The sequence below is a fragment of the Dipodomys spectabilis genome, unplaced genomic scaffold (assembly GCF_019054845.1).
Source record: "Dipodomys spectabilis isolate Male_0828 unplaced genomic scaffold, ASM1905484v1 ptg000233l, whole genome shotgun sequence".
Lineage (NCBI taxonomy): Eukaryota > Metazoa > Chordata > Mammalia > Rodentia > Heteromyidae > Dipodomys > Dipodomys spectabilis.
Genome location: NW_024870910.1, coordinates 3214875 through 3286963, shown reverse-complemented (window position 1 = coordinate 3286963; position 72089 = coordinate 3214875). Strand labels below are relative to the sequence as shown.

General features: G+C 42.2%; 1 long non-coding RNA gene across 2 annotated transcripts; it reads right to left on the bottom strand.

Annotated features, from left to right (window-relative positions):
- Nucleotides 1-30758: 30758 nt before the first annotated feature.
- Nucleotides 30759-64504, bottom strand: LOC122123944. Of its 2 annotated transcripts, none has more exons than XR_006150470.1 (6): nt 64281-64504; nt 63927-64172; nt 60242-60402; nt 37618-37733; nt 33443-33510; nt 30759-30881 (listed from the first exon to the last, which is right to left on the bottom strand). It is a non-coding gene; the product is annotated as an uncharacterized LOC122123944 (long non-coding RNA). The 2 variants fall into 2 exon arrangements; XR_006150471.1 differs by having other exon boundaries at nt 64032-64172.
- Nucleotides 64505-72089: the final 7585 nt, after the last annotated feature.

Genomic DNA, 72089 nt, shown 5'->3' with positions numbered 1-72089 from the left:
AAGGGATAGAAGGGGAGAGAGGTGGTTTTGGTTTTGGTTTTCTTTTCTTTCTTTTTTTTTTTTTTTAGTAGATTGAAACACTGTGTCAGCCAGAGCCAGGTCACCAGCAGGGACCTGAGCCCCAGGTCCTGGCAGCCTCCTACCCTTGGGGGCGGAGGGCAGGAGATGGGGTGATTGGGCCTCCTTGAGACAGTCTTTTGGATGAGTTGAGATTACTGGACTCCAGTTCCTGGCCTTCAAGTAAGCCATGCTCTCACAGGAAAAGGGAGGGGCTCATGGACGCGAAGAGAGTGGAAAGCAGAGGCAAGGGGTCCCTCCTGACATTATCATCTCCCCTCCCCTCCCAACAGCAGTGCCCAGCTCCGTGGGTGGATAAGAAGCCTGATTGTCTATGACAACCTGGGGTCCCCACCAGCACTGGGGAGAAGTTAAGGCACGGCTTGGTGAGATCACACTGCCAGGACGGACTTGGGGGGAGGGAGGCAGACAGGCCCATTCCAGGAAGCCTTATGACCACGTATTGTGAGAGAGACGCTCAGAATGCGGTCCTGTATCAGCCAAAGGGTAACTCCAAAATACATAAGAGACTCGGAGAGACAGCTGTAGCCATGCCTGGGGTCTTGCTGATCAGCTCCAGCTGCCACAGCTCTGTAGTCAGGTGTATTTTGAGAAAGGAAACGGCTGTCCCGATCTAGGGGGATTCACAAGCCCAGTGCGAGTGACCCATCCACCAGCCAGATTCCTTTGTAGTTCCTTGTCCTTCCTGATTTGCCCTGGGACTATGACTCGACCTTGCTGAGTTCTATCATCTGTAAAACGTGGGGAAGTGTTTGCGGGGCAGGGCATATGGAATCCTTAGTGACAGGGGTCATTAGGAGCTATGATTATGATCGCTATCAACCCTGTGTTTAGACCTCTGGCCTGCCCAGCTTCCAGGGCTGACTGCTTCTATTTATTTGTTTGTTTATGGTGAGTCATGAGATTTGCATTCCAATCCTGGGCACTGTCCCTGAGCAATTTTGCTCAAGGCCAGCATTTATACCAGAAGTGGAGCCACAACTCCACTTCTGGTTTTCTGGTGGTTCATTGGAGATAAGAGTCTCACGGACTTTCCTGCCCCTGCTGGTTTTGAACCTCTATTCTCAGATCTCAGCTTCCTGAGTAGCTAGGATTGCAGGTGTGAGCCACCAGTGCTTCTTTGATGATCTGTGTGGTTGTCTTCAAGCCTAGCTAGATGTAGCAATTCGAGGAGTCCTAAGAGTGTCCAGGGGGTAAGCAAGGACCCTCCCCCAGCCCCCCATCTCCCACAGCGCTCCAGGACCAGGACCCTCTAGCTATCCTGAAAGCCGGGAAGGAGGGCAGCTTTCCAGCAGAAATTAATGGCCCAAATCTTTGCAAACACCACCGTGACCTCTACCTTGCCATTGAGCGGGAATTCAGCACTCTCCTGTTCCACTCCTTCCCACAGGCCGAGAAAGTAGCTAGCTGCTGGACTGAGGCCGCCAGCTCCCAACACTGCCGCAGCGGTGGACTTGAGAGCTCTGAGCCACACATAATTTGCATCATTCTGGGCCAAGCACCAAGGCGGCAGAGATGCCAAGAGCGCTCGGGGCCGCCCATGTAGTCCCTAAAACCAAATTTCCAGGGTTTCCTGAAATAGGAAATTTTCCATGTTATCAATTAAGCTCACGGGACCGGGTGACATTCAAAGGAAATGTAAGTGGGGAATTCTGATGGGTAAAGTTCAAAAGCCTGTCATTGTGATGCTCAGGTAGAGCTCTGCAAGCTGTTAAGAGCATGCACTTGACTTCCCAAATCCAAAGGGGATGAAGAAACTCCTGCTTGGCCCATCAGAGAGAAACACATAGGGCCCTGAATAGCAGCCTTGGGAAAATATGTAGTTTCGAAAGCATCATGTCTACGTTCAATGAGATAAAGGAGCAATGCAACTTGTTCTACTTCCCTGTCATTCTGAATCTTACAAGTCGGTGTTCAATGTTTGGTTTTCTTTTCTTTAAAAAAAGAAGAAGAAGAAAAGAAAATGATGTATAATTTGACTTAGATTTTTTTCCCCCCATAGATAGGCAAGGCTGGTGACATGAGCTGGTAAAATCAACCTTGACTTGGAATTGCTTTTCAGTTCATATCGTGGTCAACTTAGCATAAAATGCCCGTTCTTATGTTTCCACTTCAGGAGTGTATTGTACTGCTAGCACAATGATTGAGTTCACGTGTCTATTCCCAGACACAAGAGAATCTACCTAAGTCAGCACAACCCATATCGAGCTCCCGTATTTATTTATTACCAAATTCACAGAGAAAGACAAGCTGAGTTATCACTTAGCTGAGCGGCATTTATGCACATGACTCGGAGGCAGGCTTGAAGGAAACACTCTAAACACACAGAGACAACCAAAGCAGAATCAATGGTGGCCCAAGAGAGCTGGTCTCAAATGGTTCTCCAGCCCCCCAATGCAAGCCTCAAAGATCACAGGCTATAATCATTTGTGACAGACAGCTTCCTCAGTCTTCAGCTTTAAATTCTATATGATAAATCCAACATGAAGTGACAGTCACCACGGTATTCAGAGATCTCTCTTTTAAACAACAAAAAAAAACATAACAAAACTAATTTTACTGACGTTAAGACCCAATGAAGAAGAAAAGGTAGATGCATACCTGGAGCATAGATCAAGACTTTAATGTCTGTGAAAGCTAGAATGCTTATTTACAGCCTAGCTGATATTTCACTCAAGAAGCACTGGGAGACTTCAAAATTGTATTGTTATGCAATAGTATTTCCATGGGTGACCTGGAATTAGTGGCTCACGCCTGTAATCCTAGCTAGTCAGGGGACTGAGATCTAAGGATTGCACTTTGAAGCCAGCCCAGGCAGGAAAGTTCGTGAGACTCTTTATCTCCAATTAACCACCAGAAAACCAGAAGTGGAGCTGTGGCTCAAACTCAGGGACATTGCCCTGAGTTCAAGCCCCATGACTATCTATCTATCTATCTATCTATCTACACATACATATACATACATACATATACATACATACATATATATATATATATATATATACATACATAATATTTTTTCGGTGAGGGTTTCCTGTGCTGGAATACTAATAGGGCAAGAAAAGGACAACACATTGCTTTTAGTATCCACATCACTGCCTTAAGAGAGTTGTCCGGTGGTTCCTTTCTAAGAACAGCTCTTCCTCCTTTTTTTTTTAATCATCTGGAGCGGGGGGGGGGGGGGGGGGGGGGGGGAGGGGAAGGGGGGCGCGGGGGCGCAGAAAAATTGTCTTAGCTGTCTGTTTAAATTAGTCAAATGCAATTAAGAAGAGTCAAAAATATGCAGGCTGTGATGCTGGGTAAAATTAAGGTCACCAGTTGCAGTCCTAATCCGGCGGCATGGCATAATCTCTGTTTAAGCCATTACAACTGTGCAGAATGGAAATTATTTAGGTAGTGTTGGGGTCAATGTAGTCTACCAGGGTAACTAGAGATAAATCCTGCAAGTTTCCCCCGTGAGGCTACTGCTTCATATTGTCCTTTTTGAAAGAGTATGACTCAACGGGGCCATTCCTGATATTTTCCCTTTGCAAACTCAAAAGTAAAAACTTTAAAAAATAAAATAAAGCCAGGAGCTGAGAGCTCACACCTGTAATCCTAGCCACTTAGGAGGCTGAGATCTGAGGATCGTAATACAAAGCCAGTCTGGGCAGAAAAGTTCCTGTGAGACTCTATCTCCAATCAACCACTCAAAAACCAGAAGTGGGGCTCTGGCTCAAAGTGTAGAACATTAGCCTTGAGCCAAAGAGCTCAGGAACCCAAGTTCAAGCCCCACAACTTACAAGAAAAAAAAAACACAACTTTTTTTCTTTCCAGTTACAGAGTGCATTGGTTTTAATTTTATTTCCCCCTGCAGATATTATCCACAAGTTTGCCATTTGTGTATATTGCTTGCTCATGTCAAACAAGAATGTTCCTGTATTAATCCTCTGAAAAATTAGGTCTTGTCTCCCTGGTTTGAAAACCTAAAGATGCATTTTTGTTGTTTGATATTATTTTGCTTTCTTAAGAAGTTGTTTCAGGTACTCAATCTATAAGAAAAAAAACCATTTAACATAGTTTAAAAAAAGATGACATTTACAGCTAGCAGCTAGGTACAAAATTGCAAAGGTCATCACTGAGTAAACAGATATTAATGGTTAGCCCGATAAGTGGCACATAAACAGGTCACATTAATAATTAACAGGAAAAACTAACACTTTCAACCAAGTACAGAGGAGTGGGTGCCCACGGGGGAAGCCCCAGAAAAAACAAGAAAAATTCAGAGGTGATATCTAGTTCCTAGAGTGTAGAAATGGCAATCATCTATATTTACATTCTTCATATCCTTACCAAAAAAATATATTTGAGATGTCCATAATACTTCTCCACCTATCCCCCCAAAAGAAATCAGTGGGTAATAAAGAAGCACTTATGATACTTAGCATAACATTGAAAGTCCTCTGGTTTTTACAAGGTGTAAATATTTATATATATATAGATATATAAATAAATAAATATAAATATATATAAATATTTACACCTATATATCTATATATCTGTATATAGATAGATATATAGATATAATATGTAGCTTAGGGAATTTATCACTAATTTCCTTTTATTTTTCCCCAGAGCTTAACCTAGTGGCCACTTTAGATTTTTTTTAAATAAGTTTTTTATTGTGAAAATACCGTGCAGAGGGCTTACAATTACATGAGCAAGGTAATGGGTACATTTCTTATCAAGCATTGTTGCCTGATTTTTGCGCGAACTTTTCAAACTTGGCCTGTTTGACTTCTAACTGAGTTGTACATTGTGTTTCCAGTGTGTCATTTCTTTTAACCTTACTATTCTTACTCATTGATTGTCAGGAAAACCTTGCATTATAACCAGAAGTTTGTCCAGGAGTTAGAGAATATCAGAGCTACAAAGGATTTTGGAAATCATCCTAGGAAGGGATTTTTTTTTCAATATGTCTCCTTTAATCTTTTAATTTGAATTAAAATTTAGCATCAATACAATTAGACTAATATTGTAAATTTTGAGGTTTTGTGGGGCGGGGATGGAGGGGTAGAGGAAAGTTAATTGGTGATAGAAAATAGCCCTGTTGCAAACAAAACAAAACAAAAACAAGAAGCAGCACAGTCCCAAGTACAGGGTCTTTCTTTCCCCCATTAATTTCTTAAAGTCGCTCTGAAAATATTGGCTCTCATTTTTGCATTATGCCTGTGACTCTTGTATAAACTTCTGAGCTGAGAGGGTAGCATTGCGCACATGCCCCTTGGCCTTTTCTCCAGCTGGTGAGTTGGAGAAGGTCTAATGCAGATACCTGAACCTGTAAGCAAAGACTCAGTGACTGAGACCGGTCCTTCAGGGACTGTGGAAAACTGGGAACAAATGTGCTTGAGCTCAGAGAGTGACATCCTGACAGCCTGGGTCTCTGGGTAGTTTGTTATTGTTTGTGGGACTCCCAGGGCTTGAATTCTCAGAACCTTGGGTTCTTTCTCTACTTTTTTGCTCACAGCTGGTGCTCTACCACTTGAGTCATGCATCCATCCCCGCTTTTCTCTGGTTATTTAGAAATGGACTATCTCACTGATTTTTCTACCTTGGGCTGGCTTCACACTGTGATCCTTCAGATCGTAGCCTTTTGAGTGGCTAGGATTACAGGTAGGAACCAGCAAAGCCTGGCTCTGGATACTTCGAAGGATGATGGGTTTTATGGAGCATCTCTACATTGTGCGATATTGAAGTGTTCACAATTCATTGAGACCATGCCAACACTAAACAGTAAGCATGTAACCCAGCCTCATCAGGTCAATTCAAGTCCCCTGAGATATCTACATATGTATATATATATATCTCAAAATATGTATTTCTATAGATATAGGTATACCTAGAGATATATATACATGAATATATATTTGCATTTAATATATAATGTATAAATATATATATATATTTCCCCCCAATTTTACATTTGGAGTAAATATAATTTTGCCAAGGACAAACAGAATCTATCTTTAAATCTTGTTACAGACTTTTCCCTTCTCTTCTCAATGAATTCCTCTGGTTCTGTAGTGGAATGCTTTTATAAAGAAAATGAATAAGTTAATAGACTTGGTCCAACACTGGAAGGTCAACGCGGACCTACACCTGATCCCCAGAGGCTCATGAATAAAAGCCCAGGTTAGATGCCTTTCTCCATAAGGCCAGTGCCTTACATGTGAGCAACAGTTCTGCTCTTGAATAGAATGTGAAAAAAACAATGTTTAAAATAAGATATGTAGGTTGACTATCAAGCCCACAGGAGATATTGCTACATACCCAACCTGAAAATCAAATTATTTAAGGTTGGTTATACTAATAACAGTCTCTAACCAACTGCTAAGGTGGCTAGACAAACAGAGTGGCAGCCAGGCTGTCAGTGGCTCAGGCCTGTCATCCTAGCTACTCAGGGAAGCTGAGATCTGAGGATCACAATTCCAAGCCGGCTGGGGCAGGAAAACGTCTATGAGACTCATCTCCAACAAACCACCAAAATGGGAGACCAGAGCTCTGGTTCAAGTAATAGTGCACTAGCCTTGAGCACAAAAGCTAAGGGACAGTGCCCAGGCCCTGAATTCAAGTCCCAATACCAGAAAACAAACAAAACAAACCAGACTAGACAAAGACAACCACAGAGATAGGTTTGAGTGGAGCCAAGGATGTATAGTGGGGCCGAATGTGACATGGCAGGAATTGTTTCTGAACCATTTGGCTTAAGGGCCTTGTAACTCTGTCCCTCTGGTCCCCCTCGCAGACATCCCCCTGCCCCAGGGCCTCTGTGATCACCCTGAACACAAAGTCCAACAAGACGGACTCTCCCATCCACCCGCATCTCTGCTCACTTAATATCTTCCCCCACCTCCCCCCTGCTTCTGACAGGTCAGGTCCTCGTTCATCCCGACAGCCTCCTCAGCCTCTACCTGGGAGCAGGGAAGGGCCCTCCTTTTCTGTTCCCTTGGACTCCTGGCTCATACCTACCTCTGAAATACTACTAGGGTATCCTCTCCTCACAGGCCCCAAACTTCTTGTTCAAGGAAGCAGGCTGCCATTCTCTTAAAACTGCAAGTGGCTGAACATGGGACCACGTGCTTATCATCCCAGCGAGGACAGAAAGGAAGCCTGAAACAGGTGACCCAGGTTCACACGCTGGGGGTGTGATTGGAAGCCCTGGGCGAACATTCAGCATTCAACCTGTAGCACTGTGGTTGACAACAATTAGCTGTGCGTTTCAGAATAGCTAATGAAGGGGATGTTGAATGTCTCCAACACAAAGGAATGAGAAATGTTTCAGATGATGGATAAACCAATTACTATCATCTAATTACTTCATGTTATAGACACGTATAAAAATAACGCTCTGCAACTCACAAGTATGCACAATGATTTACCAATTAAAAAATACCTTTTAAGTGGCACATTTAAATGTATATATAATACAAATGTATTATATGTATTATGTATTTATATAATATATAAATTTATATATAATATAATGTATATAATACATAATTATATGTATATATAATTATATGTATATATATGTGTGCGTATTTATATATATATATATATATATATATATATTTATACACACACATCTGCTATCGGGGAATTGAACCCAAGGTCTCATGCTTGCTTTGTTTGATTGACTCGTGCTTTTTGCTGATTATTTTAGAGATAGGAGTCTCACGAACTTTCCTGTCCAGGCTGGCTTTGAACTGCTGTCCTCCAGCTCTCAGCCTCCTGAGTAGTTAGGAATACAGGTGTGAGCCACTGATGCCCATCTATAAGTACATTACTCTATAGACCATAAAACTGTTTCAATACTGGCACTGTTCACACACAATTGTATGTTATATAATTAAACAAATTTTCTCACAAAACCTCATTGACCTCCGACGGAACAGGGCCAAGATGATTGACCAAACAACCCTGGCTGAGAAAACAAAGAAAGGCCTCATAAACAATAATGAAAACAATAATTAAATGTGAAAATAAAGGGCAAAGGCTTATGCTCTTTATAAAAAAAGGGGAGGGAAGGAGAGAAAACTAAGGATAGGAACAAAATAAAATAAGCCCTCTGTGAAATTCCTTCAGTCATCCTTCCAAGTTTTCCCAAATTTCCAATGGCTCCGCTATTAAGTAATTCTGAATGTGTGAGGCACTCGTTTAAGAATAAATCTTGCAGTAATTCCAAACAAGGGCTCCTCAGTAAATAGTGGAAATTAAGCAAGGGGAGGCCGAGACATCTGTTTTCCATTAGGATGATAAAATAGTTCACTTGAAACCCTTCACAATATGCTCTGTTACAGGGAGGTGTCCGCGCACCTCTCCTCCAGCATTTGACACAACATTTAGAAAAGAAAAAGGGAAAGAGAAAGAAAAAAAAAAAAAAAGAACAAGCTTCAAAAGCCATGCTAGGCCTCTTAATCAAAAACTAATTGTAACAGATACCGGGGAGTGTTAACACGGTGTAGCTGGGGTGAGGAAGCGGCTGTGAACATTAAACACAACCCCTAGGTTGATAGGGCTTATCTCCATTTCAGAGGTAAGCCCTAAGTACCATAGGCCAGTATCTCTTTCTGTTGCTTTGTACCACTTCGGGAGTTAATTGCCACATCGGGCTTGGTTCTTCTTGATGAAATTTATAACGTTGTCAGAGAACTTGGAAGGTATTTGCTGCAGTCTAGGAGACTTTACAGAACACAGAGACATAAACAGAGGGGAAAAGAAAACACATACTTGGAATCTAATGGTTTTGAAGCCTGAGTAGAGCCAGTGCAGAACTCCCCAGGCCCAAGGGGGAGGAGGACGGCGGGGTGGGGGCTGGGGACCCTTCACAGCACATTAACTCTTCTAGCTCTGCAGTGGAATATTCACTGAACTCTAATAGAAAGATAATCATTAGTATCACAGGGCCAGATGAAAGCATTCAATAAATACTTAATGATCAGACTTACAAGGCTAGAGTTGCCAGCAAAGAAGGATTGGCTGGGGTTTTTGTTGTGTGGTCTCCGGGCCTAGCCAAACAAGAAGTGTTTTCTGAATGTCAGGTGGCTGAGATCTGGGGAATCACAGTTCAAAGCCAACCTGAGCAGGAAAGCCCGTGAGATTCTTTTCTCCAATTAGCCACTAAAGAAAAGTTGGAAGTGGAGCTATGGCTTTCCTAGTAGAGCACTAGCCTTGAGCAAAAAAGAACAAAAAAAAGGGGGTCAATGACAACACCCAGGTTCTGAGTTGAAGCCCCAGGACAGACAAACAGATACACACAAAAAAAAATCACTTGAGAGTGGAAAAAAAATAAAAATCCTTAAGAAAAATTACCATGACCCTAAAAATGATATACTCTGTAAATTGATTGGTTTGACTGCTTTTAAAGTACGTAACATACCAATGACCCAGATGCAATAGCGTTTATTTCTCTCTAATGTTAGAGAGATCCAGAAGGCTTTGTGCCTACACTAGCATCATGAAGGACTCCCTTTAGTATTTTTTTAAATGGGGCAAATGTCCTAAACAAAATCTTTCTTTATTCTTTTGTTGTTGTTGTTGAGGGGAGGGTCTTGATTTTATTTGGTTGGTTTTGGGAGGATAGATTCCTTGGAAATAGAATCCTTGGTTCCATCATCCTCTTTCTGTCATGATTTTCAGGATGTTCACCATTTCTATTTGACCTTTCATTGTTTCTGGTAAGAAGTCAATTGTTCATCTCACTGAAGAGTCTTGTGATTCTCTAGCTACTTTGAAGATTCTCTTTTATCTTTCACTAATTTGTTGAATTTTTTTTTATTCTGCCAAAAGTAGTTTAAATTTACTTCTCACCTTACTTGGTGTGGACAAAAATCTTGTTCTCAGTCCTCTGGTCTGAACACCTTGGACAATGTTTGCCAGTGTTAGAGCTGATGTGCACCACAGGAAGAGTAAAGCCTGTCACTTGGGATTACGGGAATTAAACAAGATAAATATTTACATCGTCATAGGAAATTTGCCACACACTTTTATTCCTCTTCTCAAAGCGTGAATCCCTTCTTTGGAACATTTCCAGGAAAGAATGCATCTCAGCCTGGTTCTGTGGAGAGGTAGAGACAGTTCCTTTTCATTCCTCTTAACTCAACTGAAATGTCACCTCTCCATGAGTTTTCCTTGCCACCCCTCCCCCGTGCTCCACCACAAAAGAATCTTTCCCCTAGCCACCCTTCTTCCTATTATAAATAGAATAGCCCTTATTTGAATTCTGGGAGCCCAGAAACGTTTCCAATTTGTGATTTAAAAAAACATATATCACAAGGTGATATCTTAGGGATGGGACCCAAGTCTAAACACAGAATTCATTCACATGTCACAGACTCCTTGCGCACATAGACTGAAGGTAATTTTAAACAATAACTGTTATGCTTGTGTATTCTGACCGTAAGCCATTCCCTGAGGTTAAGAGTAGAAATGTCTACCTGGGGAATCAAGCTGGAGCTCAACAAAGCTTCAAATTTGGAGATGTTTTGGATTTTGAATTTCTTGATTGGAGGTATCCACCTGGGACCTGGGTTTGTGTGGCAAATGGTTTGAATTTGACTAGGACAGGGGTGAAAGATTTTCTAGGCTACTACTAAGGTAACCTAGAAAAAAACAACAACAAAAAAAAACACTTATCGTCCTCCTGTTGCTCTCTTATTCATTGTCTGGACCTCTATGTGATATCACCAAGTGCATTTTTAAAATTTGTGTCTCCATCTTGTCAAGTTCTTCAACCTGAAATGCTAGCTCATGAGGACTCAGTATTTTGGCTGGGTTCTTTGTGGCTTGATCCAGGTGCAGCATTGCTACCATGTCCGTATTGAGCACAAAATAACAATTTGTTCCCAAATGGAATGGGTTTTTGGTGAACTGGGTAATTCATTTTCTAAACTGTCCATCCTTCCTTTCTCCAAGTTCAACACGAGGAGAGGAGTGCCAAGTTTTCCACGGCACCACAGTTAAGGAAAGGACATTTTGTACATTCTGAGCTTGCAGAACCTTTTACCTATGTGGTTGTAAGGAATTCAAATTACTCTCTCTCTCTTTTTCTCTCTCTCTTTCTTTCTCTCTTTCTCTCTCTCTCCTTCTGCCTCTCTCCCTCTCCCTCTCCCCCCACCCTAATCCCAAACAATATAATAAAAAAGAATTCACTGAAATGATTTTTTTTGCCATCTACCCTGGAATGTTGGCTCTATCCAACATTCCTCTATTTGCAAATATGAGATTAGCTTTTGTTAAGGCAAAACATTTCTTCTACAAAAGCACATTCAGAAAGAAAGCCAACCTTTTCTTCTTCTTGTAAAAACAAGAGCATTACATATAAGACCCATAATTACTTTCCAGGATATAGGAAGTGCAAACGTCCTCACACAATCTGAGAGCACATGATCCAACTCTGCAATGAACCAGATAAAGATGATGCCTTTTTTTCCTATCAGGTACTATATAAATGAGAAGGCATAACGTAGTTCTAGATTTAATTAAAGTAATTGGCCAAATTGCATTTTGTAGTGATGATTGCCATTAAGAGCCTTGACCTCTCTGTCACAGAGATGTGCCGAGAATTTTTCCAGTGGATATCTATCATGAATATTATCATCAATAAACACTATCAACACATTAATTTTAACTTCTATATGGAGAACTGCAAATGCAACCAGCTGTTGAAAAACATCCATTCTAAAGCTTTCCCTTTTTTCAATCGATTCAACAAAGGCAATACCTCAAATATAACTAACAGGGAATTGTGTGTGTGTGTGTGTGTGTGTGTGTGTGTGTGTAAGCAAATTTCTCTCTGCATAAAATATTCATTTTTATCTCATTACATGAATCACATACCATGTTTTCCAAGATCAAGGATTCACTGGCTATTGGAAACCCTTATTGAACATTTCTCACACTGGCTAGTTCCATTCTCTGTGGATATTTTAGGACCCAAGGCCATTTGGTTTTATTTTGACTGCTTGCAAAGAGTTTAATAAAAGACAGGCTTTGGTGCACCAAAAGAACTTAGTCCACAGGTGTTTGAGCTGGGCTAACTTGCCTGTAGAACAAAGAATTAAGCTCTGAAATTTGAGACTCTAAATTGTATCAGTTGAGCACCTGTCCCGAAGGGAGGAGGAAAACACCTCTCATTACATTACTGGAGGGTATGCCGGGCTGTGTGCTGTGTAGAGTTACAGCGGATCCTATTCAGGCGAGCTGGCCGAGATGGAGGGCCAGCTCCCTTCTCACGCTGCCACTGGCTTCCAGTTGAACAGTATTGTAGCCTTTCTCCATCGACAGCCATGCGCTTCTATCTTTCCCCGCTGTCCACTGCTTTCCCTAGAAGTTCCAAGATTGGCACGGTGCTAAAGATCTTCAATAACAACATGGCCTCTCACCCTCCAACCAGCTCTGCAGTGCTGACAAAGCTTGAGCCAGAGGTCCTCTCTGGCCTCTGGGGAGGACCCTCTTTAGGTTTTCTATGGCATCCACCTCAACCCTCTTCTCTCCTTTCTCAATAGAAGACGCTCCCTTATCCCAGCCACCCTACCCCACCGTGGTCCCCGCCTTCATCCATAACCATCCATGTGAAGTCTGTCTCTCCAGGCAGGTCTCCATCTTGTCCTCCAGAACGGGGAAAGCAACCTTCTCTTGCCATCTCTGCTGGAGGGACCCCCATGGGCTGCCCCCCCCCTCTGCTGAGCATCAAGTGCTCATCTACCTGAGGCTTTTTTTTTTTTTTTGGCTGTTCCCAGCTGTCCATGTGTATCAATGATACTGGTCTTGAGATGTTACAACTGAGGCAAGGTATGACCCACTCCGGTTGGTTGAGATGTTGCTAAAGAATATACAGCTTGCAGGGAGAGCTCCCCATCCCCGCATAAAAACAATGATCTGGTCCAGCTGGCATGATTGGCGAGGCTGTTACCATAGCAACCCACGTATCACTCCAGCCAGGGGTTACTCTCTTCAACCCCATCTCCTCTCCACATGGTGACCCCCTGTCTTTTACAAACACAGGTGTAGTGTCTCCTCGTCAAACCCACTGATGGATTCCCAGGTCCTTTATTGGGTGGCTTGACCAGAGTTCCTTTCTCTAGCTTTAAGCTGTTCTTTTCACTCTTGAATTCCTTCTCTTTCCTGTTAGGTGACCCTTCGCCCACATACTTCCTGCATTCCTTCACACTTCTGCTCAGAGGTCATGTTAACAGAGAGACTTTGACCTTCCCAGTCCTCTCTCTTCCATTCTCGATTTCTTTCTTTCTTCCTTTCTTTCTTTCTTTCTTTCTTCCTTTCTTTCTTTCTTTCTTTCTTTCTTTCTTTCTTTCTTTCTTTCTTTCTTTCTTTCTTTCTTTCTTTCTTTCTTTCTTTCTTTCTTTTCTTTTTTCATAGCACTGATAGCCTTTTTAAGTCCTGGTATATTCCACACTTGTTTTTATTCATTCATTTGACCGTGTCAGTCTCCTCCCACCAAAATGGAATCCATTGCAACTGAGGTGGTATCTGTCTTTTGTTTAATGCTCTACACCTGCCTGTGACTATGTCCAACATATAACTGGTACTCAATAAGCATTTAGTGAAGGAGGAGGAATTCTTATAGTACTGGATTTTTGAATGGCACAGTTTTATGCTTGCTAAGCAGACCCTCTACTACTGAAAGCATGCCTTTAGCCTTTTTAAAAAATAATAATTGTTTTGAGATAAGGTCTCACTCACCCTTTTCCCCCAAGGGTCAGCTTCAAATCACTATCTTCCTATCGCTGCTTTTATATAGCTGTGAATACGGTGTGTATCATGATACCAAACTTGCTTATTGACATGAAGTCTTGCCAGCTTTTCCCAGAGCTGACCAGACTTCAAGCCTCCCAATGTTCTCTTCCTCCTGAAGATCTGTGATTCTAGGTGTGTGTCACCATGCCCATCCCACTTTTCTTTTCCAAATCCGTATGTGTTCATCACCTAAACGGACTCAATATTCATTTGGATCGACTATTTGGCTAACCATAGATCATCACATAAATTCAGGAGAAACCTAATCTAAAACTACTGACATATGAAATAGTAACCTCTTTGTACAACTGCTTAACAGTAATAATAATAAAAGAAAACAATTCTGAAGAATAATATTAATAATAGTAGAAAATTAATAGGAAACAACCAAATGGCTATCTCTTCCAACCACTCATTTATGCATAGCTGTAGATTCCTTCACATCCAAAGCTGTGGACCTCAGACAAATGAGCTGGGATTTAGAAAGAACCAATCAACTTTCCACATCAGTTTAGACAATCCTAGTGAAACGTGGAGTCAGGCACATTTTGACTAATCCTTCATTTACTTGTGAGTTTTCCCATTACAGTCTAGATCCACTATAAATCTCAGGGATTGTAGCTAGGCCCATCATGGACTTCAGTCTTCAAGGGGTCGATCATCTTTTCCCAGTCAATGGAGCCACCTCACACATCTACCTGTCTTTGTGAAGAAAGAGGCAGCTTCTTCTGATGGCCCAAGATCAGGGTCCCCAAAAGCTTTGGTTGCCCCAAATGTTGAGTGTATACCATGACAGTATTAAAAAGTATTTTATATAATATTAGTAATCAGTGATGGTGATACTTAGAGCAATAGTTGCTGAAGTATATGGATTGTTTTCCATAGGTTTAACAACCAGTCATTAGAACCTATACACAGGGGATACTGGCAGACCCTTTAAATATCCTCCAGAAAAAAAAAATGTCCCCATTATTGGGTCAGATAAGTTCAGGGATATGAGAATTTCAAGACAGATCTGAAAACTGTGCTTAGCCAAAAACGAGCATCTACCTTGCTTCCAGAGAGCATCTTCCCCTGGTGACCCATGCCAGCTACACACTGCAACTGTGAGCTGAATGAGACAGCCAGGCCAGGCCGGGGAAGAGATCATCACTCCTATACCTCCAGCATCTGAGTTGTTCCCAGGCTAGGCTACAGTGCTGGTCTTCAGACTGCATAAAATAAGTGACCTAATCGGCTGCCCTCTGCTTTCTGTGCCTCTCAGAAAGATGTGGGCGGCTCTCCTAGACTCCTGGAGATAAATCGAGAAGTTTTCGTTTCTGTATGCCCGTCACAGGCCAGCACTCAGTCAATATCAGCACAAACCTTTGTACATTGCCCAGATAAGTTATATTTGATCTAGTAATCCAAAGGTGAACTGAAGGTTAGATTTAATGACACACATGACTCAAGTGCAAGTCAGTCACAAACCTTCTTACTTTCCTCTGAAATACCACCAAACCCCTTAAGGGAGTCCACTGATTATACTACCGAGGTTTGTGTGAGCCAACTAGGGTAAATAATTAGGCTGTATTTTTAATTAATATTTCAGTGCCTTCTAGCACAATGATATTTAAGCCAATGACAGGATAGAAGGATAGTGGAGAAAGTCTTACTACTGGTGAAGTCTGAAAGAACAATGAAGATTTTTGTCTAGTTGACAAAAATTATCCTACCATTTTGGCAATCCAATGTCCAAACTATCTAGTACGTTTGAAGGAAGTTTTCAATTTAACATAGGCTCTGTTTGCCAAGGTGAAAATCAATCTGTATTAAATAATAATAATAATAATAAACCCAGAGAAAATGAACAGTAGGTGCTATGTATTTCTTAGTACGAATAATTGCCAAACTTTTTTTAATCATGTGAACTTTATGGAATTAATAATTTAAACAGATTCCATAATGGGCATATTTTCATTTTTTCCCACACATTTAATAAAAATATAGGTTCATTAAAAGAGAAGCCAGTTCAGTTAAATATGAACTTTTTATTATTAAATTCAACACCTTTTACCTGTTTTTAATTGATGGAAGTATTACATATATTGCCAACCCAAGAGTTATTCACACTTCTTTAATTCAAGCCAGCTTAATTTTTTAACTCAAATAGACTGACTATTATTTAGCATCAACTGGAAATCAAATGGAGTGATAGTAAAATTTACCAAATATATTACAACACATACATTATTTCCTACATTTATTTTATATATTAAAAAATGTGATAAATCTTGAGTTTAAACTTAGCTAATCCTCACATCGCCAAAACTACAAAGATACAAATGGTCTACAAATCCTAGTCTGCCAACAATATTCTTACAAATGAGAAAACCAAGTGTTAAAAGGCTACGTCATGGCGAGGCACCGGTGGCTCACTCCTATAATCCTAGTCACTCAGGAGGCTGAGATCTGAGGATCATGGTTCAAAGCCAGCCTGTGCAGAAAATGTTCTCCTCAGCCTCTTCTCTCCAATTAGCTACTCAAAAACCAGAAGTAGAGCTGTGACTCAAAGAACCTTGAGCAAAAGGAGCTTAGGGACAGCACCTGGACCCTGAATTTAAGACTTCTGACCAACAACAACAACAATAGCTATGTCATTAGCTGAGAGCTCATGGCTTACACCTATAATCTTAGTTATCCCAGAGGCTGAGATCTAGAGGATCATAATTTGAAGTTAATCCGGACAGAAAAGTCTGTGAGAGTCTGTCTCCAGAATTAAAAAAATCAAGTAGGGCTAAAAGTCTGGCTCAAGTGGTAGAGTGCCAGCACAGTAGGCAAGTTGAGAAAACTGAAGACCCTGAATTCAAACCCTATTAGTGGGGAGAACAACAAAACAAAACAAAACTTTTGTCATTCACCACAAGACACGTAACAAGGGAAAGTTCAGAATCCAAATATACTTCGAGTTCATTTCTTCAGTAAACTTCAGATCATAGGAAATCAAGCAATGGGTTCACCTTTTGTTTTTAGTCACTGGTTGTGGGGTTTTTTGTTTGTTTGTTTGTTTTCTGCTGTTTCTCTTTTGTACCTTTGCTGGGTGAGGCATATATTAATAGCTCAATGAATATAGTTAATAAATCATTTGTATTTGGCTTCCTATTGAACTAGGCTTTTGGAACCTGTATGTTTATACATTTATGGTCAGGGCAACACTTGATGAATTATGATGACCCCTAAGATGTTGTAAGTTAATAAAGAGTCACCTGAAGCATTGTAGAAAAATCAAATTAACTCCATGTGTGCCCGGACTTGCAGATTACTATTTTCAATGGTTGGCTGTGCACAGATCTGATGATATATCTTATAGACAGCTCAATTATAACATGTCCCAAATTAAATTAAGTTTCTTCTCATCTACCTAACATGTCTCTTTACTGTCTAAACTTCACATCTAGAAATCAGGGATCCTTCCTAAATCTTTTTTTTTTTTAACTCAGTCAACTTCCTCATGGTTACAGAATTCTAACTCACCCCCCCCCCAAAAAAAAATCCTCAAAATTCTTTCTTTGCATCTTCATTGCTTTAATTCTGGCCATAGTTTTCTTTTGTCTAGGAGAATTTTTTTTCAGTCGCGGGTCTTGAACTCAGGGTCTGGGTACTGTCCCTGAGCTTTCCCCACCCCCGTCTCCACCCACCACAGACAATGGTAAAACATGAAGCCAGATGCAAGCCGTAGCAGAGAGAGATGCTCATCTCCATGGTCTGTCAGGAGACTAGGTTCATGTGGTCCAGCCATCTAATTGCTTGGTGACTCCCACCCACCCTCCACTTTGTGTGCACCCTAATATACCAACATTTCACAGGATGATCTTCTCCGAAAGATCAAGAGAAAGTTCTCAACTATAATCGCCAAGGAGAGATATTGTCAGAATCAGGCATGGTTCTACTCACCACTGAGTGGTCATCTTTTTGTTTTGTTTTGCTTAATTTTTGTACCAGAACTGGGGCTTGATCTCAGAGCCTGGGACTATCCTTTAGCTTTTACTTTGCCCAAAGCTGGTGTTCTACTACTTGAGCCACAGCTCCGCTTCTGGTTTAAGAGTGTTAACTTGTGTGTTGAGAGGGTTTCATAGTCTCACAAACGTTCTTGCCTGGTTTGGCTTCGGATGCTAAGTCTCAAATGTGGCTTCGGATGCTAAGTCTCAAATGTCAGCTTCCTGAGTAACTAGGATTACAGGTATGAGTGTCGGTGGTTATCTTTGTCCTATCCATTAATAGTAGCCCCAACAGGTACAGGAAGTTCTTTGCCACTGGAAGAACAAGGTCCACTGAGATGCAGTCCACGGTACTTGGCTTCAAAAAGTTTATTTTCAAAAGAAATTGCATCAACTCAGTTTCTAATAGCAAGGCAGGTCTGCAAGTGACTCCGCTATATCCGGCTGGGTACAGACATTTCACCTCTCCATATTCTTCCGGCGTGGAAAAGGAGGATGAGAGAGGCCACATTTAAAAAGCATTTAGCACCTTGCTTGGCACATGGCAGGCAATCAATAAATGGGTTCTGCCCTTGGTTCTGGTGTGCGAGAGTTTCCCTGTTTATAAAAAGAAAGAAAGAAAGAAGAGGAGCCACTTAAATAAAATGAATAACTGACTGGCAAAATCTGCTCCTGAGCACAATTTGGACAGATCTATTTGTCTCTGCCATACTCTGTGTGTGTATGTGTGTGTGTGTGTGTAAGATTAAAATTAAAACACACACTGTAAGAAAATAAAAGGCTCTCTTTTATTCAGCAGCACAGCACTGAGAATTACGCTTCCTGAGATATACATTTCCATGCTGACTGGCGCCATTTGTGGCCCCAGTTTTAACCAGGTGAAACCTTATCTTTAAGGAGAGGCTTGTAGAAGACAGGTGTGTCCAGGGTAAAGCTTTACTGTGAGAGTTTTGGAAATCCTGGATGGAATTGAGCAGAAAGCAAATGGTTCTTTGATAAGACTGGGACTTTTGAAATTATCCTCCTATTATTCTGTAAGAGGACAAAAGGCATGAGGCAATTTAAACAGGCCAGGCAGGAAACTATCAGAACTCCCATCGGAGGCTGGACAAGTTAGACATGAAGAAGACCTGGGCTGCATGGTAGAGTAAGGCCACTGGCTCTTACAAAAGCAACTCCCCACAGCATTGGAGTTAATGAGGCCTTCGGTTCACTTATTTTCTTTCCCAGAGATTATCCTGATCAAATTTGCATGATGATTATGGAAAAAAATTAAAATACTATTCCCAAAGATCAAGTTAATAAAGGCCTTTGAGACCTAGAGCTTCCTGAAGGAGAAAGATAGATAGATAGATAGATAGATAGAAAGAAGAAGAAGAAGAAGAAGAAGAAGAAGAAGAAGAAGAAGAAGAAGAAGAAGAAGAAGAAGAAGAAGAAGAAGAAGAAGAAGAAGAGAAAGAAAGTAAGCATTAGTAATATTCATTTAGTTCCACAAAGCTATCATGAATTCATTTCTGCTCTCTCCCCCCAATTTTTTTTTCTTATTTGTAGTCTTACATCTCAATTAAACCCTTGAGAACTTCTCTCCCTTAAGAGTAGGTAATGAATTTAATACAAATTCAAGGGGGAAATAAAGAAGGCAAGAAGAGAGTGGGAATGGAGAAGCGAAAATAAGAAGTTGTAAAATACACCTGGGGTTGAAAAGCCATTTTCTCCTCCTCCCGCTCCATGAGACTCTACCTGGCTTAGATTGAAACAGACCATCATTTCTTCTTTAACACTCAGGCCAGCCTTAGAGGTGGGTATCCATGGTGGGTCGCTTCTCTGTTGAGTAGGGATAAAGCTAATCCTTGGGGATTCTTCCTAAACCTCTTCCCCCTCTTGGTTCTCAAATCCACTGCAATTCCTCCTTTCAGTTCTCCATTTGCCCATCCTCCCCGCCCCCCTTCTGAGTCCTGATTTCTCCTATCCTAAGATCATCTCATTCTCTTCTCCATCAGAAAAGAATCTGGGCAGTTTGAGGTACAAAATCTCTCTGGGAAGCTCTTTTTGTGGGTGATAGTGGGGACATCAACAGAAGAAAATGTCAAGCAGATACGATGTGCATTCCGTGCATGTCTCTTTGTAATCCTGGCCCCCAAATTGCAGTCCAGAGCAGAAGACTGGATAGAGAGCCTCGTCCCATGGCTAAAGATGTAACTGTGAACCGCTCACAACAGAATAAGCAGAAGGAAAAGATAGCTCAACCCCCTCCCCATGTTCTATATCACAGCTAAGTTTTCTTGAGAGTTTTTCTATTTCTCTCTTTCGTATCCTTTACACAATTTGAACATCTTTGGATCATTTGTGCTGCCTCAGTTCCTTCGAACACACACACACATATGCATGTGCGCGGGTGCACACACACACACACACACACACACACACTCACACACACACACACACACTTACGTGCTGTTTATATCCAAGACCCTCAGGAAGAGTAGAATACTCTCTTCTTTTCTCATGGTATACTCAAAAGAAGTTATACAGTAAAAGGACAAACCTACGTTTATAATGGTTTTTTTACTCTGTGTGTGTGTGCATTTGTGTATGTACACACGTATACATGTGCCTCTCCTCAGAGCCTGAGTTCTGTCCCTGAGCTTTTTTTGTTTTCTTTTACTCGAGCCTAATGCTCTATCACTTGAGCCTCAGCTCCATTTCTGGCTTTTTCTTTCTTTTTTCCCCCATCCTGCAGCTTGAACTCAGGGCCTCGGTGCTGTCTTTCAGCCTCTTTGTGCTCCAGGCTAGAGCTATACCACTTGAGCTTCCAGCTTTTTCTGTGTAGTTTATTGGAGATGAGAGTCTTAAGGTCTTCCCTGCCCAGGCTGGCTTTGAACCTTAATCCTCAGATCTCAGCCTCCTGAGTATCTAGGATGACAGGTATGAGCCATGGCTTTTTCCCCCTTATGTCTTTTTTTAACTTTGTATCCAGAGTTTACCCAATATGTCTTTCAATGGCTATAGTAATCTCTTTGAAAATACAATGCCATCAACAGTGGCTGTAATACACCGTAACACACTGAAAACATTTAGGTAGCATGTGTGTTGGGCCAAGCACTGTATCACCTACATGCTAGCACAAACAGATGAACAGCTCATGCCCAGCACCCAGGCACCCAGCGGCAGGGGCAGCTCCTGGTCACCCTCTCCCAGCTAGCACAACCTGGGTTGCCCTCACCCCTAAGAAAGGGCATCCTCTTTGTCATCCATCTATCCCAGCAGGCACCACTTCCTGCCATGCAAATTTCCCCAAGGATGTTCAGGGTATCAGGATGCCAAGAGCTTATAATGGAAGAGAGGATTGTTACCTGAAAAGGCACTATTTCTAAAACAAAAGGGAAACCATTAGTGGACATTGCTTCTCGCTGTCGCTTCTGTATCTCATTAACTTTGGGGGTAATTCCATTCTCTACCACCTCCGCTGCTATCTCTCTGATTTCCACTGGAACCGTCATCATTGTGCCATTACGATTCACACCAGCAGTGCACGGGAAAGCCAGACCCCTGGGACCCCAGTTACATGGTTTCGTTGTATCAGGAGCATCGTCTATACTCACCCAAAGCCAGATGGGCCAGGCAACTTCCTATCAGGGGATGTGGTAAACACAAGTGTCAGCCTCTGCTCATACATTGCTCATGGTCAATGAATGACCCTAAAAAGCACATGCCAGCCCATGCTTATAGTCAGGAGGCTGAGTCTCGACTGGTTCAAAGCTAGCCGAGGCAGCAAAGTTCATGAGCCACTCATTTCCAATCAACCAGACAAATGCTGAAAGTAGACCAAGGGGTCAAGTGGTTAAGACCCAACCTTGAGAAAATACACACATACACACATACACGCATACACGCATACACGCATACATGCATACATGCACACATACATACATACATGCATACATGCATACACACATGCATACATACATACATGCATGCATGCATGCATGCATACATACACACATACATACATACACGCACGCATACACACATGCACACATACATACATACATACACACATACATACATGCATGCATGCATACATACACGCATACATACATACATACATGCATACATGCATGCATGCATGCACACATACATGCATACACGCATACATACATACACACATACATACACACATGCATACATACATACATACAAACATACATACATACATGCATACACTCATACATACATACATACATACATACATGCATACATACATACATGCATGCATGCATGCATACACGCATACATACATACAAACATACAAACATACATACATGCATACACACACGCATACATACATGCATACATACACACATACACACATGCATACATACATACACACATGCATACATACATACATGCATACATACATACAAACATACATACATGCATACATGCATACATACATACATGCATACATACATACATGCATACATACATACATGCATACAAACATACATACATGCATACATACATACATACATGCATGCATACATACATACAAACATACATGCATGCATGCATACATACATGCATACATGCATACATACATACATGCATACATACATACATACAAACATACATACAAACATACACACATACATACATACACGCATACATACATGCATACATACATACATACATGCATACATACATACATACATACATACAAACATACATACATACATACATACATACACACATACAAACATACATACATGCATGCATACATACATGCATGCATACACACATACATACATACATACATACATACATACATACACACATGCATACATACATACATGCATACATACATGCATACATGCATAGCTAAACAACAGCTCTGAGTCTCTCAAAGTTCAAGTCCCAATGCTGGCACACACAAAAGAAGAAATACACATTGAACCAATAACTAAGGAAGAAAGAAGGACAAGAAAAACCTTGAGGAAGTCCAAAAGGTGCCTAGAATATACAGAAACTCTCTCCTCCTCCTCTCTCTCCTCCCCCTCCTCGTCTCTCTCCGCTGCTCTTCTCCCATCAGACTTCCAGATCCAAGGTGTGTGGATAGACAGATGTTCACACAGCTCTCCAAAGAGTCCACCCTTTCTCACCCGTTGGCCCTGCTTCGTGAGCACTGCCAAACCTGCACAGAGAGACAAGCAAACCCTGGATGAAGGCCTCCCATCCATCTTCCCGGTGGTCTTTCATTTCTTTGCCAATAAGGTGGTCTGCTTCACAACACACTTCGATGTATTTGACATCTGTCATAAAACCCAGGTCGGGCAGATCTGTCTTCTGTTAAAATAAGCCATTCTGCAGAAACACGTCTTTTGCTACAAGGGACCTACCAGAAATAATTATTGACATATTGTCTGCACATCTAGCCAACCCTCTTAATGGGAGCCATAAATTGCTGGCCCTGGTGTACCCCCACTTCTCTTGGAGAAGCAAGGTAACACTTAAAGATATCCAGGAGGAGAAAGCCACCGTATTAAAATCTGAAAGGGGAGGAGGGCTTGTAGCTCAACTTGACTGGTTTCAAACAAATCTCTTCCTTTAACACCTTTCCAGAGTTAATGACTGTGGCGGTCCACAGCTGTTTCTTTGTGATGAGGCATGAATTTTCTCATAATACTACTACACGGAGATGAGTCTAATATAGTTCACCGAGATGGAAGTAGATGGAAGTTTGACAACTTTTCCCCCAAACTTCTGGGGGGTGGAACTCAGTCTTCTCAGAAACATCCAGGTAGAGGAGAATGCTGAACAGTCAGGTTCTTCTCACAGTGTAGAAATTTAGAGGAGAGGCACCAAAAGTATCTCATTCTCACAGCTATATAGAGACCTAGATCTCAATTCCTCCAAGAACGCACCAGTTGGAAGACTGGTTGCAAAATTACTAATATTGTTGCGATGCTCAAAGTTGTTATAACTCCTAGGAACATCTATGAGTCAAATACATATAACATAACACAAATGATTTAAAAAATAATATTTTATACCAGATGCTGGTGGCTCACACCTGTAATGCTAGTTACTCAGGAGTCTGAGACCTGAAGATTGTAGTTTGAAGCCAGCCTGGACAGAAAAATCCATGAGGCTCTTATCTCTAATTAATGACCAAAGTAAAAACAAACAGAAGTGGAGCTGTGACTCAAGTAGTAAAGTCATAGACTTGAGCACAAAAGCTTAGGGACAGCAGCCAGGCCCTCATTCAAGCCTCAGATGATAGACAGACAGACAGACAGCTATAGATAAACTGCTTCATCCTTGCAGAGAGAACATAGCTGGTCTTCCTGAACAAGAAGGAAGAAATAGGCTGAGTTTATAAAAAGAAAGAAGCCTCTAGAAATATGTGATAGCTTCTATCTAATTTTGTTCAGGATAGGATCTCCTCTTTGAAAATATTTGCAAATACTTCCCTGTAAAGGGACATTTTTAGAAGAGATCACAGCTTCAAGCTGTGGCTCTGTGGTAGAGTGCTTGCCTTGGATGCATGAGGCTATTTAGGATAGATGGAATTAGGAACGTTTAGACTTGGGGCCAACGTGATGTGCAAGCAGCCCATGTAGCTATTTAGGGAGAGACATACTAGAGAGAAGCTGTTGTGTAACAAATAAACACCAAGATGTAAAACCATAGGTGAGCTGGTTCAGAATCCTTGGAGTCAATTAAGAGTAGCCAAAGATTCAGGCTCCGGTGTAATCCTAGTTATTCAGGAGGCTGAGATCTGAGGATCATGATTCCAAGTCAGCCTGGGTAGGAAAGTCTGTGAGACTCTTATCTCCAATAAACCACCCCAGAGCCAAAAGTAGAGCCACAGTTCAAGAGGTAGAGTGCTAGCCTTAAAGCAAAGGATCCCAGGAACAGCACTCAGGCCCAGAGTTCAAGCCCCAGGGCCAGCAACAAAAATAAATACATAAATAAATAAATTGCCAAACGTTTATTCTCTGGAGTCTAAGCAAATTGAAGCATCTGGTTTCTCCAACAGGACTTTTATTTAAATATTGATTTGATTTTTTTAAAAAAATACCTCCCATAGACAAATAGTAGGCACGAGAAAATAATATTTCTAGCTGTAAACTTCTTTCTAGGCCCTTCTTTCGCCCAACCCTCAAAGAGATGTCAGGCATCTTTGTCTCCTGGCCACCATGCTTAGAGGAGACATGGACCACCTCATTTAAACTGGAATAAATTGTTGAAAAAAATACGAAGTGTCTAAGAGTCCTCTTCAGCACCAGGAAACCATTTCTCATTGGGACGTGGCACAGCAGTCTCTGAAGAAGAAACGCGAACAGCACAGTTAGGCTGTTAAACTGGAAACGAAGGCAGCCGTTGAGAGAGATGCTCTCCCAGGACGCAGATGAGAGATTAACTCAATGAGAGCAGAGGAAATCGCCTCTTACACCTTGTCCAACCCACTCAACCCAAACCACCCCCCAAAAAATATCTGTCAGTGGATTTAAAACAAGGGGAAGCGGCTTATTTTACAAGCAAATAACAACACCGGGGGTTGAAGATGTGAAGATAAGGTTAATATAGCTCGTGTTTCTAACTATGAGCGCATCAGTGGCAGGAATTAAAAAGAAAAAAATAAAACATCACCAAATAAAAACAAAACAAAGAAAGTAAAGGAAAACACAACTGACAATGACAACTAACTCAAAATGCTCTGTAGTGAATGTCTCAGACCCCTAGGTTTGAAAGGCAGGAGTAGTTCTTCTTATGTCAAAACAGGCATCCATCTTGCATGAACTGTGAAACTGGCATCATACTTCTTGTTCAAACATGTCATCTATTCCTGAACTGAGCAGAAGAACCATCTTCTAACACTGTAGTCACTCCCATAAATGACTCTTCAAGACAGGCCACCAGCACGGGTCTGAGATCTGTAGGAGTTCCTTCGCAGGGATTTCCTTCATAAAGTACCTCAAATGGTGTAAGGGTATTCCAGGACAAGTCACGGGTTTTCTTTTTGCACCAGCAGCCAGAATTGGTGGATTGGCAGATGACTGACCATTAAATCCTCTTCATCATCAAGACTTTTATGTTTTCTTTTTGTGTGCTTTTGTAGAGGGAATCTATTACTTACATTTCAAAGTAAGCTAGATAGACATAGCAGAGGTGCTGCAGAAGAATTAGTTCACCTTCCTGCCAGATTTGGACCTATTTTGCCCCATTAGGCCTATATTGGGTGGCTCTCTTCATATAACTGACAATATATTGTTGCTGTTTGAGAAATGGCTCAACTCCTTTGCACAAATCAAAAGTTGAGCTCTGATCATGGGGACTGCTCCAAAAGATATTTGCTATCTACAGGCAAAGCACACACACACACACACACACACACACACACACACACACACACACACACACCCCTAAACAACCTCCTATGTACAAATGCGGGTTTCCTTTTTCACTTGTTTTCATGGTATTACCTCTCAGGGAAGGCCTATAAAAACTTTGATATACTTTTGGACATCCTGGGATCCATACCGACGCTCATCCTTCTCACACTGAGTCCCCTACACAGTAAATGACAGCAGCCTTCCCCTGGATTTGCTGATAGTTAAACTCACAAACACCGCACCCTTCCTCAGTACTGTCATCATCTGCTTAAGCCTAAATTGTGTGCCTGTAGGTGAGAAAGACTGGATCCTATTACCCCCGATTGCTGGCGATAATATTTCTGCACCCATTCTTAATCTTCTTACGTTTCTTCTGCACTTTAGCGGTGTTTAGCCTATCTTTTTTTTTTTTTTTCCTGAAAACCAGGTCCAAATGTGCCTTAGGTAAAGAAAGATTCAATACAGTGTTGGAGGAGATTATCTAGGAGTAAGCTCTAGGAGGAATATATCAGCCTTGCTCAGCCCCGTCTCTCCATAAATGCACCTTTATAAATGTCCCAAGGGTAAACTGGGTGACTTGAGGTCGTTTCAAACCATCTGGGAGAAGGTATGGGGGGACGGAGGGTGCTGGGGAAACTCTGTGTGAATACTCCTGGAAGATATCATGAAAACAAGAACGTGACACACCCCAAATGACTCCAAACCACTCACTTGTTTATCAAAGCCCACACTACTCATCATCCTCTTCTACTTCAAGGAAGTCGGGTTTGGCAAGGACCCTGAGCTCAGATCCACGTTCCTGCCTCAGGGTGAGCTCCAAATCCCCCCCTCCCTAGCTGGTTTTTGGCAATTGGGAAACTAACCATGACTGAACATCCATCCATCTTACCGTCCTCAATGAGCGAGGACCAAAAGCGAGCAGAGAGGCGGGGAGCAGAGGAGAGCGGGCTCACGGGGGCTGGAGGGGAGGGGACCAGGGAGGCGCCTTGTAACCGTGGACAGGCCAGTTGGGCAGGGTAGAGAAATGTTGGAGCTCTAATGGACAGCCTGAGAATTACCATTAGTAGAAATGTGTTAGGCTGGAAGTTTAGCCTAGGAGAAAAGCATAAGGTTCAGGTTACATCCTTGGCAACGCAATGTTAATAATAATAATCATACTAATCATAATAATGCTGTATTATATACTTGAAGTTTGCTAAGAGAGTAAGTCTTCGGTATTCTGGTCACAGGAAGAGCATAGTGAGGAAATTCCACCTGCGTGCCTCAACTGTTCAACCCTTATTAATTTCTCAGTAAAACGGGCTGTGGACAGTGGATATTAGTAGAAAACTAAGCCCCTAAAAACAAGAGCCTACGACAGCTACTCGGGATGTGACAGTGCCCCCCCTTCCTCTCTTTCCTCTCTCTTTCTCTCTGTAGCTATTTCAGATCAAGCAGCTATTAGTTTTCAAGATCGCCAGCAAATTGATTCCCCTTCCCAAGCCACTTTCTTCCAAGGCTGCAATGTTCTTATATCAATAGAGACTCAGACTTTGCAAGTGCCAAAAGTCCCTTCCTAAGGAAGGTGTTGGTAACTCATGCCCATGACCTTAGCTACTCAGGAGACTGAGTTCTCAGAATCATGACTTGACGCCAATCCAGGCAGGAAAAGTCCCTGAGCCTTGTAATGCTAATTAACCAGGAAAAAGAAAATATGGAAGTAGAGCCATGGTTCAAGTGGTAGAGCATTAACCTTGAGGAAAAAAAAACAACAAATAAGCTAAAGGACAATGCCTAGGCTCTGTGTACAAGCCTCATTACTGATACAAAAAACAAAAAACAAGTCCTTTCTAAGGTGGCTTTGAAAACTTGGGATGCAGTTGAGTAATGTGGTTCATGATTCTCATTTTCCTTAAAATATTAATTAAGAAAACAAATGAGAGCTTTTCCTGAAGGACTTCTCCGAGAGTTAAAGGACTAGCCCTGAGATGCCAGACATATGGCTCTTCCCTCCTGATTAACCCACATCTGCCATCAAATTAAGACAGCACGCTCCTAGTGATGAGCTAGCTCTTACCTATCTTGCTTTTTTTTTTTTTTTTTTTTTTGGTGATCTGGCTCTCGTTGAAAGGCAGCCATTTCTCCTGCCTGGGACTGATTAAATAGAGACTAAACCTGGTTCTCTGCAGAGATTCTAAAGGCTCCCCACTGTGCATGCCTCAGCCCGACTCCTGCAGACGCCGGCTTCCATTTTCCATCTGAAGATGAGGCATCCTTGTTTGGTGGAGGTGCTATCTTTTAATCATTCGGTGAATCACTCTGGTGGGAGGGGGCACTGCTCATTTGGTACCCCAGGGCCGCCCTGAGGAAGTTTTCTTCTTATCATGGGTCCAAAGTTACAACTTTGAGTAGAATCCTGTGACTTTAGGTTAAATAAAAAGTCTTCATGGCTCCTATCACACTACAAGAATGTCCTTTAATTTACTTATTTTCTGTGTGTGCCAGTTCCTGGGGCTTGTACTCGGGACCTGGGTACTTTCCCTTCACTTTTGTTTGCTCAGAGTTGGTACCCTTCCCACTTGAACCACAGCTCCACTTCCAGCTTTTGGGTGGTGAATTGGACATCAGAGTCTCTTGTAAACAGGAGACTAAAAGCTTCATTGCTACTAAGAAGCCCTCCAACCGTTTATCGAGTAGGAGTCCTTAGCATTTCCTTACGCGGTGTGGATATTTGTCATTTGTGGTCTCCAACCATCCAAACACCCTTCTCAGTTGGCTATTTGGGGCCTTACTTTGTGGTACGTGAGTGAGAGGTTAGGGATGGTAAGTGGCAGCCACATCCACACAGCTGTGGGGGTAGGAGGCGCGTCTCTAACATAAGCCAGGCCCAAGCGCCTGTCCTTTGACCTGTGCCATCTTTCTTGTGCTACCTGGACCAGATCTCAAACTGCTAAGTGCCCACGACGCTTCTTCGGCTTTTATCACCTTGTTCCCATTCTGGTTTGCCACTTCAGATCTTTCGATGTTTTGACTGATAAGCATGACAGTTCCACTTGCATCGTGTAGAACTCAAGCCAGACGAGGCCACGCACCCTGCCAAAACCTTAAGCCAGTCCCCCCCCCCCCGCCCCCCCCCCGTGGTAACAAGACAGCCTGAGACCTGGAGTTCCACTGAGCTGGGTACAAATCCTGGCCCCTGTTGCTTCGTGGGATTCTCTATTCATTGCACTAACTACACCATCATTCTTTCCTTCTCATCAGTCTCTTCTTGGTCCACACTCAAGTGTTTACCCCATTCCCAGCATCAGTACAGTCATATGGCATTGAATATGTGTGCGATAAAATTCTTAGTAAATCGGGTAGAAATATCTCAGCACGTAGCACAGTACCAAAGGACAAGACAGATCGTCATGCTGTCTCAGAATCCCCTGCCATGCTTGATGTTAGTTTTAGGCATCTCACTATGCCTTTTAAGGAGCTAACCATTTGGAGCATACTGAAGCATGGGGAATCAAAAACAAGCAAATAGAAAATAGGCTGAGGGCATAACTCATGAAAGGTGGGTAGATGAGGAAAGGATGGATATGGATAGATAGACAGACATGGTTAGGTGGAAAGATGATAGATGGACAAACAGAGAGAGAGAGAGAGAGAGATAGACAGACAGACAGACAGACAGATAGATAGATAGATTCATACATACATACATACATACATAGATATATAGATAGATATAGAGAAACAGATGAACAGATGGATGGATAGACGTAAATAAAGGAAGAGGGAGAGAAAGATAGATGATAGGCAGACAGACAGATAGACATAGACATGCATAGATGGAAAGACAGATGGATACACACAGATACACAGATGGACAGAGATAGATAGAATACAGGGTAGACAGAGATAGCTAGGCAGACAGACAGATAGATAGACAGACAGACTGGCAGGCAGGCAAATTGTGATGTTATTAAGTAGCTTGTAAAGGAATTCAGGCTAGAGCACACTGAAAACGATAAATGATCCTTGTTTGGTTTTCAATAGTCTCAGAGCATTTCACTCAAAACCATCATGCAAAACTTTTCATCTTTAAAAGACAGGAATAATGAAATTATAAACAGAGTCCTTTTATAGGAAATTCTACAGTGCAGAATCCAATATAGTTAAGAAGCATCAGAAAGTTTGTCCTGGATTTCCTATCTGCCTCCCACTGCCTGCTCAGGGCCTAAAGGGTCCACCGGATCCAAGACTGCATGGAGGACAGGTCGATCTGCAATGCAGGTACAGCACTGTGTCCATGAAAAGTTATAGAGTATATTTTCCTCTCTTATCTAAAACCAGACATACTTGATACTTGGCCAGAATTGCTCCAAGTAGGTTATATCTCCATTTGACTTTGCAGTAAGTACAAAGAGAAAAAGCTTGGAAATTTATAAACAAAAGTTTCTTCTTTGCTTCAGAGTTCAAGGTAAAAAGTGGGGAGAAAAACAGAAAAAGAAAAACTTTGACTCTCAGACGTACCGCAGCTTGAATGTTACAGGGGCATAAAATATGTTTATTGTTACTGGGGCTCAAAATTTCCATCCTCTTCCACCGGAACACTGATCTGCCGTGCACAAAAATAGCAGCAGCAACATCGCCAGAGAGATCCAATAACCTTAACACAAAGTAAATATGAACACAGAAAAGAAACGTAACCTTTCTAAAGTTCTCCGCATGCAAATACCATGAAGAAATCACCCACTACCGAATGCTCCCACACGTCTCCAATATCTGCACCCCTCCCCCACGAGACATCGTGGCAAGCTTATTTTGATCTCTCACAGACCTTCTTAAATCCCCACTCATTCTGTGATAGCTTCTGTATGTAGAGCCATCATCTAGAGGTAGTAAATGTTTTAAGAGCCCAAAGAGTTATAACTACACAATCTCTGTCTCTCTGTCTCTGTCTCTCTTTCTCTTTCTTTCTTTCTCTCTCTCTCTCTCTCTCTCTCTCTCTCTCTCTCTCTCACACACACACACACACACACACACACACACACAAACTTTTTATAAAACTTTTGGGCCTATTTTTACCTATTGAGATCAAATCATTCTTTTATACTTAAGACATGGTCCAAAGTAATCTATTAAAATAAATGGTGATGAGCTGGGTATGTAGCTCAGTGGTATAGGCCCAACCCTCAGCACTGAAGACAGACAGACAGACAGACAGACAGACAGACAGATAATGGTAGATCTGTGATAGATGATAGACAGGTGGTAGGTATAGATAAGATGATAGATGATAGATAGATATAGATAGACTGATCGATCAGACAGAGAGACAGAAAGACTAGACAGACAGACAGCATTTGTTGAAGCAATGTGCTCAGACTTGAGGGACATACAAACCCCTTCCATGCTAGCCCACCCACTAACATTGCTGTGCACAAGTGTACGGTTTATGTCAGGGCTATTTTGTCTTACAGTATGGACTGAGAAGAAGTTTGGAGCAACTCTAGCTGGAAAGGTGTGGAATGCCAGGTGGGTAGAAGATGATGTGTATTTTTCACACAGTGGAGGAAATGAGGGAGGGGTAGAAGAGGAGAGAGGAAGGGAGGGATGGAGGGACATAGAGAGTAAACAATGGGGTGAAACTTAAAGGAAAATATGGACACATATTTTTAGCATTTTTAAAAGCCTACATCTGTGGAAATAATCCATAAGTAAAGAAAAATTGTACATATGTCAAATTCAACTGCCTACATATATTAGTAACACAAAACACACTAAGTCTTTCAGGAGGTCCAACTTTCAAGATAGTTTAAATGACCAAAAAAAAAGGAGTTTGCTTCAGACTTTTCTTTTTGATATTTAAGGGACATGTTAAGGGAAAAGGGAAAAGAAAGCAAGTCTTGTCAAAATAACATTTCATCTCTGGGATTCGGTCTGTTCACAAGTGTAACAATGTTTTAAGTAGTTTATTCTTCCCATCTTGATTAAAGACAGTCAAGGCCAGACCACATGTGTGTTAAAAGATGTTTATTTGGCTTTTTATATTTTATTGTATTTTTTTTCCTGCAGAAACAAATGTGTTTCTGCTATGCAGACATATGGGACGGGAGATTCCATTCTCAGCCCAAAGGTGTCTAACTGACATTGATCCTGAATGTGCTTTCAAATCTTAGCTTCCAAAAGAGTGAAGCAAACAATAAAATCATTCCGTCCTCCTCTTTAGAAGATACTCTGTATTTGTCTCTCCCTAACTTACTGTTGTTCTTTTTTAAAGAAATGGACACTCACTCAAATAGGCTTTGAACGAGGCAAGAACATTGTCATTCCAAAGGAAAATTGCTTCTTTTTCTGATTAATTGTGATGATTCGGAACAGTATCCCTTGGCCATGATATAATGCCAGCAAATTCACAGTAAGCAGGGTGTGTGTGTGTGTGTGGGGGGGGGGGTTGTGGGTCTTGAACTCCAGGCCTGGATTTCAAGACCTCCATCCCTAACCATTGTTCTCAAGGCTAGCTTGCCCTATCACTTTGAGCCTCAGCTCCGTTTCTGGTTTTCCAGTGGTTAATTGGAGATAAGAGTTTCATGGACTTTCCTGCCGGAGCTGGCTTTGGACTGTGACCCTCAGATCTTAGCCTCCTGGGTAGTTAGGATTATAGGCATGAGCCACCAGCACCCAGCTTCACAGTGATATCTAAAACCACACATTAACAAAAGCATGCTGTGGAAGCATGCACCAAATTCACATTTGTAACTTCCTTTTCAGGGATAGGAATTTTCCTGCGGTCCTTTCTCCCAGCACAAACCCTCTGGCCTACTATATACAAAGGTATCGTCGATTATGAGGACTACTACAGTTATGTGCAAAGGCCCAAGGGCTGGAGTCCAGGAAACTCTCAACTGGTTGAACCAGATTGCATACCGCCGTACCTTCAGCAACTTCTAAAGTGACCAAGTCACTTAAAATCAAGTCTACAATGAGAAATGGGAGCATCAGGGAAATGCCTTTGGGTAACTAGCATCTGACAGTTCAGAGAGGGTCATTTGTGTGTTTCAGACCACTCTGACCCATTCCAGTCCCCAAAGACAGAAAGACACACAGAAAGAGGGGCTGGAGCGGGGCGGGGGGGGGGGGGAGGGAGGGGCGCAGAGATTAGATGAAGACTCATCCCATATCCACCCAATTGCCTCTCTTTATACCTTGGTCCTGAAGCCCTCTCACCTCTAGTATGAATTAGCTTCTCCCGTCTTCCTGAATATTTTTCTCCAGCGTTTATCTTTCGTTTAGATCTGCGGGCAGAGCATTGAGCAAGTTACACTCCAATGACCCTCAATGACTTAACTTGTAGCATGTGATCATTACAAGTTTCTTCCTGGGGCCCTTTATCGATTGATTACTTTTATCCTCTCCCGCCACTTCCTTCATGTAAGCCATAATCAATAGCGCCGTTGCGTTTGAATTTGAATACATTCTCATAGAACACATGCAAGCTACCTCCTTTGGGGTACTTGGTGTGTGTGTGTGTGTGTGTGTGTGTGTGTGTGTGTGTGTGTGTTTTAGGGTTTTGTGGATATGTTTTCACTTACATAAATGATATCCATGGACTTTGTCCTTCCTTTTTCCACCCAACATAGGTGTTATTTTATCGACACTGCTACCTGACATTGCAGGAATATCCTCCCTACATCTCCTGACCCAATTCCTCAGTGATAAGATACTTTATCATCCCCATTCTCAAACCACCCAGCAGCAACAACCCTCCCCACCCAGCCCCCCTGGTGGGAGCAATTCTCTGGGCTCTGCTGTCCCTGGAATAGCTGGTTCTTGGGGTGGATGGCCTGGTTTTCCTCTGTCTCCTCTGTCTTGACTCTACCATGGCAGACAGGCCACGGTGCTGGCCTGGAGCTCATGTCCTGTACATGGGTAGAAGAACCAGAGGGCTGGCCTGGAGCTCATGTCCAGAGGCTTGAGGGAGTTAGGTTACATGCTCCACTCCACATAGCTGGTGGCTGTCGTGGACCTGTGGCTCTGTGTTGTCCACCGGAGATTTACGTAGTGGGTGGGTGACATTAGGCTGTGGTGGACTAATTTAAGGAATAGAACCTTGGTGGGGGGAGGGGTTCAAGGAGGCCCCTGGCTGCCCGCTGGCTGCTTGGCTGGCGATGGGATCTCTCCTCTTCCAGAGCCTTCTCTCAGCTCCGATCCCATCTGCCATGGGGCGATAGGGAGTGGGAATCCTCGCTGGGGCTAGCGCTGTGCTGCTTACACTTGTCTTTTCTGGGTCAGTCCCCAGCCTGGGTATTTCACTAGAGTAGCAGAAAACATGAATGTACTAGTTAAGTGGGGGAAGGCAAGGGGGGGCGGGGGAGAGCTGGAATCCAGGCCCAGTGTCCCTGACTCTGACTTTCAGCCTTGTTATGTGCCCCCCCCCCCCACCCCACGGTTCCATGGACTGGGGCAGAGCCAGGAATCCTGCTAGCAAGGACACCAGGAAACACTGTCTTCCCTCCACCAGACAGCCATTCCTAGAGTGCCATCCTATAGGCAGCACAGAAAGGATCCCGCCACACAGCCCTGGAATAATCAAGAGGAGAGAGCAGAGCCCCATTGGCTGGGGGCCAGACAAGCTTAGCCCCCACCCCCTCCCGCCTTGCACCCTGCAGCCAACAGATTAACAGCTGCCATCTGGCCACCAGAGGTTCCCCCTCGCAAGAGGCAAACCCCACACCCCCCATGAACCACTGGTGCGTCCAAGACCAGTCAGACCCAATGAAACTTTGATGGCTCCATTAGGAAAGATGAAAACACCAGATATGCCAAATGCAGATTAAATGGCATCTTGGTAACGTGATTATCTCTGAATTACTAGCTGCCTAGCGAGACGGCCAAGTGACTAATCCCGGGGAAGGCTGGGTGTTTTGGATGGAGGATTCACAACTTCCGACCTGCAGGGCATCTTTAGCTGAATCAGAAGAAGTGTTTGACTACTCTGCTTTTTCAGCTCCAGCTTGGGAGGAACAAAAAAAAAAAAAACACCTCTGTCCAGGAAGTCACTCTTGTTCAGAGATAATTTGATTTCATGAAGTTCTGAGGGTCCAGAATGATCAGTAACAAAAGGGGGGGGGGAAGGAAAGATAGATAAATAAATACAAGACTGGCAAGTGTGTGTGTGTGTGTGTGTGTTCTGTAGGATTCTTGATTTTTTTTTAAAAAAATCATCAAAAAGGAAAGGAGAAAAGTAATAAAAATCAAGAAGTCCCGGGTATTTGCTCCTGCTTTTGTTGTGCCTGTCCTTGGCACATTCTTGTTTAACAAGGTCTTCTCTGCTTGTGCCTCTGTAAATGGTCCTCATCTCTGTAAGTAACGCTATTTCCACTTTTTCTTTTTCTTTTTGTTCTTGTCAGAGACAGGACTTGAACTCAGTCTGAAGCTTGCTTTGACTCATTGGTCACTGCTCTACAACCTGAGCCATGCTCCAAGCCCAAAAGGATTGGTTGTTTTTTTGGCTTTTGGATTTTGGGGGTTTTTTTAGGTACAAGATCAAGACTCGAACTTGGTACCTGATGCATTTGCTCATTGGCTAGTGTCCTACTGATGCATTCGCTCATTGGCTAGTGCTTACTGACATGTTTGCTCATTGGCTAGTGCTCTACCAACTGAGCCACGCCTCCTTCTCTGAGAATGGACGTCTAATAGCTGCTCACCCTCTAGACTTAACTGTGCACTTACGAAGTATCATGAGTTGACTTCACAATTTGAGGGAGCTACAGACATTAATTCCCCAAAACAAATGGGAAGCCAACTCCTAAAGAAGAGAGAATAAGATTTTTGTCTTTTTTAAGGCAGAAGATTGAGTGTTGCCAAGAAAGGATGGTGTCGAAGAAATGAGATTGTTAGTCTGCATCTACAAATATTCTGATGAGGAAATCTCATATGATTTAGCTAGAATTGTATACGAATATCTTGGGGAGGGGGTTGCAGTACTCAGGTCCGAAGTCAGGGGCTCATGTATGCTTGAATTACTTACTCTGCTGTCACTCTACCACTTGAACCACACCCCCTGGCCCAGCTTTCTGCTAGTTATTTTGGAGATGGGGTCTCAAGGACTTTTCTGAAAGGGTGGGCTTTGAATCTCCATCCTCTGGGTCTCAACCTCCAGAGTAGCTAGTCCTGCAGCTATAAGCCACCAGCTTCGGGCTTGTAAGACAATCATGATCTTTGGCAACTATGAATGGGTGATGAAATCTGAAGCAGTCCATGTAACACCACCCCTTAGTACCTAGAAATCTTTTTTTTTTTGGGCAATTTGACTGTAAGTGGCCAAAGGGAGGGATTGATGACGTGGTATGTGGTCTAGGCAGAGTATGACACAAAGTGAATGCCACGGGAGAGGAGACAGACTTCCTCTTTCTTCCAGAAGTCATTTCCGCCCCATGCATCAGATTAAACAAGATGGATTCTGAGCTTCCTGGTGGGTGCAAGGTATCTGTTTCAATCAGATGCATAATTGTGACGGAGCGCTTGTTTACTTTTCATAACCCTCTCACTAGCAACTTTAATTTTCCGTTAAGGCCTTTCCAATCCATTTCTGGGAAAGCAAATGAGATCGCATTCTCCATTTTCCTGGTAAGCAGGGTCTTTATCACACCGCAGATTCACAGAGTAATCAGCTAAATTCCATTGTCATTCTGAATCCCTTCTTTCTTTTTGTAATGCTTCCACAAACTCAAGCAAGTCTTCTGCCTTCTCAATAGAGAAACAACCATAAACAGCACATAATTGCAAAGGGCTTTAAAAAGCCATATGGAAGGATGAATAATCTTCCTTTTTGTTTCCATATTCCCTAAATATTCTAAGGCTTTGTGTTTTGCAATACCTTTTTTTTTTTTACCCAGCATTGGTCAAAATTGTCACTGGCCATTTGCCAATTTGAAATGTCTTACAAAATGAATTGCTTCTTTTGTAAATAAGAAGACTCAGTAACTTTGGGAAATACCGCTTCAAACAATACTCCACCGGAACTATAGCTAGCTGGGAGCACTTTGTGAGGGAGGGAGGGAGGAGGGGGAGTGCTTGCCTGTTCAGCATGTATAAATCCTGACCCAGGGAATATCGTGTGCTTAACTTCTAGTGGCTGTACTTTGGAGTATCACACATATTCTATCAGGAATGAACCACCTGTGTCAGGATGGCCTTTCAGATTGGGTTAAATTTTCAAATAACACTAGCACCAAGTGGAAATTGGGGCACATTGTTAATCACTGATTTTATGGCTAAGTTTTAATGAGGATAGTACAATGTGAAGGTAAAAGAGTTCACCCAATTTTATGGCCTTCCTATGTTTGCTTTTTGTTTATTTTTTTTTTTACTTTATGAAGTTCATTAGTATCTCTTACCATTTAAATGCCAAACTTTTCTACTACCACTCTGACAAGGTAACTTCTGACTTGTAGGTGTTGTCTTCTCTCGATCACAATGTGCTTCAAAGGAGAAATCTCACAAAATAGAACATCTAGGACAAATATTTGAATTGTAAGATCATTCCCAAATCAAAGTGGCTGTCAAAATTAATCCAATTGTTTATGGCAGGACAAGTCATTCTAGGACAGATTATCACATAAATAATAATGTCTACTACTCTTAAGGACTTAGAAGCGATAGAGAAAGGCTATACAGAGTGGAACATGCCTGGAATCCCAGCTTCTTGGAAGGTAGAGTTAAGATGATTGTGGTCCAAGGCTGGGCATTATAAAAGTGTGAGACCCTGTCTAAAACTTAAACTAAAAGACTGGAGTGGGATCCAAGTGGTAGAGCACTTTATGTAGCAAATGGGAGGTCTTGAGCTTAATCCTTAAATGACATTAGAAATATACTAAAAATAAAATCTCAAAGGTCCCACTTCAAAAGGCAAATGTTTATAGACTCTATTTTGTCCACTGAAATGAATTGTGTATACATATGCATGAGTACATGTAGCAAGCCGCAATGCCTATTAAGATAACTTCCCTCATAAACCTTTTCTAATGCATGATTCTTCTCGTATGTCTTAATATTCAGACGTAGAAGGATATAGTTTTTTAAAGCTTTATTAAAAAGATGGAATACTTGAGGAAGAAGTAAATTGATCATTTTCGCTTAAAATACTATCACGACACTTTCAGTCTGTGAACTGTTTTCTGTTTTCATCACGAAACATCAGCTAACATTATATTTTATTTATTTCTATATATGTATACACACACACACACACACACACACACACACACACACACACCTGGGCAGGAAATCACCATCATTTGTGAACAAGAAGCATCTAATCTCTCTGCATCATGGGGGAAAATGCAATCAGTCATACCAATACTTAGACAAAAAGACATGCAAAGACTCAGCTATTTCAGATTTCTCCATTAAAAATCAACTCGTGCATAATCTGTAATGAAGGGAACTGAAGGAATCAATGAATGAGATCAAAAACATCAAGCCTGTTGATTTTACATCTCTTTCCCACACACTTTTTTTTAATCATCCAAGAATAATTAATTTTAATGTCTATCTGAATTGAGAAGAAAAACATCTTGGCTCTCTTGAGATATGTTGAAAATAATAAGGGCTACTCAAAATCATTACATGAAATCATACAAAGACTCCATGACACTCTTGGCCCATGATAGGTAACTGCTATCAGAGGAGGACTTTAGTTTCATTATTGTTTGTTTTAGGTTTTGGTGGTGATGGTTGTGGGGCTTGAACTCAGGGCCTGGGCACTGTCCCTGAGCTCTTTTGCTCCAGGGTAGCACTTCACCATTTTAAGCCACAGCTCCACTTCCATTTGAGTGGTTCATTGGAGATAATTGTTTAAAAAGGACTTTCTTGCCTGGGCTGGCTTGGAACCACAGTCCTCAGATCTCAGCCTCCTGAGTAGCTAGGATGACAGGTATGAGTCACAGGTGCCTCTGGGTAAGACTCTGGTTTTTTCGTTTTGTTTTGTTTGTTTGTTTTAATCTTATATCTCATATGCTTTCTCTATAAGCCAAGTTTCATTTTGGGAAAGACTTCATTTTTACCAGACCAAGGTCCAATATCACAAAAATCTTAAAGAAACAAAACATCAGATCCAGGTAAATTGGCTCATGCTTGAATCCTAGCAACTCAGAGGCAGAGATCAGGGAAACTGTGGTTCAAGACCAGCCTGGTCAAAAAAAGTTCACAAGCCCCCACTTCAGCCAGTGAAGAAAGGCTGAGTATGATTATGTGTTCCTGTCCCTCATGCTACTTGGAAAGTGTCAATAGGAGGATCAGAGTCCCTGGCTGGCATAGGCAAAAAGCAAGACTCTTTGAAAAATATCAAAAGCAGAAAAGAGCTAGAAGTGAGACTCAAGTGATTGACACCTGCCTAGCCAATGAGAGGCCCTGAGTTCAAATCCCCAGTATCACAAAGAAAAAGAAAGGGGGGGGGGGAGTGGAGATTCTAGTGTCAGTAGAAATGTAATTAAAGCAACAGCTTCTAATGTCACTATAAATGTAGTACCTTAAGGAACATCAAAATAACCAACATCTACGCTTTACTACTGCCCAAATACTGTGGGTTTGTGTGTGTATGTGTGCCTGTGTGTTCACATAAGTGTTTACAAATAAAGTTGGCCACATCCTTCATCCGTTAAAGGCCGCCGTGTGTTTGTCTCCTGAACGTGGCACGAGCCCACAGTTCTGTGAGCAACTACATCTGATTAAAATCTGTCAGGTTTATCTTTTCAGCAGGGGAGAAGAAATATGCATTTCCCCAGAAAGGAAATCAATGTGTCCTCATGATAGATGCCGAGTGAAAAGCTGGGTACTGTCACTTTAAGTGATGAACAGAGGGGCTGGGCAGCTCTGGCCATTGGTTGTTGGCATCATTTCTTTGAGGCAAAGCCCTTGCTTAAATCTTATAATCCTTGTTTATAGGATAGACTTACAGTCACTGACCTAATAGTTATTACCCCAACGTGTTCAGTAACAGTGCCTTGTGCCTCAGGTACCTGGGGTTTGCTTTATCTACATTTCCTTAGCAGCATCTTTTTAGCCAGAGCTCTGTTCTTCTGGGGTCTGCAAAAGATCACTCCTTTCCACATCCAAAGACAGCGTGTTTTTAAGGGCCCAGAACTGCACCAAGGGATTCTCCTTTCTCCAAGCAAACAGAAGGAGAAATCCTTGAAATCAAGTCTCATATTATGGCAGGGGGATTCCAGGAAGATGAGGCTCCTTGGTTTTAACAACAACAATAAAAAAAAAAAGTTCCAATCTCTTCTTAGAGAATTCCCAGAATTCCAAGGGACTCCAGACAGAGCTGTGCTTGCTTGGAAAAGAAAACCTAGTTGACACTGGCATTGGGAATCCTGACAGCCTCCACCACTCAGAGCCTGTAGGCTCACCGCCAATTAAGATCAGGTGAGTGAGGACATCTTGGCCACAAAAGTATTTGTGTCTCCGTGGTTTCAACTTACGTTCTAAGGAGTTTTCAAAGATTGGCACAAGGTCTCTGAACTCACACAGCAGTCAAAATCGCCATCATCTCTTGTCTTGTGAAGGCCACCTGTCAGTACTGGAAGTGGTTTATTTGCCATCAGTTTCAATAGCCATGTTCTACGCAGAGGCCTATGTAATGTCATTGAAAGTAATGTGATGAGGTCTGTTCCTTAATTCCTGTTTCTCTCAATTTTATCAATGAGAGAGAATATATGTGTTCTGTATATTAACCCAGACCTGAGGATTACCGTCTGAGGCTGGCCTGGACAAAAGGCAAGAACTTATCTGAGAAAGAGCTGAAGCAAAATAGGATGGGAGTGAGGGGAGATGGCTCAAGTGGTAGAGCACCTGCCTAGCAGCCACAAGACCTTGAGTTCAACCCCCAATGCTGCCAAAAGAAAAGGAAGGAGGAAGGAAAGAAGGAAGATAGGAAGTAAGGAAGGGAGGGAAGGAGGGGAAAGAGAGAAAGGAGGGAAGGAGGGAAGAAATGGCTCTATTTGGAATTGAAAAAAATCTTCCTGGCCTAAGAAGCTTAAATTAGGCACCTATCCCTTTAAGGATACAAATCAAACACAGATGGCCTATTATGTTTATGACCTCATTGTCAATTACTCTAGATGGAGCATGCATTAATTATTGAAATATTTCCATAGTATACAAGTTTTTAGTGGTTACATTGCTACAGATAATTTCAACTTTCTGAATAGGAGCTGGTGTAAACAATGTTATTTATGAGAATTAATCTCTTGAATGTAGTAAAAGACTCCAAATACAGTAGTAGATTTTTGTTTTCCACTGAATGAAGCCAAAACTACAAATCCTGGCCTCTCTGCTTAGAAATCAGAGTTATGCTCACATTGCATGCAATACTTACATTCTGCCAAAATCGATTTCAGCTGTAGTAAATTTTGATTACTTGAGGGTTTTATTATTATTATTATTATTATTATCATCATTATTATTATTTGTGTTGAGAAGATAAAGGTAATTTTGAGAATAGTCTTCTTCTATTCAATGTATAGATTGAATCAAATATCTTGTTTTTAAACATTTTTTAAAGAACACAACTACCTTGGTTGATGCTTCAAATTGTCGCAGTACTTCAGTTCAAGGCAATAAACATTTTAGATGATGTGGATAGTCGGCACATTAGACTTCTAATGGTGCCACGGGTTTGGTTTGGTTTGTTTTGGATTGGTTTGGGGGCTTGGGGGTGTGTGTCTTTTTTCTGGAATTGCAAATAAAAGATTGGGGGTGTTAAGTAAGAGTGGTCCGGCCAGGCACTGGTGGCCCATACCTATAATTCTAGATACTCAAGAGGCTGAGATCTGAGGATTGCAATTTGAAGCCAGCCAGGACTCTGTGAGACTCTCATCTCCAGCTAACCACCAGAAAACCGGAAGTGGAGTGTGGCTCACAGTGGTAGAGTGCTAGCCTTGATCAAAAACAGCTCAGGGACAGCGTCCAGGCCCTGAGTTCAAGACCCAAGAATTGGGGGGAAGGGAGAGTAAAGCAGTGTGTTCACAGAAGGCAGGCAGAGAAAACATCGAAGATGCCTTAAAGAAAGATCTGTGACTAAGTGCCAGTGACTCAGGCCTATCATCCCAGCTACATCGGAGGCTGAGATCTAAGGAGTGCAATTGCAAGCCAGCCTGGACAGGAAAATCTGTGAGACGGAACCACCAAAAATCCAGAAGCGGATATGTCGCTCAAGTGGTAGAGGGCCAGCTTTGTGAGTAAAAGCTAAGGGACAGGGCCCAGACCCCGAGTTCAAGCCCCAGGACTGGCACCAAACAGAAAAAAGAAAGGAAGGAAAAAAATGTTTAGATGTTTTCAGTCTGGTCAGCACATCCTATGAGCCTAGAACAGTGATTAAGTTGCCTGATCCCATTTTCCCTTCATTGAAATGGGTATGCTTCTTCTTGAGGAGTTGCAGGCAAAGTTATTAACAGAGAAGAAGAGAGGATCAACTAACTTGTAAGTTTAAGTAGAGCAGAAATAGGGGTCTCAGAAATGATGATAGGATTGTCATTGTAATTTCAATATGACTATCAAGATATTAAATATGCATACTTAGGACCCAGCGATTTCACTGTAAGTACTACCAATAAAGGAATCCAAGATATAAGTACTGTTTATGTTATACATATCATAAATATATGAGTGATGTAGAATGTATACAAAGGTATTCACAAAGGTGTTCTCTATAACACCTTTGTGAACCTTAGTGCACATTAGATCAAACTCAATACGTTCTAATGTAAACATACTATGGAATATACTTGAACCAGTTAGAAAGAATGACTTATACATGTTCCTACCAACACATTTCCATAATGATCATGAGCAGAGATATCAAGTGCACAATGACACATACATGATGTCACTTGTTTTTGAGATTCATCTGGACCAAAAAAAAAAAGAGATTAGCAAATTGCTCAGTATTTGTGATATAGATGGAAATGGAGAAATCAAATGGAATTAGAACAAGTCTTTTTTCTGGGGCTTGAACTCAGGACCTTGGCTCTGTCCTTGAACTTCTCCACACTCAAGGTTAGTACTTTACCACTTGAGCCACAGTACCACTTCCAGCTTTCTCTGAGTAGTTTCTTAACGATAAAACTCGCACGGACTTCACAGAGTTTCCTATCCAGGCTGGCTTCAAACCATGATCCTCAGATCTCAGCCTCCTGAGTAGCTAGGATTATCAGCGTGAGCCACTGGTGCCTGGCTTAGAAGTAGTCTATTGGGACTGATCTATTTAGGAAGGGAATGAACTTAGGGCAAATAAGAGAATTTTTAATTCTTTCAGCCTAGAGAAGTTTTTTACCACTGTAGATTCTACTGAATATATGTTCCCTATAAAAATGATTACTTAATTTAAACAAAATAAGTTATTGAGGAATTGGTTAATGGTTGAAGATAGACAGATGATAGATAGATAGATAGACAGACAGACAGACACAGACCAGACCAATGGATGGCATATAGACAGACAGACAGATAGATAGGCAGGCAGACTGAACTATCTGACCTAGCTTCCGTCACTGCTTCTAGTTTTATGCAGGATTACTAATGCAGCATAAATCGGTATAATAATGGACTCTCCACAACTCAAAATACTTTGGGAAAATAAAAACTGAATGGCATGCCACTGAATTACAAGTGCAGGAGAATCCTCCCAACTGTCATACTTCAAAGGGCGAGTGTGAGTCAGAAGCAGGAGTAAAGGAGGTGCAGGAAAATAAACCAATTTGAAATCAGAACTAGCTACTAGAGATTGGAATTAGACACTGGCATACTTTTGAGGTTCAGAAATCCGTGGAAGCAAACTACTTTTGAAATGAGTGTCTACCGTACCTGTATAATGGCTCCGATTCCAGAGGACAAATAGAACTAATGCAATTTTAATACAGCTTATCAGATAATGACTATCATAAAACCATCATTTGCTCCCTCTGGGCTTTGCTCCTTGGTTAACGGGCACCTGGGGCTCACATCTAGTTACTCAGGAGACCGAGATAGGAAGATTGGGATTCGAAACCAACTTGAGCAGGAAAGTCCGTACAATTCTTACCTATAATTAACCAGCCAAAAGCTGAGTGGAGGTGTAACTCGAGAGATAGAACACTAGTTTTGAGTAAAAAATGAGACAGTGCTCAGGCTCTGAGTTCAAACCCCACATACAAAAAAAAAAGTAAAAAAAAAAAAGAAAGAAAGAAAGAGAAAGCTGGGTGCTGGTGGCTCATGCCTGTCATCATAGCTACTCAGGAGGCTGAGATATGAGGATAGAGGCTCAAAGCCAGCCTGGGCCAGAAAGGCCCTGAGATTCTTATTTCCAATTAACCAGTCAGAAAACCGGAAGTGGCACTGTGGCTCAAGTGGTAGAGCGCTTGCCTTGAGCTGAAGAGCTGAGCAACAATGCCCAGGCCCAGAGTTCAAGCCCCACAACTGACCAAAATAAGAAGGAGGAGGAGGAGGAAGAGGAGGATGGAGGAGAAGAACTGGATGATGTTTGGGCTCATACATCTATAAGAGAGATTCTAGCATGTAAGAACAAAGAGAATATTAGCTCACCATATTAGCAACAGCTAGAATAATCCTTTAGACAATTTAAAAGAAACTGGGAACATAAACCCTAAAAGACAGCATAAAAATTCTTGAAAAATGCTACAACAGTTACACTGCACTTCGGTGCAAGTCAGTTATTAATTTGACTCTTTCATGTAAAAGTTCTACATTTTAATTTTTAAAAAAAACTCACATCATGTTGTCCAGAATTTGAAAGGAATTGCCACTGACACTGGTTTATCAAAGTATTTCTGGGAGCCCAAAGTGAAACACCATCAGCCTTGCACCAAACCTCGCAGGAGTCACTCTGGGAAAAGGGTGTTTAATGAATAACTTTACAGTAAAGGGCTCTGGAAACTTCCTCTAAACATTAGACCCGTGCTCTCTTTCTGAAATACATTAACAGTCTCCAGAAGGCTCGTAGACGCTCGCTGACCCTGTCGGGCAGACTTCAGAAGTCGCTGACATTTCCATTCTGTCACAGGGAAAGGTTTCTTCTGAGCCTTCACCCCTCCCTTGCTCCCCCCGGGTGCCCTCCCCCCCCCCCACACCAGGGGCTCCGTTTTGGAGATGGCGTTGACTGGAATTCTGCTGGAAAGATTGATAAAGCTAAGCAATCGGAGTTATTTCCTATGCATGAAATTGATTAAATGCTTCACTAAATGGCTTATAAATTTGTTTCTCATATTTCTGTCACCCACTGAAAAGATTACAGAAACGCGGCCTATAACCATGTTGTGTACAATACCAAATTACAAAAGGTTGTAAAAACTAATGTTTTGTTTAAAAGTTTTGAGCAGGACCATATGCCTGCAGTGACCTTGAGTAAGCTATTTTAATTCAAAACATTTCAAAGAATATAAAAAAAAAGAGCAGAAATATGCAACTACATAACAAACCAGACGGAGAGGTTGGGTGGGTGGACCTCAGTTCTGCTGTGAGCTGGACCTCTGTGCTTTTCTACCAGGGTGCAACAAAAACCTCTCTTAAAATCAATCGCCTTGTGCCTGGAAAACCAGGAGGCACATGTGGTGTCAATAGAGGAGATATTTACAAAGGAGATGAAACAAAGCCTTTGAGACCTCCCAAAGTTGAGTCTGTTCTATTATTTTTAGTTCAGAAGGATCCATTCTAACCAGTTCTGAGGCTATGTGAGGGCTATGTCAGAGAGAGACAGAGAGACAGAGACAGACCGAGAGGGGAAGAAAAGATGGCAAGTATTAGCAGGGGTGGGTAAGGTTGTTTAACTTGATTTTGAGGTTCGGGGTTGGGTTTGAGTCTTTACACATCTTTCAAACGTTGGTGTGTCCGTTCATTTAGTCTTCCGTGTGAGAATTTCTATGCACTGTTGTGTGACAAGGGGAGGTTGGGGATGAGGGGCGGAGAAGAGATTTATAAGGAAGCAATGGGACCTGCGGCTGTTACTTGGGAAATTAACTTCTTTTTTTCTAGCAGGGCTTTCGAGAAAAGTGCGTTCGTTTCTACAGGAAAAATGATATTCTTTCAGGACGTTTATAAGTTGTCATGTCCTCCGCAGGAATTAACATTTGGTATCAATGCACAGTTCTGGAAGGAGCTTCAAGAGTAGAAATTTTATGACCCATGATAGGCTTAAAATTTCTACTAGCTTGATTTCTGGTCCTGCCAAAGGCTGATCTGTTTCACCTTTGCCTTCAGACACTGGATGGTGGAGGGAGGGGAATGACTGCAATGGTGAAGTACTTGCCTAGCAAACAAGAGGTCCTGAGTTCAAGCCTCAGTACTACACACTAAACAAACAGCCTCAGGACAAAGATGTCCACTACAGCCACAAAGATCCAAAGACCAGTGAGATAGTAATGGCCAGGGCCATATTGTCCATGGAAGAGGACAGAAGTACTTTGAAGCAAGAGAGCCATCCTGATGGAAGGCTGCTCTTGCTTGTAGTGTCTGAGTCCTTGCAAAGTGTCAGGATGGCATTATCGCTTATCTAAGAAACCACCATGTAATCTCACTTAGTAAAACCCACGTAATGTGGTTTTTTTTCTCTTTCTTTCTTTTCTTCTTCCTTTTTTAAATTTTTTTTTTTCTTAAATGAGTCCCTGGTCTGGGACATATGCCAATAATTCAGGGATGATTAAACCAAGCCGTCAGCAACTGGACAACGTATTTAACTCTTTGGTGCTGGTTCTATGACCCTTCTGGTTGGCATTAAGCCACCATGTTAGTGATCCTGATGGTAGGTAGAGAGGGTTCAATAAGTCATAATGAAGAAAGAGTTTTCTTGCTGGAGGATGTGCAGAACTAGCTTCTGCACATAGGCACCTGCGGTCTTTTAAAGACACGAATTCATGACTCCTGACAGCTGATCCGGGGATGAGGCTTCTGAGAAGTATGATCAATGGTCATTTGTTTCTGTAAATCACTTTAACCTGCTCTTGCTCACTTGATGTCAGCCATCTTTTTATTTTTGCTTCTGTATTAATACTAGAGCCATGAAATCGTTTAAAACCTCCTCTGCATAAGGGTGATTTAAATGTAGGACATGTTTGCAGACAAGTTAACCTTTGGGGAAAGCTTAGCAAGCTCTGAGGCGCTCCTTCGGGAAGATTCCTGCCCACGGTGACAGGAGTCTCTACACAACTCAAAGCAAGTGATAGACATTTCCTCCTCCTGATGGCATGTGAACCTTGTCCCGTGACATCTCCTCTCCTGGCTAAAGCATGTTACGTGTCCTATGGGTTTCAAAGTTGGCATGGGAGCCAGGCTTTGGGGGTTCACACCTGTTATCCTAGCTACTCAGGAGACTGCAATAGGAGGATCTCAGTTCAAAGCCAGCCTGGATAGACATCCAAGAGACTTTGACTGTGAATGAAATGGAGGTATTATGGTATGGCCCAAGTGATAGAACACCGGGATTGAGTGGAAAATGCCAAGCTAGGATGTGAAGTCCTGAGTTCAATCCCCAGTACTGACACAGGGGAAAAAATGAAGAAAGAGAGAGGGAAGGGAGGGAGGGAGGGAGGGAAAGTGGGAGGAAGGAAGGCAGGAAGGCAGGAAGGCAGGAAGGAAGAAAGGAAGGAAGGAAGGAAGCAAGGAAGGAAGGAAGGAAGGAAGAGGGAAGGGGGGGGGGAGGAAACACCAAGTCTTATCCCTAATCATAGTCCCAGATCCCCTAAGACGTAATCACTAAGGAGATTCAGGAATCTGTCCTTTTTCTTTCTTTCTTCTATCAACTCCACAGGTGATCCAAATCACACAAGTGTGAACCATAGCCAGAAAAGGCCAGGCTTGCCTTTGAGATGAAGGCCTCAGGTCCTGGGATCCCAGCCCATCTGGGTCTACAAAGACCTCCTCCCAGCGCAAAGTCCCTTCAAAGTACATGATGAAGACTAGAAAAGACATGGGAATGCCTCTTTCAATACCTTGTCCAGTAATTGGTCTATTGATTGCTAGTGTCATCATGTTTTAGTATATATCAACCCCTTCATTCTAATACCCAGCCTCCAAAAATCGTTCCCCCCCCCCCCCCCCCCGCAAAAAACAAAAGTCATTGTTTATTCATTGTGGCTCCAAAACTGGCCCCCTCTGCTCCTGCTGGAGGGCTGGCTGATAAGAATCAGCAGATGATTGGACGCACACATTCTTAACGTGACTGACCCGTGACAGCTCCTAGGGCCGTGTCACAGCCTGTCATTAGAGCACAATACTTTTCTTTCTTCCTTCTTATCTAGCCCAGATGATTTGGAGATTTTTATTAACTCGTAAATGACTGAAGATGTCATTAGACCCAATGGAGTGAGAGTTTGAGGCTCTGGCTCTTTTTTTTTCCTTTTCTTGTAAAGTGCGGATGAGTATAGGATTGGCGGGTAGTGGCGGGTGAGTTGGCTGATGCCACCTAGAAGATGATCTGAGTGACTCGACTTTATTACAAGTAGAAGCCTGATTGATTCTTCCTGGAATTGGAATTCTGCAGATAGCCACATATGCTGGTTTTAGGAACTTGTTGGGGGAAACAGGACAAATGTGATCAAGGAAATAGCAGCCTATAAAATCCAGCAATTCCTATTGTGCTGTGAAGCTCGATCCTTCCCAGCTAACAGCTAAATTGAAGAAACAAAACAATTTTTTTTTAGTAGCGTGAGGCTACTAAAGCCTCTAAATGTTTCTTAACCTATGCAGTCATTAAATCGTATCTTGTTACTGTGTGCCTTTAATTTTCACAGCTGTAGAATTGCCTTGAAAAATCAAATGAGATTTTTTGAAGGCACTTAAATTGCAATAACCTTATGGATACACACACACACATATTCTCTCTTGAGCTTTGCCCTTTAAACTGGGCTATGTGTCAGATTACTGGGCTATCTCAAAGAAATACTAATTATTTCAAAAATGTAAGAATAGAAAAAGCAAGCAGACTATTTCCATTATAACTGATTGGATTGACAATAAACCACAGAAGAGATGTTTGATCATTATGATAACTTTTTTAAAGAAAATCTCTCTCTATCTCTTATAAACACACACACACACACACACACACACAAACTGAAAACAGTCACAAAAGGTGCTTTTCATTGCCTGGAAGTCTTTGAGTTCAATTTGACTTTATTCTTTGGGATTCAGCCCGGGGCATGTCAGAAGATGGCTCGGAAAGTGGGTTTACACTGATTTTTATCAGTTTGTATAATTCAGTTGGCAAAGGAAACATCTATTACTAGATGTATCTCAGATGTTCCTAAGTGTTTGCTAAATTTTACTATTGTCAAAACACACTGAATTAATCTAGTCTCGTATTTGAGGAAAACTATTCCTCAAGAGAGAAAATGATTGCCTGAACACCTTCAAAGACTTCTGCCTCTGGAAAATGATGTCGGTGTAGTATGACCGAGATTTAAATACGCTTTAAGCCAAGTTTAATTCTTACATAGCCTAATTACAAGGGGGGGGGGTTGGTATTTATTTGCCTGGGGATGGCAGATTTTACTCATTCCGTATTATGTTAAAGAGGGTAATTAGTTTGTGTTTGCAAATTAACTGAATACAACAGTTTTATCTAACTCAATAAGGATGATACTGAGTCTGCTTTGTCACCTTTCTGAGTGGGACAAACACATGGAACCTAAGGGAAAGAAAAGAGTTAAGAACCCAGATGTTTATAAAAATCCAGATGTCGCCCATCAAACACACATAGATGTTTCCTTTTTATTGCTATGCTTTTTTTTTCTTTTTCACCCAGATGTTTGGTGTCATATAGACATGGTCTTAATCTGCTCAGTCACAGCTACAGTGTTTCGAATCTCATTCTCCAATATTTGAATCTCTTCCTCACAAAATTATCACAACAAATCCCCTTCTCATTCATCATAGGGAAAGGACAAGGATAGAATCTCCAAAACCAAAAGTAAAAGAAATAAGAAAAATGTAATGTCCAGCAAACTTAGGACACTCTTATCCAGCATGGTACCTGAGTCTTTATATTGGCAAAAAAAAATTCATATCTATATTTCTAAATGAAGAAAGGTAATTTGACTTTTCTTCTGATTCTAACTGGAATGGGAATTTACTTTAAATCATCATACACATGCCGATTTCAGTTCTAGTAAGTAGCTTTGGAGAGTCCCAGGCTCTTGAGTATAAACAATAACCATCTTTGTGATGGCTCTGTCTCAGCTTGCTTTTACTAGAAATTAAAACCAGGTGCCCATGGTTCACGCCTGTCATCCCAGCTACTCAGCAGGCTGAGGTCTCAGGATTGAGATTTGAACCCAGCCTGGGCAGGAAAGTCTGGGAGACTCTTATCTTCAATTAACCATCAAGAATAAAAAAAGCTAAATGTAGAGCTGTGGTCCAAGTAGGCAGAGTGCCAACCTGAACAAAAGCACCCAGGGATAGCATCCAGGCCCTGAGTCCAAGCCCCAGGACTGTCACAACAACAGAGAGAGAGAGAGAGAGATTAAAATTAACCTTTCATATCTATGTGTTCCCATTCAACCAATCACAAATTAAAAATACCCAAAAGCTATATTGTGCTGGGTACTGAAAGGATTACAGACTTTTTTTTTCCTTTTTTCTTTTTATCCTTGCCAATATTTCTTAAACAATGCAGTATTAAGAGTATTTGCGTAGCATTTGCATTGGTTTGTGTATTAATCATCCCAGGGTGGATTAATATATACAGGATGATCTACGTTACACTTAAAAAATAGTAGAATATGGCTAGGAATGTGGCTTAGTAGTGGGGTGCTTGCCTAGCATATATGAAACAGAAAGAGCCAGAAGTGGCATTGTGACTCAAGTGGTAGAGCGCTAGCCTTGAGCTAAAGAAAGCTCAGAGACAGTGCCCAGGCCCTGAGTTCAAGACCCAAGACTGTCAAAAAAAATAGCAGACTGTTTTATAAAGGGGACTGTTTTTTATGCCTCTGGAGGAACCTGAAACCAATCCTTTAAAGATATTTAGGAACAACTGTACTTGATCATTTCAGGATAATTCCTTCTCTGTAGCCTTGGCTGGCTCATTACGGTCCTAAGACTCTAAAGGCTCGGCAGCCCTTCCTATTTCCTGCGACTTACTGGGTAAGCCAGGGGGCACTGTGAGACATCACACTGGAACGGGTTGGGCTGGCATCTACTGTGTATAAATAATACAGGATTATGATCCTCCTTCCCAGAATGGGTAGGAGAAAGGCAAACGTGAAGCACCTGGCAGCTCTTTTGTGCTTCTGCACTTGTCCTGGCTGGATTGAAGAAGTCATCTTCTGCAACTAACTCACTGTAACTAAACCAATGAACCACGACTCCGCTGACAACAGGGCCCTTCTGCCAGCCTGGGATTCTATTGTTGGCCAACTGGTCAACTTCCTTTTGACTCACACAACTCTCTTCCCTCCCAGGCAAGGCCGGTATGATGGCTGACTCTCCACACAACCTCTCCGTGTCTATCACGGACACAGCCTTCACGGTTCCCGTTTGGTTTTTAATTTTGCAAGCAGTGAGTTGTCATCAAAGATCAAGCTATTGGCCCGTCTTTTTCCTTTGCAAGAGAAATGGGTGTTTCTAAGTGAGAAGTTAATTCACACACTTGTGAAAGGTTCATGATCAAAAAAAGCAATCTGACAAATCTTTCAATCTGATCCTTTTTTTTTTTTTTTTTTTTTTGCAATGGCTCCAAGATGTTTGGAAAAGACTTCTCAACTTTTCGGTTGGACATGGAAAATACTGAAAGATGGGTGAAGTACAGAGAGAGGGAAACAATAAAACAAAGGAACACAACTTGGTTCATTTTAAGGAAATCCATAATGTTGGTAAACAAGCAATCAAGATGAAAGAGAGAAAGTGAGAAGAGAGAGGTAGATGAAAGAAAGGAAGGAAGAAAGAAAGAAGGAAGGAACGAAGGAAGGAAGGAAGGAAGAAAGAAAGAAAGAAAGAAAGAAAGAAAGAAAGAAAGAAAGAAAGAAAGAAAGAAAGAAAGAAGGAAGGAGGGAGGGAGGGAGGAAGGGGGGAGGGAGGGAAGAAGGAAGGAAAGAAAGAAAGAAAGAAAGAAAGAAAGAAAGAAAGAAAGAAAGAAAGAAAGAAAGAAAGAAAGAAAGAAAGAAAGAGAAGGAAGGAAGACAGAGAAGGAAGGAAGTTAGGAAGGAAGGAAGGAAAGAAGGAAGGAAGGAAATGGAGGAAGGAAGGGAAGGAGGGAGGGAGGGAAGGAAGGAGGGAGGGAGGAAAGGAATGGAAAGGAAAGGAAAGAAAAGAAACAGAAAGGAGGGAGACCACACCTTAGAAATTTCCTAAGTTTATCCCGTTTTTTTCCCCCATGGTCTGAGTCTGAAGAAGAAGGAAGGCTAATCAAGTTTTACTTCTTCAACTTTGAAGTCCCAAATCACTCATTAGCCTGTTAACTGTATTTGAACACTTGCTCCAAAGAGCCAGAAAATCAATACAAAAGGAAACAAATCAGAATAAAAAGGGAAGATTCCTAGGGCCATAATAGAGAAAGGTGTGTGAGTTGGAAGAAGGCACAGTACAGAAACCCATGACAAGTCATGATAAATGGGTCGTTATAAAATTCATGTTTAGGCAGCACCAGGCCGGGGATAAAGCCATTCGTCATGGAAACCCTGGGCCGCTAATGAGTCCTCATTGTATATTCATGTACGTGGTGATTCTCCTCTCCCTCCCACCCTGAGCCAGTGCCTGGAAATATCTCTACCTCAAGCTAAAGCCAAGCTTAGGTCTTCTCCTTCTTCTCTTTCCTTTCTTCTTCTTTTTTTTTTTTTTTTTGTATTTGTTATGTTGCAGCAATTACACTGTAAAAGTGCTGTCCAAGATTGATTGCTCTGATCTGTAGTTCAATTGTAAATTAGAATACACATCCCCCCAGAGACACACGGCCCCCTATTTGTGATTAAGGAAAAAAAAAAAAGCTCTATAATAGACTAATAGCTAAAAGTTCTCTCTCTTTTACTTTCAGGCAATTAGCTTGATGAAATGGCCTCTTTCTGTGTACCCTGGAAGTGTAAACCGATATCATAATGAAGTATATGATGTTTATTCTATTATTTTCACCTTGCCTGGAACGCGGGAATGCATAAGTAATGGCCGCTTTGTCTGGTACCATTTTTACCCATGCGCCAGGCTACTATTTCTTAAAGATGCAGGGTCTGCTTTCTGAGCTGGCTTCACTTCCATGCCCAGGGTTCAATGCTAGAGGCTGGAAGTGACTTTCTCAGGTAGGGTCCAAAGCAGAATTCCAACATGGTAGGGGCATCCGAATGCCGGGACCTCTATGTGGCCATGAGGTGTGATCATTTGCAATCAAGGAAGGCCTCAGGACACTTCGAAGAGGTCACACGGTGACTCTGTGTCCAGTGACACACCAGCTGTTATCTTCTAGATTATCTATTTGGTCCACACTTTGGGGGAGGAAACTACTCTTACACGTGCGAAGCCATTATTACTAATTATTTTTTCAATGTGGATTGTAACGCTCACGTTAAAAATCACTCTTGCCTTTGCAAGAGCCACTATTTTATTATTTTATTTTTTCTCTACAAGTCTTGGGGTTTGAACTCAGGGCCTTGCACTTAGCTAGGCAGGCCCTCTATGACTTCAGCCACACGATTTCCATCTTTAGAGTTTCCCATGGCAAGAAGACATCTTCCAGCTGCCCTTCCCCAGGTTCTTGTACACATGGGCTGAAGGAGACTCTTATCCAGCCAGCCAATGAATCCACACCCTCGGCGTTGATAATGAATTACATACGAAGGCCATTTCTGTCATTTATATGTAATTCTTTCATACTTGTCTTCTTTGCATTTGCCAGGAAGTTAGAAAGATTAAGAAGAAGAGTATCCCAGATGACATAACAAAAAAAAGAAAAGAAAAACAAAATAAAAAATTTTTTAAATGACAAAAACAAAAAAACCGAAAGCAAAAATAGAAGTGCCGATAAAAAAAAAAATAAAAGAAATCTATCTTAGTTTAATATTGATTGCTACATGGTAGACTAATGTTCCAAGTCTCCACTTCACTTTCTCTGCAGGTTAGAAAAAGTTACTTTTACCCACCAAACACTTACTGGATGTGTGTACTCTTTCCATTAATTAATTAAGAATCTACCCTGGTCACTCTAAAGTGAATCTAATTTGAGGGGTTTCTTTTATCCTTTTTTTTTTTTTTTCAGTCATGGGGCCTGAACTCTGGTCCTTGGCGCTGTCCCTCAGCTCTTCAGCTCAAGGCTAGCTTTCTACCACTTGAGCCTGTTTTCTGGTAGTTAATTGGAGATAAGAGTCTCACAGATTTCCCTGCCCAGGCTGGTTTTGAACCACGATCCTCAGATCTCAGCCTCCTGAGTAGCTAGGATGACAGTTGTGAGCCACCGCTGCCCTGCTTTAAATCATTTTTATAGCAAAGCATCTCAGTTATTTTCATGCTGGCTTATTAACTTTTGAAAGAGTCTTTGATTGCATATAAATACATTTAACCTCTTCACAGTTATTCTGGCTGCTTCCAGTTTAGAAAAGTCTTAAAAAAAAAAAAAAGTTACTTACTGTATTCTAGAAAGTGACTCTGAGGCTAAATAAGTTCTCAAAATACTACAAAATGAGCTACCAGGAAATACCTCATGAAAATTCAACTCTACCTTCCTTCTTAAAAACAAACGAAGAAAGAAAGAAAGAAAGAAAGAAAGAAAGAAAGAAAGAAAGAAAGAAAGAAAGAAAGAAAGGAAGGAAGGAAGGAAGGAAGGAAGGAAGGAAGGAAGGAATCAATTTTATTTTTTTTAGCCAATCATTATTTTAAGGGCTAACTTTTAGATTTTATAACCTTAATATTTTACAGCCTTAAATGTTATCACCTCGAGCCTTTACCCTCAAGCCTTGCTAAATTATAGGTCTAGAACATAAGTGTATGTGTTCGGTGCTTTTAGGAATGTTTTTCATATTTGTAATCTAGTATTGGAACAGTCAAAGGATATTGACAGTAGTTTTCATCGCCTGTCACTTTTTTTTCCAGGCATACTTGTTCTATGTGATAGTTTCAAAAAAAAAAAATCTTAATCTTAGTAGAGACTCTAGAATTTTCCAGAGGCCAGAGACAGAAAGAATAGAAATGGGAAGAGTTTCGTCAAGGGGTACAAAGTTACTACAGAGAGGAGAGGTGAGCTATCAGGCTGTGTTACACTGTGGGATAATTACAAGTAACAACAACCAACTGGCTATTTCAAGATGGTTGGAAGGAAACTGATCGATGCTTAAGTTGATGAGTGAATTGCCCTGATTTGAACAGCACGTACTACATGCAAGTTTCAAAGCTTCACATTTTACCCAGAAATAGCGACACCTATTAGACGTCAATTACTTAGTCTATACTACTATGAGTGCCTCATTTTCATGATAACATGGAGTTTTTTCCATATAAGCAGTGTTATGAAATTCGTAAGCGGAATGATTTTATTATGACTTTCAAAGTAGAGGTGGATAACTGATCACCCAGAAAGCTGATATGACTTCTCCAAAAAAAAAAAAAAATCACATATTACTGAAGGCAAAAATTAAGCCTTATCCTCAAGGGTACAAATCCCAAGTCTGAAAAAAACAACTAGTCCCATGGTCTTGGTGTACACTTGCTTTGCCTGGGCAAGATTAACAAGTGAGCTTTGCCTTTTGGTTCTTGGGTTGTTTTCTGTACTACTTAGTTTTGAACTCAGGGCTGGAGAGATACTCTTATCACTTGAAACATGTCTCCAGCTCAGAAAATGGAATTTAAAAATATGAAGCATGCAAGTTTGTGGACATGTGCATGCACACACACATGATTTAAAAAAAAAACTAGAAATTATAGAATTTACACTGCAATGTTAGTCCTTTACCCAAATTTAAGATACATAATCCCTCTGATATGACAGATATGTATTGGCTACATCCGATGCTACAGAATTGAAGCCATTCTTCAGATGCTTCAAGTGTTAAGTTACAAAGGTGGCCTTTCTGTTTTGGTCTTGTTGGCTTTCATTTTCTATTCATGGCCTGTTTCAAGACACAGGCGTTTGAAAATCCAGGCATTTGGTTGAGTCTTTTTACCCAATGTTTCTGCCACGCAGGCCATGTCCTCAACCCCACCCTAAGTGCATGTGACATTATTTCCTGGCCCAGTAGAGTCAACCAAAGGATCCTTTTTCTTCAGAGATGTTTCTTGACTTCCGTCCCTTTATCCCACATTCCTGTGGCTTTATCTCCACAGATGAGCTTTCTTTCCCTTGATAACAGCCTCTCCCCTATGGAAGCTAGTGATTTGCCTAGCCAGATAGGATTTGTACCTGGACACCAGTGGACATGAGCGTTCTGTTCAGGGGTGCTGGACCTGTCTGTCGAGCTAGGGTCCACAACTGAGAAACCCCTGAGTGCCAAAAAGCCATTTTCAGAAATCTCAGCAAAGGAAGGCTGTGTTTGTTCTTTGTCAAGAAATGAGCTTCGTTGGCTCACGCCTGTGATCCTAGCTACTCAGGAGGCTGAGATCTGAGGATCGCACCTCAGAGCCAGCCTGGGCATGGGATGTGAACCACTAAAAAGTCACCAAAAGTGGAGCTGTGGCTCAAGTGGTAGAGTGCTAGCCCGGAGTGTAAAAAGCTCAGGGACAGCTCCCAGGCCCTGAGTTCAAACCCCAGGACTGGCACCAAGTTAAAAAAAAAAAAGAATGAGTACCACTTCAACCAGAATCAGGGGCCTGGCATATGGATGATTCCTTGCTGGATCATTACACTAAAGAATCATTGTCCTAAAGAATTGTGCTGAAGATACTCACTGTACTCACTGTACTAAAGACAATTGTAACAAAGCAGAAAACAATAAAGCAAACCAAAAATGGTAAAAATCATAAAATGATATATGATTTCCTAAGAGAAACAATAGCAGCCTAGACTTGTAACAGGATGAAAAAAAAAAAAGAACAAAAAATTAGCCCCAAACTCATGAACTCAGTATACGATATAAATACTTCCAAATCTCACATGTAGCATTTGCCTCAATCTGTAGGAAAAATGAAGGCATGAGTTAGGATGTTTTCATTAATTCACTCGATAATTCATTCAACAAATATGGAGCCCTGAGGAGATGGTCATAAAGTGGGCATCACCCCTGCCTTTGTTGAAATAAGGGCTTAAAAGAAGAGACGATTATCTTATAATCGTACCAGATAAAAAATATGCACACAGATTAAGGATGGAGTGGGACTGGTGGTGAGACCTGATACCGATCCATGCTAGAATACAGAATATCCTGCAATAGACGCCTGAAGAATGCGGATATAGGTGAAGTTGTCCAGAAGGGAGAAGCATTTCTGCAAAGAGCATATACAAAGGTCCAGGGGTCACCTTGCGAGTCAGAGAAGATTACATAGGCCAGCATGATTGCCCTCACCTCCGGGGCCTTGGAGGTAGAATGGGATGTGCGGAGGCCCAGGCAAGAACGTAATTGTTCAAAGCCACATCCGAGAGAGGAGCTTACAGACCTCACCCTTCGGGTGGAGATTTGGGATGCCACCTTAACTACAAAGCAAAGCAGCTGAGAGCCCTAGGCAGGAAAGGCACAGGGTCAGAGCCAGGGCAGCCTGCAGGATGAGGGCATCCTCCTGCTTTCAGTCAGGAGGTGCTCCACCTCTCACGAAAGAGGCTTACCTTCTTCCAACACCAGCCACCAACCACACGGGTGACATGTGCCCTGTCCTACGGGAGCAGATGTGCTCACTTGAGCGCTCTCTCTCTCTCTCTCTCTCTCTCTCTCTCTCTCTCTCTCTCTCTCTCTCTCTCTCTCCCCTCTACCCAAGTCCTGGGAAAGTCTACCATCAGGCCTGTCCATGTCGAATGAGAAAATCTGGTACGAAGTATGAAATCAAAAGCTTGTAGGAATGAGCCACCTGCTAAAATGAAGACGCTAAAACAAAGATCCTGTGTTGGGTCTTAAGAAATGGAGTAAGAGCTTGGTCCTAAAGCTCTGACGTGAGTGCTCGTTCTCCACATCTTGAAACGCTGTCTGGGCCCCATGACGGGTTCTGGCATCACAAACGTACAGCCCCAGTCCTGATGAAGACCTGTCACTCAACCCCCCCCCCCCCGCCCCCCAGGCCTCACAGGGTTGACACTGCTTCTTAAAAGTCTGGACTCTCAAAAACAGCCTGATCTCACTCACCACTTTGGTATAAGATGTTTCCTTAGAAGGCAGGATGTGTGGCTTAGTGGTAGAGTGCTTGTCTAGCCTGCGTTGAGGCCCTGGGTCGAATTCCTCAGTACCACGGAAACAAAGTGTACATGAACAGAATGTCAGTGTACTGAACCAGGTGCCCGTGGTTCACGCCTTTAATCCTAGCTACTCAGGGGGCTGTGATCCCAGGATCAAGGTTCAAAGCCAGCCAGGGTAGGAAAGTCTGTGAAACTCTTATCTCCAATGAATCACAAAAAGCCAGAAGTGGAGCTGTGGCTCAAGCGATAGAGTAATAGCCTTGAGCAAAAAAAGCTCATGGACAGCGCCCAGGCCCTGAGTTCAAACCCCAGGACTAGCACAAATATGGGCTTATAGCTGAGTGAAAAATCCTTGCCCAACATGTAAAAGACCCTAGATTAGATCCCTAGAGCTGCAAGGAACAACTGGACGTTTTATGCATTTATACATATATATGTGCATATATATATATATATATATATATATATATATATTAAAACACACCTAGAAAGGAGTGTGTATGTTAAAACTGGCAACGTCTGAATAACTCTCTCACCACGTTCACAGTTCTGAAATCAGTTCCCAGGATTTGTCATGCAGTGCAGTTAAATGAGGTGCTATCCATTGGAGAGATGAGGGGAAAGGGACAAGGGATCTCTCTAAATTATGTTTTACAACTTCCTGTGAGTCTTAAATTATTTAAAATGAAATGTACCGAGATACCTAGAATGTCCAACGAAGGCCAGAGATTCTCCCTTTAGCACCACAAAATCAAGTAGTTATAATTTCCAAACAAACTCATGTAGTAGAGATAGACAGATAGACAGACCTATTTGTTTTGTCCATATGTCTAGAATATCTAAGAAAATATGGATGTGATTAAGTCACATCACATAGTACACTACATACAGGAAAAGCAGGGTCTCGATCCTGCTGGGTATTCTTTTTATATGGTCAAGTTGACAGTCAGTGTATTCGGAGAGCGAAGGGAAAGGCGTTACGTTGTGTCATTCACGTAGGTCCTCGAAATGATGCTTCCAGGAACAAATTACTAGTAGCGATAATCTTCTCCTTTCCTTTTCTTCTAATCTGGGTCACCCCAGACTTTTCTGCTCTCTCTGGTAATCCTCTAGACTTGGGAAGACCAGAAGCAGTGACCAGCAACTGAAATCATCACAGTTCCCAAGCCTTTACACTTCTCCCTACCTAGCACTGTCCTTTAAAAAGAGAGAATAAGATATCCTACATCCGTAAGGGTGCAGGGAAGTCCCAGTGTTGTTTTTTTTTTTGACCCACTAACAATAGTCATCACATTTCATACACTCTGAACTTGGTCAGAGTTTTATGTTACACATTTGAGATTCCTGCAGTTGGCTAGTTATGATAACAAAAATATCAAAAATCGGAAGAAGAAGAAGAAAAAAAAAGAGCCTTGTTCCCATTATCCAGGGTATCTGAGAACTACCAGCAAGAAATCATAGCTCAAGGCAAAATTCCAGTATGTCTCAGAACTTCTTAAACTGGTAAGAGCTCCCTTGAAGCCTCCACCACTATTCAGTTCTTAAGCTGTCTGTAGTCAATAGGATAAGGGTTACGAAGCATGAAGTAAACCTCTGTAAACATGGAGCCGTACTCCAAGCTACCTTGCCTTCCTCCTCTTACCTCGCCCCACCCTGCCTTTTCTTTAGAGCTTGAAAACTCTTTAGGGTGCACATGTGAGACAAGCATCTATATCAGAACTTCCAGAGTTGTGCGGACTTACGTAAAGCAGCTTCAGCTTTGTGTTAAGAGACTCATCGTCGTTTCTAGAAGATTCTGAAGGGGTGCGTAGCCAGGTGCAGGAAGACAGTGCCTCTCTGTTCACTCAGAAGACTCATTAGGGAAAGGCATCCAGCTCGACTTCTTCAGGAAAATATCCCCAAGCTATAAAGACAGGACAGGGCAGACAGTAAAGGAGAGAGAAGAGATGGGCAAAAATGATTTTACTCTTTGCTCTAGTGGTGCACTGAATCAAAGAGGAATCTATCTTTGCCTCTAGTTCTCTCTGAACGGAGAGAGGTTCATTGGCACAATCTTCTGCCCAGCAGAAATAAAAGGTTCATTCCAAAGAAAACCCATTTTTAACTATCCCCCAAAGAGATAAAAAAAAAAAATTCCTGCACAATCTTTCAGTTCTTTAGTACTAGCTATGGGACAAATCGTGCAATTAGAATCAGTCACATTAAGTGCTAAAGTTGTGGGATGCTAATAGATCACTTTATAATGTGAGCAGTTTTTAAAAGTCATATTTAATTTTTCCGTTATTACTGTGCCGAATGCTGGCTGTATCTGTCTGTTCCGTTATAGAATCTGAGGTCCGGGAAAGAAAATAGATTGGTGTTTGCTGGATTTCATTTCGGAGAGCTGAATTAGATCGACTCTGAAATAGATCCCATTTCAACTTTGTTCATTATTGTGTTTAATTTCATTTCCAAGTCAAATGATGAGAGATTCTCTCTCTTTTTTTTTGTTGTTTCATGATTATTTTATCTTAAAAAATGTACAGATGGAGGCCAAAGCTACAGTAGTATGGGTGTGCCCAAATGAGTGTGTATGTATATGGGGAGGGGGGCATATACAAACACAACTGTGTGGTTTTCTTTAAGAAAATGAAATGAACCAGAAAATAAGCCCTTAACAGTAACCCAAGAAATAAAACAAAATCATTTACAACACATGGGATTGTTGTGAGGTATGTCCAGATTAGATGGTTTATAGAAGCTATCCGGAATGTGGAAGCAATTACAATGAAACTCATGACTCATTAGCAAACATTCCGTACTGTGTTTCTCATTTCTGGGTCAATGTCACTAGGAAATATAGACTTAAGATTTAGATATTTTGTTGCCTTGGGTGCTCCATGGGCCAGACCAGGACAAAAGGCAAAGACTTTTAAGGTTTTGTTTGTTTGTTTGTTGTCAGTTGTGGGGCTTGAACTTGGGGCCTGGGTGCTGTCCCTGAGCTCTTTTTGCTCAAGGCCAGCATTCTACCACTTTGAGCCACAGCACTACTTCTGGTTTTCTGGTGGATAATTAGAGATAAAAGTCTCATGGACTTTCCTGGCTTAGAACAGCAATTCTCAGATCTCAGCCTCCTGAGTAGCTAGGATTACAGGCATGAGTTACGGGTGCCTGGCTGACTTTAAGGTTTTGAAGTTCTTCATTTCACAGAAGATGGCCACTTAGTCCTTAAGATAAGTATGAAAAAAATAGTTTCAAATATGTAACAGTGCCCTGTACTAGTGGCTCTTCCTGTAATCCTGACCACTCAGGAGGCTGAGATAGTAAGACCATGGTTCCAAGTCAGCCTGGGTCAGAGAGTCTATGTAACTTTTTTTTTTTTTTTTGCAGGTCCTGGAGCTTGAATTCAGGGCCTGGGCACTATGCCTGAGATTCTTTTGCTCAAGGCTAGGTACTCTATCACTTGAGCCACAGCACCACTTCCGGCTTTTTCTCTGATTAATTGGAGAGAAGAGTCTCAAGGGCTTTCCTTCCCTTGCTGCCTCAGATCTCAGCTTCCTGAGTAGCTAGGATTACAGGTATGAAGTATGGGCACTTGGCTAAGAGACTCTTATCTCTACTTAACCACCAAAAAGCTGGAAGTGGAGTTGTGGCTCAAGTGGTAGAGCACTAGCCTTGGGCAAAAAAATTAAAAAGCTTAACGACAACACCTAAGCCTGAGTGCAAGCCCCAGGGCTGGTGCACTTGTGCAAGTGCGTGTGTACGCACATGTGCACGCGCACACACACACACACACAAAGCATATCAGTAAGCATTAAAGGAGTTGATCAAAGGTTTGTCTAGGCACTGATGGTGTCGGTGGTGATTTTGTGTGCATTCCAGTTGGTATGCAAAATGGCGGGTAAGTTCAAGTACCCAATGCTGCAATAATGGGAACCAGATGTCTAACAGGGAGAGAGAGAAAAAGAGAGAGAGATTTCATAGCAATGAATGTGACATTGACTTTTAAAGGGTTGGCTGTGGTTAAAGCATTTCCTAGTCATACTTTGCCTTGTAGAGTAGTTTTAAGTAGGCTGTGTTAGGAAAAATTAGTTTTGTGTTCTGAAAGCTAAAGTATTTAACTTGCTACTAACTTCTGAATTGCATACAAGGGGGAATGATCTGAAAGAGGTGGGGGAAGATTCTTTATTTACCAAAAGTGTTTTGCTCAGCAAGGCGAAAAAAATTATATGTGTGTGTGTGTGTGTGTGTGTGTGTGTGTGTGTGTGTACATACACATATATATGTATATATGTGCAAATGCAGCATAGTTCCTCTTGACCTTAAGGAACCCAAGATCACTAGATGTGATCAGATGCACACAGCTATCTAGGGACAGGGCACAAGCAAAGCCTGAGAAAGAGGCACAAATTAAGAAAGCAAAGGAGGAAGAGGAAACTCCTGGGCTAGAACTTCCCATGTCCACCTGCTCTTCTGCAACTCATCCTGTTCTCCATGTACCTCTTATAAAACACTTCTCCAGGAAAGCTTGATGTTTCTCAGTACAATTACTAGTTCCCCCTCCATATGATTACCATCCCCTGCACATGTCCAGCCCAAGATACTAGTTTAAACTCAAGGAAAGAACAAGAGCCAGGTGCTGGTGGCTTTCACCTGTCATCCTAGCTACTCAGGAGGCTGAGATCTGAGGCTCATGGTTCAAAGCCAGCCAGGGCAAGAGAGTTTGTGACACACTGATCTCCAATGAACCACCAGAAAAACCAGAAGTAGAGCTGTGGCTCAGACTGGTAGAGTACTAGCCTTGAATGAAAAGGCTCAGGTATGGTGTCCAGGCCCTGAGTTCCAATCCCATGACCACCACCAACAACAACAACTAAAGAGCAGGTACTAACCCAACTCTGACCAGATGTCCTAGCCCCATTCTAGGTAACTTGAAGCAAGGGACTAGAGTTGTGTAAAACTCCTTCTGGGGGCTGGGAAGGTGGCTCAGTGGTAGAGCGCTTGCCTTGCATGCCAGAGGCCCTGGGTTCGATTCCTCAGCACCACATAAGCAAAAAGAAAAAAGCCGGAAGTGGCGCTGTGGCTCAAGTGGTAGAGTGCTAGCCTTGAGTTGAAGAGCTGAGGGACAGCGCCCAGGCCCAGAGTTCAGGCCCCACGACCGGACCCCCCCCCAAAAAAAAACAAAAAAAAAAACAAAACAAAAAACTCCTTCTGTAGCACAGCAAGTGGCTTAGAGGAAAATACTGACCATCTAAGTAGTGATTTTTTTTTAATCCATAAATTTTATAAATATGGACAGGGGGAAAAGTTGAGAGGAATGAACATCAAGGTGTCAATGGCATTTCTATCTATAATATGTGTGTTATTTTGGATGGTCTCTGTGTTCCAATTTTTTTTTTTCTGTAGCGGAGACGCATCACTTTGTACAAAGAGAAAAACGCGGCTTACCTGAGGATTATAAAGTGAATTCCACGGTGGGTGGTATTTGGAGACGAAAGGCTCAGACGAAGAGAAAGGTATTTTTAGTGATGACGGCAGGTACAAAATGCTTACCAAAGAAAGAAGAGCAACTAAGCAGCAAACCCGCACTTAGACTGGAGCAAGTCTGCCCCAGCAGGAGGTCAAAGTTCTTTGCCATGGAGGCTGGACATGATTCGACTCTGTGCTAAGCAAGCGGCTCCTAGGAAAAGAGAGCTCCAAAAGAAAGAAAAGAAAGGCATGAGTCACGAGAAAATGAGACCTGATTTTAGAAGGCAGGAGACAGGCGCCCTAAGAGAGGAAAGCAAAATGAAAATTCCTTACCTTGAGCAGTCAACTGAAGGAGATTAAAAGGGGCAGAGGGGAGTTCATTGGTATGGAAGATGCCAGAGAAGAAGCCAGGAAGTCAGGCAAAAGACGGGGTGGAAAGTGAGGCTTCTTTACATCCAGGAAGGATGAAGTTGTGGCCGTGGTCCTGGAAGGGATGATTCCTTCGAGAGCTCTAGCAGAATGATGATGAACTAAAAGGAGGGTGAGATAGAGGAAGAGGACACAAGCCCCTTAGCAGATACATTATTGGGACCAAATGCACCGGCTTGAGCAAAGCTGGCACTAGAACCCACTCCAGAGTTAGAGAACAGGAGCCACGCTGTCCTGTTGGCTTTCCGTGTCATCCTGGGACACTGCCTGTACCCTCCACTCTGGCAATGTCCCTGATACCGGCTTTGCACACACCCACTCACCAATCTTCTCACTCCTATGGCGGATGGAAAGTAATGGATGTTTGATTGAATGCTCAGTAGACTCGTGTGGGGGGGGGAGGGCACTCTGAGGGACCGACTCCAGAATGACTTGCCTTCCGGGCAGGTACCCGAGCACTGAGTTACACCCCAGCCCCTTCGTGGAACTAAACAGAAATTCCTGGAGGTCGGGAGCTGGGAGGTACTGGTGTGTGACGGTTGGATATCTTACAACTTTGGAGATGTGCTGGCTGTACCACCTGAGTTATGTTCCCAGCCCCTCCGCGCTTCTGTTATTTTTCAGACGGGATCGCACACTTGTTGCTCCGGGTAAGCCTTCGACTGCGATCCTCCTATCTACTCCTGAATTGGGAAGATCCCAGGCATGCGCCACAACGCTTAGCTGCTACAAGTTCTTTGACGGTCTTTGAATCAAGAAACGCCTGTAGGAGTGATGATATGCTTATTTTATCTATGAAAGGCATTCCTATGGAGGGAAACCAGTTGACAGGGACACACACAGACCATCAAGATATTAATGATGTCTCTGTCTATCTAGAATGTTTGTTGTGTACCGTTCTCTGGACTCTGACATGACCGTAGGGACTCAGGGACTCATACTGGTGATTTAGCTCAGCCGAGAAGAGGGTTCCATTTTGGAGCCTTGAGCAGCTATAGCGAAGCAAGGGATGAGAGATACAGATCACAGAGCCCAACGCCATTCTGCTGCTCTACCAGGCTGTTCCAGCTGGAGGTGCAGCCGTGAGCAGTCTCACCAGCTATGTGAAAGAGGAAAGCCAGAGAGATGCCAGCCTCAGCTCCCCATAGACCTCATCCACAGGAATGGCCCAATCAGCACTCAGAGCCCTGTCAGTGCAGGATAAAAATGATGGCTGTGGCTTTAAGTTAATCGATTTTACGGTGAACTGTCATGCAGAAAGATAACAAAACCAGACAGATTCGTTTCTCAATAAATATCTATTAAATCCATTTCAATCATTTAGCTAAGGGAAGGCCATGTTGTCTCTTGATCTTTTTCTTCTTCTTTTGGTCTTCTCCATGATTTTCTGTCCCTCAGTCAGAATTTCCTTATGTCTTAATATTCTCTCTCTTTTCTCTCTCCCTCCCCCCATCCCTCCCCCTGTCTCTCCCTCCCCCCCCCCCCCCCCTCTCTCTCTCTCTCTCTCTCTCTCTCTCTCTCTCTCTCTCTCTCTCTCTCTCTCTCTCTTTCTCTCTCTCTCTCTCTCTCTTGCCTTTTCCATGCCTATAAAAGGCTTCTGTTTGGACATGAAAAAAACAAAAAGAAAAAAAACCCTTCAATTCCTTTAAGAAAATAAAAACCGAAGCTCATTTCCTTGTTCTTCGCTGACTCCATGCCTCCTTCCTGTATGATCTTCGCATCTTGTGTGTACTTTTCAGGTTGTAAAACGAGGAACAAGATACAGTGATGATCTTGGCTCTCGTTCCATCCTCATCTGGAAAGGGCTGTTATTGTTGGCCACCCGGGGACCTTCTCCTGGTGGTTCTACCCGTGTGCTCCGGGAGTTCCAGCCCACCCCTGGCCGTCAGCAGCGAGGGTCAGCAGACAGCAGCTGCGGCAGGATCGACCTGCAGGGTGGTCAAGCGAGGCCCCGGGAGAGCACACAGCCTCCAAGGAGGCCGTGTAGGTGGGAAGGCTCAGACACTGCGGCTTGGACCCCTGCCTGGCTTACAGTGGGAAAGGCAGCTGAGCAGCTGATAAAGCATAGAACTGGTACAAACCGGACTTGCAATGTCCCTCCACTCTCCCCCTCCCCCCTGCGGAAGGGAGACCATCCCATCCACACTGCCCCTCCACAAGTACCTTGGACACTACATCAGTGTGCTGGACAGACAGCCGCAGCCCTCTGTGTGTGAGCGCTCACACACAAAGAGCCAGCATTCTGGATGCACATGGGACTGCTCCAACAGAGAAGGAGGAGGCCACCTCAGGAATGCCAAACACATTTGCTAAAGGGACCTGGTACACCCGTGCCAGGCAAAGCCCTACCCCGTCAGGTCAAGGAGAATGCCCCAGAGCCCAAAATAGCTACCCTTCCCAGTTGCCACCGCATCTAAAATTATACCATTGAAGATTTATTCCTTTGCATACCTCCTCTTGGTGAGCGGCAGCTCAGGGAAACCCATAAAACGTCTTCCTACGGGGGCCCCATAGCCCCGATGAGTTATTTAGGGGAATAGGGGGAAAGGAAAAGGGTGTTCAAAGGGGCAGGAAGAAGACAGAGGAAGTACTGAAGAGGCACAGGGAAAGGAGCATGTCCTGTTTCAGAGTTGCCCGCAGAAGAGCCTGGCTTGGCTGCTACATCATACAACCGAGGCCCAAGCAGTTTGCCAGTGGATTTGAACTACGCACGTACGCAACGCTCATCACCTGTTCCTTGAAATCATTGCGTTCCATGATTATGCAGCACCGCATGTGCCTCTACTTCAAACGGCCCAAAATTGCAGGGGAACGCGCATGGAAGGTCAATTAGAAAGAATCACAAGAGGCAGCGCCAGGCTTTGGCCTTTGCCAGCCTGCCACGCCGAGACTCAGAGGAGAGAAACCAAACACAGGTAATCGGATGGAGTCCATGTCGTGGGGTGGAGAGAGAGATTTTCTCAGAAATCCAGGATTTTGTCTATATGTTTTCTATATATACAGGATTTTAGATATTGAAGGGTTAGGTTAAGTTAACCTGACCCCAGAAGATAAAGCAGTAAACAAAATAAAAGTAAATGATCACAGAGCTGGGAGAGTCCATCATTAAAGTCCTTAGAAAATAGATGAGAATTAAAAACAAAATAAAAAAAAAAGATAAACGTACGTGGTTCGAGTCACTTCTGGGACAGAAGGCGGAATTAAAATGAGGGACTGAGAAAACGAAGAAGAGAGAAAGGAGAGAGTGGTAACCGGACGTGTTCAATGCTGGGATTAATGAAACCCCACTAGGATGTCAGTGGCTCATGCCTGTCATCCCAGCTACTCAGGAAACTGAGATCTGAGAATGGGGCTTCAAAGCCAGACCAGGCAGGAAGGAGTGTGAGACTCTTCGCATCAGTTAACCATCAAAAATCCAGAAGTAAAGCTGTGACTCAAATGGCTTGAGCATCAGCCTTGAGTGAAAAAGCTAAGGGACAGTGTCCAAGTCCTGAGTTCAAGCCCCAGTACATGCGTACTGCCATGAAAATAAACAAATAAATACAAAATAATAACCAATATTTCTGTACCACTTGGCAGCTTGTTAAAAAAATAAACCTGTAGATCAGTACCTTGATCCTTTAACACCCCCCATGAAAGAAGCAAACTTCGCTGCCAGGTTATGAAGAGTATTTTGGATAACCGCCATTAGGATGACTTCTCCAAGGTCCTACAGATGCTACACTGGAAGCTAAATTAGTTGATGAGGGTTTTTTTTAATTTATTTTTTCCTACTCTAATAGTTGTCAGAGTTACAAGGGTTAGAGCAAGATCACTCCTCGACCTCTTAAGTCATTTACTGGGTGATTCTTTACAACGAAGACTTCCTTTCTTAGATTCAATTTGACCATGCCCTCAACCGCTGGTCATTGCTCTGGGCCTGGAACACATACTGGGCCTGGAGGTTTTATGTGAGCCACTAAAGAGTCACTTGGGTGACATATTGACCAGGGTTTTGTCCCTTTCATCTGGTCCCACATTCAAACCGTGCAGTCTAAGGTAACTCAAAGCATCCTTTCCCAGTCACTCCTAATATGCCTTCAGTATTTGTGGGGGATAGGTTTTAGGATGCCCATAGATAACCAGACTCTGAGGATGCCTAGTTCCCCAAGGTAGATAGATAGGCAGATAGATAGACAGACAGATAAGATAAGATAGGTGCAGCATTTGCATATTACCTATGCACTTCCTCCCAAACACTTCAAATGATTTCCAAATTGTGATGTCAGGTCGTTACTCAATGCAGTGTCAGGGCATGGAGATGGCTGTTGTGTTACACAACGTCAAGACGTAGAGTCGGGTGGAGTCTGAGGATGCAGAGCCCAGGTAGGTGCGTGGCGGGTTGTATTTAATACCATGTCGCACCACACGGTTCCCATATTTATTTCACTATTTTCCTCTTGTTTTGCCTTTCTGGAAAATCAGATTTACCCCCAAACGGTATCTCCAACATGAACTCAGATGATCAGTAAATGTTCACCCCAGAGACATCATTGAATATCAAGAGCAGCTTTTTTTTTTTTTTTTTTTGTATACTACAGTGTCTTTGTGTCCAGGGCAGCTCAAAGCCATTTTGTTTAAATCCCCTCTTAATTAAGATGAAAAAATGCCAAGATAGACAATATATACAGAAGACAAGAGTCTTTATCAGCCGGGCGCCGATGGCTCACGCCTGTCATCCTAGCTACTCTTGAAGCTGAGATCTGAGGATCTGCCCCAGCAGAAAAGTCCCCATGAGACTCTTACCTCCAATGAACCACTAGAAAACCAGAAGTATAGCTCAAAGTGGTAGAGCACTAACCATGAGCAGAAGAACTCGGGGCAGCACCCAGATCCTGAGTTCAAGCCCCACAACCATAAAAAAGTCTTCATCATAGTGAAGGAAGTATTGGGGAGATGCCTTGATTTCAAATGTCCCTTTCCCCGAGAGCAAGAGCCAGCTGTGACAGTTTAAAAGGCAACAAATCTAAAACAAATAAAAGGAAATACTGTGTTGTTGCTGTTGTTGTTTTTAAGCAGCATATAATCTACCTGTGGAATTCATCCCCGCGGGACATTAATGAGGTACATGGTCCAGCAAGATCCAAGAAAGGATTAGACGTCCATACAAGCAAGAATAATATTGGCAGACTCACTAACTAGGTTAAAAAGTTACAAGCCATGTCCGTCCTGAGCTACAGGGCATAACAGTTCGCCAGCTGAAGTGCAGAAGGAATTTCGCCCTGTTGCTCAGACATTATATAATGGGCCAGATGCAAAAGGGCTTATTTATTCATTATTTTTTGCCATCTCCTGTAGCATAGGCAGACACAACTGCCCAGGGGAGGGCCCTACAATAGAGGATCCAAATGACCTCTAAACATGACGTGTCTGTCTCCTTGTTACACCTACCCCAAACAGGACGTCGAATGCACATGAAGCTTTGGGGATTTGGGCCTAAGAAGGTCTTGTTGTGGGTTGTTGGTTTTTTTTGGTTGTTGTTGTTTTTCCTTTTTCAGTGTCAGAAAGTAGAAATGGTAAGAATAATGCCCTTCTTCCAAAGGAGGAAAATACCTTAAGTGATAAAATCACGCTGGGCACCAAATCTTCTTAGCTGTGCCCATGAAATCAGAACTGTGCTAACAGAACATCCACCGCTCAAGGTCCTGTGGAGTCTTTGCTGGCTGGTAATTTGTGCCATGGCTTTTTTTATTTGTGTGTGTGTATGTGTGTGTGTGTGTGTGTGCACGCGCTAGTACCAGGGTTTGCATACGGGGCCTCACACTTGGCTTATTCGTTTGAGTCATGGCTGCATTTTTATTTTTTAATTATTTTTTTATTTTTCTGATTAATTGGAGGTACGAGTCTCATAGACTGTTCTAGCTTACAACTGCAATACTCACTTCTCACTTTCCAGTACCTGGTTCTTTTGTTTTGTTTGTTTGTTTTTCTGTTTACTTTTAACATAGAAAACCAAAATGGCAGTTTTGAGTCTGGCATCTAAACACAAGCATCCATAGTAAAGATAGTATCCACGTTAAAGAAAGTAGTTAAAGTAAATAATTGATGACAGTTACTTACTTTACAATCTTTAGTCTCCAGGGTATACATGAACATCTCAAGAAATTATATCTTGGCTCAAAAAGATTTCTGTGCTATGAAAACCATTCTGCAAGCCATACTAAAAAGGGAGATTTTCATTTAAGCGTTCAAACCAGCAATAGATAGAAAAGTTTTCCAATAGACCACTTGCCTAGCAAAAGCAGGATTCTGGGTTTGAGCTCTAGTTCTACAACAACTAAAATAAAATTAAACTAAGCAATAAATGAAAGAGCTCTTAGACTCTTGAGTAAAAATAAATATATAGTTACAGAAAGACATCTAAGAGATATAAATTGATACTAATCAATAGACATCATAACAACAAATAAATAAAAACAATAATAAATTTATACCAAAGATCTCTAACTAGATCCATAGATAGAAAGATCTATAGACAGATATAGACTGAGAGATACATAGACACATAGATAGACATTATGAATTTATTTATTTCTGGAGAGTGAAAGAAACTACGGATTCTATTAATGTTTCTGGATATGTTCTCACATAAAGTAAGTTTAAAAATATTTCTCTAGGCAACAGTCCAAAGAAAGTCCTCAAATGAGGACAAAGTCCTCCTGAAGTTTTTAGTCCTGCAAGTAAGGCATATTCCTTTTAACTGATGGGTATTAATTACTTTCTCCTAGGTTAAGAGTATTCTTAGTATATGTTATTCTCATGCAGAGGAAAGTCTTCAAGCATCTGAAGTCTTGCTTCAGATAGAAAAGTAAATCAGCCAGGCGCTGGTGGCTCACGCCTGTAATCCTAGCTACTCAGGAGGCTGAGATCTGAGGATCGCGGTTCAAAGCCAGCCAGGGCAGGAGAGACCGTGAGACTCCTATCTCCAATAAACCACCAGAAAACCGGAAGTGGGGCGGTAGCTCAAGTGGTAGAGCGCTCGCCTTGAGCTGAAGAGCTGAGGGACAGTGCCCAGGCCCAGAGTTCAAGCCCCACGGCTGACCAAAAAAAAAAAAAAAAAAGAAAAGTAAATCACCTTACTAACTGCTGTAGCTGACTTTTCACAAGTTTGGCTACTGTCTTTTGCTCTACACTTCTCTATTTGTTTCCTACTGCTACTGTGAGAGTATAGCTAATCTGATACCTGTTGGTGGGTATAAGCTTCTCTCTTTGGTTGTTAATGTTTCTTTTCCACCAGAATTCTGATGAATTGATCAGTTATTAGTATAGTTCAGAGTGGAAATGCCATAGTCAAGATGCACTGAAATCCCACATTCTCAGTGTGACTTCACTTAAACCAATTAACTTTCCCTCCCCTCTCTTTCCCTCATCTGTACACTGGGGTTGATAATACCACTACCTAAAGCCTATGTGCAGATCAAATGACACAATGCCCCTGCTGCCTTTAACCGCGTAAGTAGACAAACATTACCTGCACTCCGACTATATAGGCACACACATTCAGAGAGTCTCTCGTACTTCTCCGTTCTTGCACAACACTCATGCATTTTGATCACTCCTCCTAGATAGTACCATTAGTTTTCCAAAGGTTTTCTGCCCATGCACCCTCCTTAGCATGCCAAGCATATCTACTCCCCCTCATCTCAGTGAAGAACGAGAATGGTAACTAACCAG